The sequence below is a fragment of the Zea mays genome, chromosome 2 (genome assembly GCF_902167145.1).
Source record: "Zea mays cultivar B73 chromosome 2, Zm-B73-REFERENCE-NAM-5.0, whole genome shotgun sequence".
NCBI lineage: Eukaryota > Viridiplantae > Streptophyta > Magnoliopsida > Poales > Poaceae > Zea > Zea mays.
Genome location: NC_050097.1, coordinates 19,675,479 through 19,747,346, shown reverse-complemented (window position 1 = coordinate 19,747,346; position 71,868 = coordinate 19,675,479). Strand labels below are relative to the sequence as shown.

The 71,868-nt window shown below is 49.2% G+C and overlaps 3 protein-coding genes across 3 annotated transcripts; 1 reads left to right on the top strand and 2 right to left on the bottom strand.

Moving 5' to 3' along the window:
• Nucleotides 1–28,333: 28,333 nt before the first annotated feature.
• Nucleotides 28,334–30,761, bottom strand: LOC103646086 (subtilisin-like protease 4). The gene has a single exon (XM_008670813.3). It carries the CDS (start codon nucleotides 30,749–30,751, stop codon nucleotides 28,556–28,558), a length of 2,196 nt encoding a protein of 731 aa, XP_008669035.1. The 5' UTR covers nucleotides 30,752–30,761; the 3' UTR covers nucleotides 28,334–28,555.
• A 5,931-nt stretch (nucleotides 30,762–36,692) lies between these two features.
• LOC103646085 (subtilisin-like protease) lies at nucleotides 36,693–39,098 on the bottom strand. Its single transcript, XM_008670812.4, has one exon. The coding sequence runs from the start codon at nucleotides 39,090–39,092 to the stop codon at nucleotides 36,807–36,809; it is 2,286 nt and encodes a 761-aa protein (XP_008669034.1). The 5' UTR covers nucleotides 39,093–39,098; the 3' UTR covers nucleotides 36,693–36,806.
• Nucleotides 39,099–43,622: 4,524 nt separating this feature from the next.
• On the top strand, nucleotides 43,623–69,745 carry LOC118476224 (zinc finger BED domain-containing protein DAYSLEEPER-like). The gene is made up of 3 exons (XM_035965047.1): nucleotides 43,623–43,773; nucleotides 59,051–59,053; nucleotides 69,372–69,745. Exons 1-3 carry the CDS (start codon nucleotides 43,623–43,625, stop codon nucleotides 69,743–69,745), a joined length of 528 nt encoding a protein of 175 aa, XP_035820940.1.
• Nucleotides 69,746–71,868: the final 2,123 nt, after the last annotated feature.

The following is a 71,868-nucleotide window of genomic DNA, read 5'->3' as shown; positions in this document are numbered from 1 at the left end:
ACACACCTTTTGAGGGCGCGGATGTAGGGGAGCAGTGGTTGAATCTGCAGCAGGGGGGAGAGTTGTGGGGGAGCAATGGTTTAGATCAGCAACTCAACTGGTCGCCTCCCCATTTGTTCTTGTAGGTGGGCAGAGGTTGCCGAGGTCGATGCGGCGTCGTCGATGGAAGGTGAGCGACAACAATGGCAGGGATCGCGGAGCAGATGGGTAGGAGAGCGTTGATGGCGGCAGCGCACCTCCTACCCACGCCCTCAACACGTGCGCCATCGACGTCGTGGGGGAGGAGATCGTTTATGGTGGTCTGGGATCCCCTTAATCGCGGAGCCACCGACGTCATTGGGGATCCGCGGGCGGGCGCGGAGGGAGCGCGGGAGGGAGTGCAGGATCCACAAGGATGGAAGGGATCGTTGGGGGTCCGCGAGGATGGAAGGGATCGTTGGGGGTAGGCGAGCATCGCGACGGGATGAGGGCGGAGGATGGAAGGAGCGCGGCTGCAGGATGCGGGGCTGCCGCGGATGATGGAAGGAGCTCGGCTGCGGGATGCGGGGCTGCCGGCGGGATGCGGGGGAGGGTTCGGCCGCGGGCGTACGCGGCCGCGGGCGGATACGGCCTGCGGGGCGGGGTGCGCGTGGCAGAACGTGCACTGAGCTGTGTGGACGCCTACAGTACTGACATAATTAGTAGTAGAGATTTTTTACTCTGAAAAGATATATTTTGTCTTTATTAGCAAAATTATTTACCTTATACCACAATCATCTGCAGTCATATTGTAACGCCCTGAATTTGGGGGTAGAATTTTTTCTTCTTTTCTCTCACCAAATTCAGGCGTTACCCTTTTCTTTTCTCGTTCCCTCGCTAAACCTTGATCTTTTCCAAAGTTATAGCGGGGTTTGGCTTGGAATTCCCGTGTTAAGCAAAACCTTAAAATACTTTATGTTGTTTGATGCACCATGCCGAACCATGCATTCTTTCGATTGCTTAAAAATGTAAGTGCATTCATCCAGGAAAAAACGGATTTCGAAAAGGAGAAAAACATTTTCTTTATTTTTCTTTTCTTTCTTTTTCCCTTCTCTCTCTCCTCCCTTTTTTCTCTCTCCCGCGCCGTGGGCCGCCTCGGCCGGCCCAGCCCCCCCCCCCCCCCGCGCGCCCCTTTGGGCCCAGCTGGCCCAGCCGCCCCTCCCCTTTCCCCAAATCCCTCTCTCTCTCTCCCATTCTCTCTCTTCCCCACCCCAGCCGTCGCCCCTGCCCTAGCCGCCGCCCCTGCTCGTCGCCGGTTCGGCCGCCCCTGCTCGTCGCCGGTTCGGCCGCCCGTCCCCGTCCCCGGTGAGGTCCCCCTCCCCCTCTCCTCCCTCCCCCATCTCCCCTCCCCTTCCCCCTACCCGGCTCGGCCCCTGCCGCTCGGCCGCCCGCCTGCCCCGGCTCGGCCCCGCCGCTCGGCCGCCCCCACGCCCCAGTCCGGCCGCCCGCCCGCCCAGCTCGGCCGCCGCCTTGGCCGGCCCAGCCCCCCGCCGGTTCGGCCGCCCCTGCCCGGCCGCCCCCCTGCGCGCCCAGCCGCCCCTGCCCCAGGCCGGTTCAACCGCCCCCCTTTTTTATTTATTTTATTTTATTTTATTTTCTTTCATCATTGTTATTTATTTTATTTTGGGCAAGCTAATCATCGTTCATGTTAATGAAATAGGAAACTTAATTTAGAATTTCGTTACATTAGTCAATTCATATAGTCAATTGTTCATTTCGCTTAAGGTTGATCAACTAAAAAGGGGCTAGGTTTCCGTTAGTGCATATAACTAGTTCTTTTGTTAGAACCAATTGGAACTAGAGCGCATAATTTAACTAATCATTAGTGCATAAGCTTTAACCCCTGCGAGACCTTTCCCCGTTTCTTTCTAACCTTAACGAATGCGATATCGAATGTCATACTTTATGCATATTTACTTTATTTGTCCCCTTGTGTGGTGTACTGTTTGTTTCCTAATTTGAATGAATGGATGTATGTATGCTTGCAATCGCATAGAGAACGATCCGGTTGAAGAGCCCGAGGAACTCGCAGGAGAAGCCCCTGAGCAGCAGTCGGTTGGTGGAGGCAAGTGTCCCTTGACCTATCTCTGTCCTATTCATTATTTAATTCACCTCCCGCTCTACACATTTATGCCTAAGGATTGACTAGCTTTTGTTATCCATGTCCTTGTCTACCTATCTGGGTTGGATTATTATTGTTTAGCTTTATGCTATTGCTCAAACTCTAATCAATGAACATGATGAGATTATCTATGATACGCTGTTTTCCCTTCTCTTATTATGATGTTGTACTTGTGGTCATCAAGTGGGCTCGAGCGGTTTCTCGAGTGCCTCTCCGTAAGGACCTGTTCTATGGATGACCGCCCGGGAAAACAGTGCAACCATGAGGGTGGAATGGGATGCCCTTAGCTGAATAATTAGAGGATCCGGGGTGTAGTTCACTTAGCCGTCGTGCCGTCAATGGGGCTCGGTGTATGCAGCTCGCTCTGCCAAGTTTGGGTTCGCCCCTTGGGGAGGAGTGCGGTGCATTTAGGAAACCTAACGGGTGGCTACAGCCCCAGGGAATCTTTGTAAAGGCTACGTAGTGATGCCCTGCTGGGTCACCTTGGTAGTGATCAATGGAGAGTCATGATCTCCGGGCAGAATGGGAATCACGGCTTGTGGGTAAAGTGCACAACCTCTGCAGAGTGTTTGAAAACTGATATATCAGCCGTGCTCGCGGTTATGAGCGGCCAAGGGAGCTCCAGTGATTAGTGGTACTTGATCAGAGATACTTTGGTACAGGTGGCTATGAGATCGATGGTTTTGGTTATGACTATGGTGCTGGTAAGTGGTATTCTTTCCGTTTGAAAAGGGTACATCGGGCTAATAACTTGGGTTAAAGCTAAAACCTGGCTTTCTATTAGTAAATAATAATCTGACCAACTAAAAGCAACTGCTTGACTTATCCCCACATAAAGCTAGTCCACTACAGCCAAACAGGATACTTGCTGAGTATGTTGATGTGTACTCACCCTTGCTCTACACACCAAACCCCCCCATCCCCAGGTTGTCAGCATTGCAACCACTGCTCAGGAGAAGATGAAGCTGTGGAAGGAGACCTTCAGGAGTTCCAAGACTACGACGAGTTCTAGGCGTGGGTTAGCGGCAACCCCCAGTCGGCTGCCTGTGAAGGCCGCGTTTATCTACGTTTCTTTTCCGCACTTTGATTTATTGTAAGGACTATATGGACGTCTCAGACGTATGATGTAATCGACTATTATTTCCCTTTTAATACTATTTTGAGCACTGTGTGATGATGTCCATGTTATGTAACTGCTGTGTACGTGAATAACTGATCCTGGCACGTACATGGTTCGCATTCGGTTTGCCTTCTAAAACCGGGTGTGACATAAGTGGTATCAAAGCTGTGCTGACTGTAGGACCGCTAACCTAGAGTAGAATGGTCGTTCTAAGGACTATAGACCTTTGTCTCTGCCTTGACTTTGATATCCCTTCAAAAGTTGGTCATACCGACCAAACCTATGTTCTACTATATAATATACCTTGCTGAAAATTGTGTTTTATTCTAATCCTTCATTTACTTATGATTCATTGTTTGCTGGTCATATTAATTCTGCTCTCACCTTTTTGCTTGCGATGTCTTTTGTAGATGGCTCGACTTAGACACACTGCACGAAAGTCCGTCATCCCCTTCTTACCCTCCCGCCTTGCTGAGCGTCCGCTTCGCCGTCCCGTGGCCGGACAGTCCAGCCACTTGGAGAGACTGCACCACCGCCTGCATGAGGAGCAGGAACGTCGACGACAAGAGCAGCAGGGCTCTTCCTTCTCGCTTCAGCAGGAGATAGAGTCCGTGAGGAGCTGCTCCCCTGTGCTTCCTCTGGAGGCGCCCCCTGCACCACCACTGGGCGCCCCAGCTTCTGGAGTAGCTGCTGGAGGAGACCCAGACGACGGAGGTGGCGACGACAGCTCGAGCCACGACACCGACTTCTCTGCTAACCCTGAGCTGGAAGGATGGGTTGCTCGACCCATCACTCGCGACGCTGCTCGCGGGTGTCACTTCCACGATGCGCTCGACACCCTGCTACGTTGGGCACTTAACCGGCATACTTGGTCCATCGAGTATCGCTGTGTGGTCTACCAGCACAGTCGCGGGGTCTACCCGGACCGCTGGGAGGCAACCTGCTTGGTGCGCTGTCCGGAGAACAGTCTCCAGGGTGCAGAGGCCTGCTCAGAGCACTATTCTATCTCTGAGCGGGACTCAGCTGAGGCAGCCATGCAAGATGCTGCACGGCGTGCGCTTTCGCACTACTGCTCGGTTTTCGGTGGGGTAGCTGACGGCCTTGACCTGAAGTATTACCCCCGCCGTCCATCTGGCAGCACAGGAGGCGTGATTGTCTCACCTGTCGGTGAGGACAATCCTAGGTTGAGCAGCACAGTCAACCTAGCCGTCGTGCTAAACACGGAGCTGGACCATGCATTAGACGAGCTGAGTAGGGCTCGTGCTGAGATCGCCCTGCTGCGGGCTGAGCGCGCGGAACGTCGTCACCTGGATGATGGTTCCCCCGCTCCCGTCGGGACTCAGCACCCGTACCGCTCACCTCGGCGTGGACACCAGTCTTATGGCAATCCCGACTGCAAGACCAAGATAAATCTAGAACCATAGATCGTTAGAGTTGGATCTTGTAATTAATACGAAATATATACGTAGAAGCTACAGTCTTAGCGTTAGTCTCGGTCTTAGTTAGTCTTAGTTAGACGGGGTAATTTGCTATATCCTGTGCATTTATGTTTGTCATGATGAACTATGTTTGGCTTGGATCTTTGTAATGATTGTCACCAGAGTGTGGGTATCCCCTGCATTTTGGTTTACCTGTTATATGTTAATGGAGTTAGTTATATAGTTGGGAAACTTTTTTTATTCCACTCTCCTCTTTATCTGAGAAGTTGTGTGGTCTGTGTTGGAGATCAGTGAAGATGCTCATCTGTTCAGTGCTGCTGAAGAATTCTATACTCTTTTCTTATGCTGCAAGATTTGCCAGATCAGTTCTGATGTGTGGTTGCATTCTGCAGATGTCAGAGAACAGGCGCAGAGGAGGAAGGCGTGCTCAACAGGAGCAAGCCGCTCAACAGGAGGAGGTGCCCCAGCAGCAGCACCTGCCGCCCCCGCCCCCGATGTCGATCGAGCAGATGTTTCTGATGCAGACTCAGGCAGTTCAAGCCATCGGTCAGACTTTGGCCGCCATTCAGCAGCAGCAGCAGCAGGCCCCACCTCAGCCTCAGATGCCTCAGATGCCCAGAGACAAGCGTGCTGAATTCATGAGGGGTCATCCACCAACGTTCGCTCATTCTTCTGACCCCATGGATGCTGAAGACTGGCTGCGCACTGTGGAGCGGGAGTTGCATACCGCTCAGTGCGATGATAGGGAGAAAGTCTTGTATGGTCCCCGTCTGTTGAGAGGAGCAGCCCAGTCATGGTGGGAGTCTTACCTCGCCACCCATGCCCACCCTGACGCCATCACCTGGGAAGAGTTCAGAGGTAGTTTTCGTCAGTACCATGTTCCTGCAGGTCTGATGACAGTGAAGAAGGAGGAGTTCCTGGCCCTCAAGCAAGGGCCATCGTCTATCAGTGAGTACCGGGACAGGTTTCTGCAGTTGTCTCGCTATGCTCCTGAAGATGTCAACACCGACGCCAAGTGTCGGGGACCATAATTAGGGGTACCCTCAAGACGCCTAATTCTCAGCTGGTAACCCCCATCAGCATAAAGCTGCAAAGGCCTGATGGGTACGATTAAGTCAGGGATCAGTCCACACGAGTGACTCGATCATGCTTCACCCGAGCCTAGCCTCGGCCAAGGGCAGCCGACCTCGAGAGACTTCCGTCTCGCCCGAGGCCCCCTTTTTATGGCGGACACATCACCGGCTCGCCCGAGGCCTTGGCTTCGCTCAGAAGCAACCTTGACTAAATCGCCACACCGACTGACCAAATTGCAGGGGCATTTAACGCAAAGGTGGCCTGACACCTTTATCCTGACACGCGCCCCCGGCAGAGCCGAAGTGACCGCCGTCACTCCACCGCTCCACTAACCAGTCTGACAGAGGGACAGCGCCGCCTGCGCCACTCCGACTGCAGCACCACTCGACAGAGTGAGTCTGACCGGCAGTCAGGTCTTGACAAAGGCGCCACGGCGAACTCCGCTCCGCCCGACCCCAGGGCTCGGACTCGGGCTAAGACCCGGAAGACGGCGAACTCCGCTCCGCCCGACCCCAGGGCTCGGACTCGGGCTAAGACCCGGAAGACGGCGAACTCCGCTCCGCCCGACCCCAGGGCTCGGACTCGGGCTAAGACCCAGAAGACGGCGAACTCCGCTCCGCCCGACCCCAGGGCTCGGACTCGGGCTAAGACCCGGAAGACGGCGAACTCCGCTCCGCCCGACCCCAGGGCTCGGACTCGGGCTAAGACCCGGAAGACGACGAAACTCCGCCTCGCCCGACCCCAGGGCTCGGACTTCGCCTCGGCCGAACGACTTCCGCCTCGCCCGACCCCATGGCTCGGGCTCGGCCACGGCAACAGAAGACGGACTCGACCTCGGCTTCGGAGGAACCCCCACGTCGCCCTGCCTAGGGCACAGACCGCCACGTCAACAGGAAGCGCCATCATCATCCTACCCCGAATCGACTCGGGTCACGGAGAACAAGACCGGCGTCCCATCCGGCCAGCTCCGCCAGAGGGGCAATGATGGCGCTCCATAAGCTCTATGACGACGGCGGCCCCCAGCTCTCTTACGGAAGCAGAACGACGTCAGCAGGGACTCGACCGCTCCAACAGCTGTCCCTCCGCCAGGCTCCGCCGCACCTCCGACAGCCACGACATCACACCAGCAGGGTGCCCAGATCTCTCCGGCTGCCACATTGGCATGTACCTAGGGCGCTAGCTCTCCCTCCGCTAGACACGTAGCGCTCTGCTACACCCCCCATTGTACACCTGGATCCTCTCCTTACGACTATAAAAGGAAGGACCAGGGCCTTCTCAGAGAAGGTTGGCCGCGCGGGACCGAGGACGGGACAGGCGCTCTCTTGGGGCCGCTCGCTTCCCTCACCCGCGTGGACGCTTGTAACCCCCCTACTGCAAGCGCACCCGACCTGGGCGCGGGACGAACACGAAGGCCGCGGGACTTCCACCTCTCTCACGCTCGACTCCGGCCACCTCGCCTCTCCCCCCTTCGCGCTCGCCCACGCGCTCGACCCATCTGGGCTGGGGCACGCAGCACACTCACTCGTCGGCTTAGGGACCCCCCTGTCTCGAAACGCCGACAGTTGGCGCGCCAGGTAGGGGCCTGCTGCGTGCTGACGAACAGCTCCCCGTCAAGCTCCAGATGGGCAGTCTCCAGCAACCTCTCCGCCCCGGGACGGTGCTTCGTTTCGGGACTCTTGAGTTCATGTCCTTCGACGGCAGCTATGACATGATACTCCTTCCACCGCCGCGCGACTACGACAATGGCGGCCGACAACCCGCCAGCCGGCGGCGGAATCGACGACGTCTTCCCCGCGTGGTGGAAGGGCAACATTCGGGCTCGCTCCGTTCTCTCCCCCGCCAACGGAGGAGGAGACGGGGCCGTCAAGGCCAGGTGGGAGGCCGCGCTTCGTCGGTCGTCGAGCAAATCGACGCCCCCGACACCCCGACGGAAGGCACGCCGGACGTCGACCTCGCGTTCAAGACGGAGGCAAGCGCCGTCCCCCCGCGGCACGCTGACCCCGAGCAAGAAGACGACGCCGGCGCGCTCGCGGAAAGCCTGCAGGACGTCGCCCTCGGACCAGAGATGATGGTGCAACCAGTCCCCGATGTGACTACGTCGCTCCTCGTCGACCAAAAGGTAACGACTAACTCCCATCTTGCGTCATTTCGACTCGGCCTCAACCCGCCAAACGACCTCGTTTTGGCGGGCGCTCTCATTAAGGCGAGTGCAACCCCACTGAGGTTCCGTATGCGGTCGCCTTGGGACCGACTGACGGACGTCTCGACCTACGGGCCCTCTGGGTCCGAGGAAGATGACGATCCCAGCATTGGTCGGGATTTCTCCGAACTTGGCAACCCCAGCGCCGTGCGGGACTTCATGACCGCATGTGACTACTGCCTATCCGACTGTTCCGATGGAAGCCGCAGCCTTGGCGACGAGAGCTGCGGCCCAAGCCGCGAATGTTTCCACATCGAGCTAGGGGATCCCTCCGAAGGCAACCATCTTGGCATGCCGGAGGACGGTGATCTCCCTAGGCCGGTGCCTCGCGCCGACATCCCACGGGAGCTAGCTGTGGTCCCCGCTCCGGCGGGGGGTTACGACCCACAACTCGAGCAAGTCCGCGAGGCGCAGGCCAGGCTCAACGAGGGAACAGGAGCGCTTGAGCCGATCCGTCGGGACGTCGGACAGGCGTGGGTGGGCCAACCCCTGGCCGGAGAAATACGTCACCTGCCCCGAGGTCTCCAGCACCGCGTCGCCGACGATGTCAGGATCAGGCCGCCGCCCGCATCCAGCGGGGTTGGTCAGAACCTGGTAGCCGCAGCAATGCTCATCCGCGCGATGCCGGAGCCGTCAACCACCGAGGGTCGGCGAATCCAGGGAGAACTCAAGAATCTCCTGGAAGGCGCTGCGGCCCGGCGGGCCGAGAACACTGCCTCCCGAAGGCAAGGTTGTCCCTCGGAACCTCATGCCGCGACTTCCCGATTCATGCGGGAAGCCTCGGTCTACACCGGGCGCACGCGCAACACCGCGCCTGCGGCCCCGGGCCACCTCGGCAACGAGCACCATCGACGCGACCATCGGGCTCACCTCGACGAAAGGGTGCGCCGAGGCTACCACCCCAGGCGTGGGGGGCGCTACGACAGCGGGGAGGATCAGAGTCCCTCGCCCGAACCACCCGGTCCGCAGGCCTTCAGTCGGGCCATCCGACGGGCGCCATTCCCGACCCGGTTCCGACCCCCGACTACTATCACAAAGTACTCGGGGGAAACGAGACCGGAACTGTCGCTCGCGGACTACCGCCTTGCCTGCCAACTGGGTGGAACGGACGACGACAACCTCATCATCCGTAACCTCCCCCTGTTCCTCTCCGACACTGCTCGCGCCTGGTTGGAGCACCTGCCTCCGGGGCAGATCTCCAACTGGGACGACTTGGTCCAAGCCTTCGCTGGCAATTTCCAGGGCACATACGTGCGCCCCGGGAATTCCTGGGACCTTCGAAGCTGCCGGCAACAGCCGGGAGAGTCGCTCCGGGACTATATCCGGCGATTCTCGAAGCAGCGCACCGAGCTGCCCAACATCACCGACTCGGATGTCATCGGCGCGTTCCTCGCCGGCACCACTTGCCGCGACCTGGTGAGCAAGCTGGGTCGCAAAACCCCCACCAGGGCGAGCGAGCTGATGGACATCGCCACCAAGTTCGCCTCTGGCCAGGAGGCGGTCGAGGCTATCTTCCGAAAAGACAAGCAGCCCCAGGGCCGCCCATCGAAAGAGGCTCCCGAGGCGTCTGCTCCGCGCGGCGCCAAGAAGAAAGGCAAGAAGAAGTCGCAATCGAAACGCGACGCCGCTGACGCGGACCTTGTCGCCGCCGCCGAGTATAAGAACCCTCGGAAGCCCCCCGGAGGTGTGAACCTCTTCGACAAGATGCTCAAGGAGCCGTGCCCCTACCATCAGGGGCCCGTCAAGCACACCCTCGAGGAGTGCGTTATGCTTCGGCGTCACTTCCACAGGGTCGGGCCACCCGCCGAGGGTGGCAGGGCCCGCGACGACGACAAGAACGAAGATCACCTAGCAGGAGAATTCCCCGAGGTCCGCGACTGCTTCATGATCTATGGAGGGCATGCGGCGAATACCTCGGCTCGGCACCGCAAGCAAGAGCGCCGGGAGGTCTGCTCGGTAAAGGTGGCGGCGCCAGTCTACCTAGACTGGTCCGACAAGCCCATCACTTTCGACCAGGCCGACCACCCCGATCATGTGCCGAGCCCGGGGAAATACCCGCTCGTCGTCGACCCCGTTGTCGGCGATGTCAGGCTCACCAAGGTCCTGATGGATGGGGGCAGCTGCCTCAACATCATCTACGCCGAGACCCTCAAGCTCCTGCGCGTCGATCTGTCCTCCGTCCGAGCAGGCGCTGCGCCCTTCCACGGGATCATCCCTGGGAAGCGCGTCCAGCCCCTCGGGCGACTCGACCTCCCCGTCTGCTTCGGGACACCCTCCAACTTCCGAAGGGAGACCCTGACGTTCGAGGTGGTCGGGTTCCGAGGAACCTACCACGCCGTGCTAGGGAGGCCATGCTACGCGAAGTTCATGGCCGTCCCCAACTACACCTACCTGAAGCTCAAGATGCCGGGCCCCAACGGGGTCATCACCGTCGGCCCCACGTACAAACACGCGTTCGAATGCGACGTGGAGTGCGTGGAGTACGCCGAGGCCCTCGCCGAGTCCGAGGCCCTCATCGCCGACCTGGAGAACCTCTCCAAGGAGGTGCCAGACGTGAAGCGCCACGCCGGCAACTTCGAGCCAGCGGAGACGGTCAAGGCCGTCCCTCTCGACCCCAGTGGCGACACCACCAAGCAGGTCCGGATCGGTTCCGGGCTCGACCTCAAATAGGAAGCAGTGCTCGTCGACTTTCTCCGCGCAAACGCCGACGTCTTTGCGTGGAGTCCCTCGGACATGCCCGGCATACCGAGGGATGTCGCCGAGCACTCGCTGGATATTCGGGCCGGAGCCCGACCCGTCAGGCAGCCTCTGCGCCGATTCGACGAGGAGAAGCGCAGAGCGATTGGCGAAGAGATCCACAAGCTAATGGCAGCAGGGTTCATCAAAGAGGTATTCCATCCCGAATGGCTTGCCAACCCTGTGCTTGTGAGGAAGAAAGGGGGGAAATGGCGGATGTGTGTAGACTACACTGGTCTCAATAAAGCATGCCCGAAGGTTCCCTACCCTCTGCCTCGCATCGACCAAATCGTGGATTCCACCGCTGGGTGCGAAACCCTGTCCTTCCTCGATGCCTACTCAGGGTATCACCAGATCCGGATGAAAGAGTCCGACCAGCTCGCGACTTCTTTCATCACGCCGTTCGGCATGTACTGCTATGTCACCATGCCGTTCGGATTGAGGAATGCGGGCGCGACGTACCAGCGGTGCATGAACCATGTGTTCGGCGAACACATCGGTCGCACAGTCGAGGCCTACGTCGATGACATCGTAGTCAAGACAAGGAAGGTTTCCGACCTCCTCTCCGACCTTGAAGTGACATTCCGGTGTCTCAAGGCGAAAGGAGTCAAGCTTAATCCTGAGAAGTGTGTCTTCGGGGTCCCCCGAGGCATGCTCCTAGGGTTCATCGTCTCCGAGCGAGGCATCGAAGCCAACCCGGAGAAGATCGCGGCCATCACCAGCATGGGACCCATCAAGGACTTAAAAGGGGTACAGAGGGTCATGGGATGCCTCGCGGCCTTGAGCCGCTTCATCTCACGCCTCGGCGAAAGAGGTCTGCCTCTGTACCGCCTCTTAAGGAAGGCCGAGTGTTTCGCTTGGACCCCTGAGGCCGAGGAAGCCCTCGGCAACCTGAAGGCGCTCCTTACAAAGGCGCCTGTCTTGGTGCCCCCGGCGGACGGAGAAGCCCTCTTGGTCTACGTCGCCGCGACCACTCAGGTGGTTAGCGCCGCGATTGTGGTCGAAAGGCAAGAGGAAGGGCATGCATTGCCCGTTCAGAGGCCGGTCTACTTCATCAGCGAAGTGCTGTCCGAGACTAAGATCTGCTACCCACAAGTTCAAAAGCTGCTGTATGTTGTGATCCTGACGAGGCGGAAGCTGCGACACTACTTCGAGTCTCATCCGGTAACTGTGGTGTCATCCTTCCCCCTGGGGGAGATCATCCAGTGTCGAGAGGCCTCGGGCAGGATCGCAAAGTGGGCGGTGGAAATCATGGGCGAAACGATCTCGTTCGCCCCTCAGAAGGCCATCAAGTCCCAGGTGTTGGCGGATTTCATGGCCGAATGGGTCGACACCCAGCTGCCAACGACTCCGATCCAACCGGAGCTCTGGACCATGTTTTTCGACGGGTCGCTGATGAAGACGGGGGCCGGCGCGGGCCTGCTCTTCATCTCGCCCCTCGGAAAGCACTTGCGCTACGTGCTGCGCCTCCATTTCCCGGCGTCCAACAATGTGGCCGAGTACGAAGCTCTGGTCAACGGATTGCGGATCGCCATCGAGCTAGGGGTCAGACGCCTCGACGCCCGCGGTGATTCGCAGCTCGTCATCGACCAAGTCATGAAGAACTCCCACTGCCGCGACCCGAAGATGGAGGCCTACTGCGACGAGGTTCGGCGCCTGGAAGACAAGTTCTTCGGGCTCGAGCTCAACCACATCGCTCGGCGCTACAACGAAACCGCAGACGAGCTGGCTAAGATAGCCTCGGGGCGAACGACAGTCCCCCCGGACGTCTTCTCCCGGGATCTGCATCAACCCTCCGTCAAGCTCGACGACGCGCCCGAGCCCGAGGTACCCCCGGCTCAGCCCGAGGTACCCTCGGCTCAGCCCGAGGTACCCTCGGCCCCCGAGGGCGGGGCACTGAACATCGAGGAAGGGCAGAGCGGGGCCACGCCAGATCAAGATTGGCAGGCTCCGTACCTGCAATATCTCCGCCGAGGAGAGCTACCCCTCGACCAAGCCGAGGCTCGGCGGGTAGCGCGACGCGCCAAGTCATTCGTCTTGCTGGGCGACGAAGAGGAGCTCTACCATCGCAGCCCCTCGGGCATCCTCCAGCGATGCATCTCCATCGCCGAAGGTCGGGAACTGCTGCAAGAAATACACTCGGGGGCTTGCGGCCACCACGCAGCGCCCCGAGCCCTTGTCGGAAATGCTTTCCGGCAAGGCTTCTACTGGCCAACGGCGGTGGCTGACGCCACTAGAATTGTCTGCACCTGCGAAGGGTGCCAATTCTACGCGAAGCGGACACACCTGCCCGCTCAGGCTCTGCAGACAATACCCATCACCTGGCCCTTCGCTGTATGGGGTCTGGACCTCGTCGGTCTCTTGTAGAAGGCGCCCGGGGGCTACACGCACCTGCTGGTCGCCATCGACAAATTCTCCAAGTGGATCGAGGTCCGACCTCTGAACAGCATCAGGTCCGAGCAGGCGGTGGCATTCTTCACCAACATCATCCATCGCTTCGGGGTCCCGAACTCCATCATCACCGACAACGGCACCCAGTTCACCGGCAAAAAATTCTTGGATTTTTGCGAGGATCACCATATCCGGGTGGACTGGGCCGCCGTGGCTCATCCCATGTCGAATGGGCAAGTAGAGCGTGCCAACGGCATGATTCTACAAGGGCTCAAGCCTCGGATCTACAACGACCTCAACAAGTCCGGCAAGCGATGGATGAAGGAACTCCCCTCGGTGGTCTGGAGCCTAAGGACGACGCCGAGTCGTGCCACGGGCTTCACGCCGTTTTTCCTGGTCTACGGGGCTGAAGCTATCTTGCCCACTGACCTGGAATACGGCTCCCCGAGGGCGAGGGCCTACACCGAACAAAGCAACCAAGCTAGCCGAGAGGAATCACTGGACCAGCTGGAGGAAGCACGAGACAGGGCCTTACTACACTCGGCGCGGTACCAACAGTCCCTGCGACGCTACCACGCCCGAGGGGTCCGGTCCCGAGAACTCCAGGTGGGCGATCTGGTGCTCCGGCTGCGGCAAGACGCCCGAGGGAGGCACAAGCTCACGCCCCCCTGGGAAGGGCCATTCGTCATCGCCAAAGTTCTGAAGCCCGGAACATACAAGCTGGCCAACAATCAAGGCGAAATCTACGGCAACGCTTGGAACATCAAACAGCTACGTCGCTTCTACCCTTAAGATGTTTTCAAGTTGTTCATATACCTCGCACCTACGCAAAGTTTAGTCGTCAAGGAAGGGTCGGCCTAGCCTCGACAAAGCCCGACCCTCCCTCGGGGGCTAAAAGGGGGGAGACCCCCTCTGCGTCGAATTTTTCCTCGAAAAAGGATCTCTTTTTAGCAGGATTTCTTTCGTGCTTCTTGACTACTTCGAAAAGCGGATCCTGGAAACGACGGAGTACACGTAAGCAGCCAAGGCTGACCGAGCCGAGGGACTCCTACGCCTCCGGGATACGGATACCTCACTCATCACCTTCTGCGATAAGTAACTTGCGCTCGGATAAAGCGACCCCGTGGACCGAACAAGTCTTCACGTTCGGAAGTTCTCCTACCGAAGCAGTCCTTCAAGCTTTCTCGACTGAGTCGGGGACAGGGCCTCATGGACGGGTGAAAGTACGCGTAAGCGGCAAGGCCGACCGAGCCGAGGGATTCCCACGCCTCTGGGATACGGATACCTCGCTCGTCCCTTCCGCGAAAAACAACTCTCGCTCACACAAACATCCCTGTTACCGACAGAGTCCAGATGCTCGAAACAAGAGGAAAAAAGGCGCAGCTTCGCAAGCGCGGCGAGGGTGTGTTTTTTCTGGCCTCGGCGGCCGCAGAAAGCACACGCTACAAGATGATCTGATCCTGCAGGCTCGGGTCTTCACGCTGAAGGGAGCCATAGCACCCTCGGCATCGACGACGTCTTCAGCAAAGTCCGACCCAGCCTCGGGCGGCGACGCGATCCAGGGACTCCTCCGGGAATCCGGCCCGAGCAGGCGGCTCAACCGGTTACCCCCGGGGCCTCGGTCAACCGGCTTCCAAGGGCGCCAGCCCGACCCGAGGCCTCAACTGATCGACTTTGGCGTCGGCTCCGCTGACGGACAACACGGCTAGGCTCCGGCCAACCAGGTTCCCATTCTCGAGCCAACTCCGCCTCTGTTCATACTGATATCGCTACCCCTGGCCTCGGTCCACCGAAGGGCGGCCGAGGGGTCTCTTTAACTAAGCTAGAGGAGCCCCAGACAACAAGGCCAAACGGGCCGAGGGATTCCTACGCCTCCGGGATACGGATACCTCACCCGTCACCTTAACACGGGGCGACTCATGCTTGGTAAAGCGGTTCAGATAACCAACAGGCGAGACTTAGTGCTCGAAAATGAGGAAAAAACACGGCTCCGTGCCGAAATTACATACATGTTCAGGCCCCGCCAACCACTCGCCCCGTCGCATTTACTCCGCGGCGGGACAGGCGGCGTCTCTGACGGGAGGAGCGCGCGACGCTTCACCTTCGCCATAATAACCGCGTCAGAAAAGGTACGCCACGTCGTCCGATTTCGTATCCTTTTCCGTTTTCCTCTTTCTCTAGCTCTTGCAACAGGGACCGGGAAAGGGGATGCCCCGAAAGGGATCCTTCTCCGCGAAGGAACCGGGCTCCGAGCCCCCCACTACTGATCAGGGGTTCGAAGGCTGGCCCTCCGAAGGGTTCAACAGCCGCCTCAGATCGTGTGGGCCCGACACCCACTACTGGTCAGGGGTTCGAAGGCCAGCCCCCCGAAGGGTTCCATGGCCGCCTCAGGCTACTCGGGCTCCGCGCCCATTACTGATCAGGGGTTCGAAGGCTGGCCCCCGAAGGGTTCACAGTCGCCTCAGACACCGAGCGAGGGATGACCAGGGGTACATTTGATACATAACCGAGGCTCGGGCTGCGCTCCCGAGGTACCCTAGGACATTTCCGAGACCAGCGGGAACGATCTTGTAACGGAATCCCATCGGAGGGAGGCATCGAGCCCTCGGACCCCGTCGCCAGGGGACCGGGTCCGGCAAATCACCCGCAGGTACTTTTGGGCGTGCCTCTGGGCCCCTAGCCGACCCCCAACGAACGGGGCACGGACGTCCACTCGGATTACCCGCTTGCAGCTCACCGGAGACACCATGTTCGGTGCCCATCGAGGGTAACATGGCGCACTCCCCCCCTCCTCCTTGCGGAAAGGCGACGTAGGGGCGTATGTAAAAAGTCGAGTCTGTCCCTGATCGTCCTCTCGCCCTGTGCGGAGGCTCGGGGGCTGCTCTCGCAAAAACCGGCTCCGGCCAAATCGTTGACAGCGTCAACATACCAGCCCGAGAGCTTGGGCCCCGACCGTGCACCCGGGCTACGGCCAGTTCGCATGAGGGAACGACCAGGCCAGCCGAAGCGTTACGCGAGGTATTAAGACCTCGAAGGAGTGTAACCACTCCTCCGAGGCCTCGGGGGCTACACCCGGCGGGTGCGCTCGCGCGCACCCGCTGGAACGAAAGGCAACCGAGAAAGGCTGGTCCCCTTGCAAAAAAGTGCGACAAAAGCCTCCAAGCGAGTGCTAACACTCCCTTCGAGGCTCGGGGGCTACTGTCGGGGACCATAATTAGGGGTACCCTCAAGACGCCTAATTCTCAGCTGGTAACCCCCATCAGCATAAAGCTGCAAAGGCCTGATGGGTACGATTAAGTCAGGGATCAGTCCACACGAGTGACTCGATCATGCTTCACCCGAGCCTAGCCTCGGCCAAGGGCAGCCGACCTCGAGAGACTTCCGTCTCGCCCGAGGCCCCCTTTTTATGGCGGACACATCACCGGCTCGCCCGAGGCCTTGGCTTCGCTCAGAAGCAACCTTGACTAAATCGCCACACCGACTGACCAAATTGCAGGGGCATTTAACGCAAAGGTGGCCTGACACCTTTATCCTGACACGCGCCCCGGCAGAGCCGAAGTGACCGCCGTCACTCCACCGCTCCACTAACCAGTCTGACAGAGGGACAGCGCCGCCTGCGCCACTCCGACTGCAGCACCACTCGACAGAGTGAGTCTGACCGGCAGTCAGGTCTTGACAAAGGCACCACGGCGAACTCCGCTCCGCCCGACCCCAGGGCTCGGACTCGGGCTAAGACCCGGAAGACGGCGAACTCCGCTCCGCCCGACCCCAGGGCTCGGACTCGGGCTAAGACCCGGAAGACGGCGAACTCCGCTCCGCCCGACCCCAGGGCTCGGACTCGGGCTAAGACCCGGAAGACGGCGAACTCCGCTCCGCCCGACCCCAGGGCTCGGACTCGGGCTAAGACCCGGAAGACGGCGAACTCCGCTCCGCCCGACCCCAGGGCTCGGACTCGGGCTAAGACCCGGAAGACGACGAAACTCCGCCTCGCCCGACCCCAGGGCTCGGACTTCGCCTCGGCCGAACGACTTCCGCCTCGCCCGACCCCATGGCTCGGGCTCGGCCACGGCAACAGAAGACGGACTCGACCTCGGCTTCGGAGGAACCCCCACGTCGCCCTGCCTAGGGCACAGACCGCCACGTCAACAGGAAGCGCCATCATCATCCTACCCCGAATCGACTCGGGTCACGGAGAACAAGACCGGCGTCCCATCCGGCCAGCTCCGCCAGAGGGGCAATGATGGCGCTCCACAAGCTCTATGACGACGGCGGCCCCCAGCTCTCTTACGGAAGCAGAACGACGTCAGCAGGGACTCGACTGCTCCAACAGCTGTCCCTCCGCCAGGCTCCGCCGCACCTCCGACAGCCACGACATCACACCAGCAGGGTGCCCAGATCTCTCCGGCTGCCACATTGGCATGTACCTAGGGCGCTAGCTCTCCCTCCGCTAGACACGTAGCGCTCTGCTACACCCCCCATTGTACACCTGGATCCTCTCCTTACGACTATAAAAGGAAGGACCAGGGCCTTCTCAGAGAAGGTTGGCCGCGCGGGACCGAGGACGGGACAGGCGCTCTCTTGGGGGCACTCGCTTCCCTCACCCGCGTGGACGCTTGTAACCCCCCTACTGCAAGCGCACCCGACCTTGGCGCGGGACGAACACGAAGGCCGCGGGACTTCCACCTCTCTCACGCTCGACTCCGGCCACCTCGTCTCTCCCCCCTTCGCGCTTGCCCACGCGCTCGACCCATCTGGGCTGGGGCACGCAGCACACTCACTCGTCGGCTTAGGGACCCCCCTGTCTCGAAACGCCGACACCAAGCGACAGTACCGTTTCCTGAGAGGCTTGGTTGACCCTCTGCAGTACCAACTGATGAATCATACCTTCCCGATATTCCAGCACCTGATTGACAGAGCAATCATGACAGAGAGGAAGCGTAAGGAGATAGAGGATCGTAAGCGCAAGATCAGTGGACCCCAGCCCGGAAGCAGCAACCGTCCTCGTTTCTCAGGCAATCAACCCCAGCAGTTCAGGCAGAACCAGCGTCCACCTCAGCAGCATCAGCAGTTCCAAAGGCAGTATCCTCAGCACCAGTACCAGAACCGTCAGAGCAATCAGTCAGGAGGTCAGTTTCAGAGGCAGAATCAGCAGGCACCCCGCCTTCCTGCCCCAGCAGCCCAGCAGAACAGTCAAGCAACACCAGCTCAGGTTGGAAACAGAGCATGTTTCCACTGTGGAGAGCAAGGCCACTGGGTGATGCAATGTCCGAAGAAGGCAGCCCAGCAGCAGTCAGGCCCCAATGCCCCAGCAAAGCAGAATGTGCCTCAGCCTAGAGCAGGCAATCGCTCTCAGCCGCGCTATAATCATGGGAGACTGAACCACTTGGAGGCTGAAGCAGTTCAGGAGACCCCCAGCATGATAGTAGGTATGTTCCCAGTCGACTCCCATATTGCAGAAGTGTTATTTGATACTGGAGCAACGCATTCTTTCATTACTGCATCATGGGTAGAAGCACATAATCTTCCAATTACTACCATGTCAACCCCCATTCAAATTGACTCAGCCGGTGGTAGAATTCGAGCCGATAGCATTTGTTTGAATATATGTGTGGAAATAAGGGGGATAGCGTTTCCCGCCAACCTTATAGTAATGGGTACTCAGGGAATAGATGTCATCCTAGGGATGAATTGGCTAGATAAGTACCAGGCAGTTATCAGTTGTGATAAAAGGACCATCAAGTTGATGTCCCCACTAGGAGAAGAAGTGGTGACTGAGTTAGTCCCGCCTGAGCCAAAGAGAGGAAGTTGTTATCAGCTAGCTGTCGATAGCAGTGAAGTAGACCCAATTGAGAGTATCAGGGTTGTGTCCGAGTTCCCAGATGTGTTTCCAAAGGACTTACCGGGTATGCCACCAGAGCGGAAAGTTGAGTTTGCTATAGAGCTTCTTCCTGGAACCGCCCCTATCTTTAAGAGAGCTTACAGAATATCTGGACCAGAGTTGGTTGAGCTTAAGGAGCAGATTGATGAGCTGTCAGAGAAAGGTTACATTCGGCCAAGCACCTCGCCTTGGGCCGCCCCTGTCCTATTTGTGGAGAAGAAAGATGGCACCAAAAGGATGTGCATCGATTACCGAGCTTTGAATGAGGTCACGATCAAGAACAAGTACCCCTTGCCCAGAATAGAAGATCTGTTCGACCAGTTGAGAGGAGCCAGTGTGTTCTCCAAGATTGATCTGAGGTCAGGTTATCATCAGCTCAGGATCTGACCTTCGGACATTCCGAAGACGGCATTCATTACCAAGTATGGTTTGTATGAGTTCACAGTGATGTCTTTTGGTTTGACCAATGCGCCAGCATTCTTCATGAACTTGATGAACAGTGTATTCATGGACTACCTTGATAAGTTTGTGGTGGTATTCATTGATGACATTCTGGTTTATTCTCAAAGCGAAGAAGAGCATGCAGATCATTTGAAGATGGTATTGCAGAGATTGCGAGAGCACCAGTTGTATGCAAAGTTGAGCAAGTGCGAGTTCTGGATCAATGAAGTCCTGTTCTTGGGTCATATAATCAACAAAGAAGGATTGGCTGTGGATCCGAAGAAAGTGGCAAACATTTTGAACTGGAAAGCGCCAACAGATGCTAGAGGAATCAAGAGCTTCATTGGAATGGTCGGATATTATCGGCGATTCATTGAAGGGTTTTCGAAGATTGCGAAACCAATGACAGCGTTGCTAGGCAATAAAGTTGAGTTCAAGTGGACCCAGAAATGTCAAGAGGCCTTTGAAGCGCTGAAAGAGAAGTTGACTATAGCGCCTGTCCTAGTCTTGCCTGATGTGCACAAGCCCTTCTCGGTGTATTGCGATGCTTGTTACACAGGTTTGGGATGCGTGTTGATGCAAGAGGGAAGAGTTGTGGCCTACTCGTCCCGACAGTTGAAGGTTCATGAGAAGAACTACCCAATCCATGATCTAGAGTTGGCAGCAGTGGTTCACGCACTGAAGACATGGAGGCACTACCTGTATGGACAGAAATGTGATGTTTACACAGATCACAAGAGTCTGAAGTACATATTCACTCAGTCAGAGTTGAACATGAGGCAACGAAGATGGTTAGAGTTGATCAAAGATTATGAGTTGGAGATTCATTACCATCCAGGCAAAGCAAACGTAGTGGCAGATGCTTTGAGCAGAAAGAGTCAAGTCAATCTGATGGTCGCTCGACCGATGCCTTATGAGTTGGCCAAGGAGTTTGACAGGTTGAGTCTCGGATTTCTGAACAATTCGCGAGGAGTCACAGTTGAGTTGGAACCTACCTTGGAGCGCGAAATCAAAGAAGCGCAGAAGAATGATGAGAAAATCAGTGAGATCCGGCGACTGATTCTAGATGGCAGAGGCAAAGATTTTCGAGAAGATGCAGAAGGCGTGATATGGTTCAAAGACCGCTTGTGTGTTCCTAATGTCCAGTCCATTCGGGAGTTGATTCTTAAGGAAGCTCATGAGACAGCCTATTCGATTCACCCTGGCAGTGAGAAGATGTATCAGGATCTGAAGAAGAAATTCTGGTGGTACGGAATGAAGAGGGAAATCGCAGAGCATGTGGCTATGTGCGATAGTTGCCGAAGAATTAAGGCAGAGCACCAGAGACCTGCTGGATTGTTGCAACCGTTGCAGATCCCTCAGTGGAAATGGGATGAAATTGGTATGGATTTCATAGTCGGATTGCCTCGCACTCGAGCCGGCTACGATTCCATTTGGGTAGTAGTGGACCGCTTGACCAAGTCAGCCCACTTCATACCTGTCAAGACCAACTACAGCAGTGCAGTATTGGCAGAATTGTATATGTCTCGGATCGTTTGTCTTCATGGTGTGCCAAAGAAAATAGTGTCAGACAGAGGAACGCAGTTCACCTCTCATTTCTGGCGGCAGTTGCATGAAGCTTTGGGCACGCATCTGAATTTCAGTTCAGCTTATCATCCACAGACAGATGGCCAGACCGAAAGGACCAACCAAATTCTTGAAGACATGTTGAGAGCCTGTGCGTTGCAAGATCAGTCCGGATGGGATAAGAGATTGCCTTATGCGGAGTTTTCCTATAACAACAGTTATCAGGCCAGTTTGAAGATGTCACCATTTCAGGCGCTCTATGGAAGGAGTTGCAGAACTCCGTTGCAATGGGATCAGCCTGGAGAGAAGCAAGTGTTTGGGCCAGACATTTTGCTTGAAGCCGAAGAGAACATCAAGATGGTCCGAGAGAATCTGAAGATAGCGCAATCGAGGCAGCGAAGCTATGCAGACACAAGAAGAAGAGAGCTGAGTTTCGAAGTCGGAGACTTTGTCTATCTGAAAGTGTCACCGATCAGAGGAGTCAAGAGGTTCGGAGTCAAAGGCAAGCTAGCACCCCGCTACATTGGTTCGTATCAGATTCTTGCAAGACGTGGAGAAGTGGCCTACCAGCTCAGTCTGCCAGAGAATTTGTCCGCTGTGCATGATGTCTTTCATGTGTCTCAGTTGAAGAAGTGCTTGCGTGTGCCAGAAGAGCAGTTGCCAGTGGAAGGTCTTGAAGTCCAGGAGGACTTGACCTACGTTGAGAAGCCAGTGCAGATCCTTGAGGTTGCAGACAGAGTCACCCGTAGGAAGACCATCAGAATGTGCAAAGTCAGATGGAATCACCACTCTGAGGAAGAAGCAACCTCGGAGCGTGAAGATGATCTGATGGCTAAATACCCTGAGCTCTTTGCTAGCCAACCCTGAATCTCGAGGGCGAGATTCTTTTAAGGGGGATAGGTTTGTAACGCCCTGAATTTGGGGGTAGAATTTTTTCTTCTTTTCTCTCACCAAATTCAGGCGTTACCCTTTTCTTTTCTCGTTCCCTCGCTAAACCTTGATCTTTTCCAAAGTTATAGCGGGGTTTGGCTTGGAATTCCCGTGTTAAGCAAAACCTTAAAATACTTTATGTTGTTTGATGCACCATGCCGAACCATGCATTCTTTCGATTGCTTAAAAATGTAAGTGCATTCATCCAGGAAAAAACGGATTTCGAAAAGGAGAAAAACCTTTTCTTTATTTTTCTTTTCTTTTCTTTCTTTTTCCCTTCTCTCTCTCCTCCCTTTTTTCTCTCTCCCGCGCTGTGGGCCGCCTCGGCCGGCCCAGCCCCCCCCCCCCCCCGCGCGCCCCTTTGGGCCCAGCTGGCCCAGCCGCCCCTCCCCTTTCCCCAAATCCCTCTCTCTCCCTCCCATTCTCTCTCTTCCCCACCCCAGCCGTCGCCCCTGCCCTAGCCGCCGCCCCTGCCCTAGCCGCCGCCCCTGCTCGTCGCCGGTTCGGCCGCCCGTCCCCGTCCCCGGTGAGGTCCCCCTCCCCCTCTCCTCCCTCCCCCATCTCCCCTCCCCTTCCCCCCTACCTGGCTCGGCCCCCGCCGCTCGGCCGCCCGCCTGCCCCGGCTCGGCCCCGCCGCTCGGCCGCCCCCTCGCCCCAGTCCGCCCGCCCGCCCGCCCAGCTCGGCCGCCGGCTCGGCTGCCGGCTCGGCCGCCGCCTTGGCCGGCCCAGCCCCCCGCCGGTTCGGCCGCCCCTGCCCGGCCGCCCCAGCTCGGCCGCCCCCCTGCGCGCCCAGCCGCCCCAGCTCGGCCGCCCCGCGCCCGCGCCCTGTCCAGCCGCCCCTGCCCCAGGCCGGTTCAACCGCCCCCGGCCGGTTCAACCGCCCCCTTTTTTATTTATTTTATTTTATTTTATTTTCTTTCATCATTGTTATTTTTATTTTATTTTGGGCAAGCTAATCATCGTTCATGTTAATGAAATAGGAAACTTAATTTAGAATTTCGTTACATTAGTCAATTCATATAGTCAATTGTTCATTTCGCTTAAGGTTGATCAACTAAAAAGGGGCTAGGTTTCCGTTAGTGCATATAACTAGTTCTTTTGTTAGAACCAATTGGAACTAGAGCGCATAATTTAACTAATCATTAGTGCATAAGCTTTAACCCCTGCGAGACCTTTCCCCGTTTCTTTCTAACCTTAACGAATGCGATATCGAATGTCATACTTTATGCATATTTACTTTATTTGTCCCCTTGTGTGGTGTATTGTTTGTTTCCTAATTTGAATGAATGGATGTATGTATGCTTGCAATCGCATAGAGAACGATCCGGTTGAAGAGCCCGAGGAACTCGCAGGAGAAGCCCCTGAGCAGCAGTCGGTTGGTGGAGGCAAGTGTCCCTTGACCTATCTCTGTCCTATTCATTATTTAATTCACCTCCCGCTCTACACATTTATGCCTAAGGATTGACTAGCTTTTGTTATCCATGTCCTTGTCTACCTATCTGGGTTGGATTATTATTGTTTAGCTTTATGCTATTGCTCAAACTCTAATCAATGAACATGATGAGATTATCTATGATACGCTGTTTTCCCTTCTCTTATTATGATGTTGTACTTGTGGTCATCAAGGGGGCTCGAGCGGTTTCTCGAGTGCCTCTCCGTAAGGACCTGTTCTATGGATGACCGCCCGGGAAAACAGTGCAACCATGAGGGTGGAATGGGATGCCCTTAGCTGAATAATTAGAGGATCTGGGGTGTAGTTCACTTAGCCGTCGTGCCGTCAATGGGGCTCGGTGTATGCGGCTCGCTCTGCCAAGTTTGGGTTCGCCCCTTGGGGAGGAGTGCGGTGCATTTAGGAAACCTAACGGGTGGCTACAGCCCCGGGGAATCTTTGTAAAGGCTACGTAGTGATGCCCTGCTGGGTCACCTTGGTAGTGATCAATGGAGAGTCATGATCTCCGGGCAGAATGGGAATCACGGCTTGTGGGTAAAGTGCACAACCTCTGCAGAGTGTTTGAAAACTGATATATCAGCCGTGCTCGCGGTTATGAGCGGCCAAGGGAGCTCCAGTGATTAGTGGTACTTGATCAGAGATACTTTGGTACAGGTGGCTATGAGATCGATGATTTTGGTTATGACTATGGTGCTGGTAAGTGGTATTCTTTCCATTTGGAAAGGGTACATCGGGCTAATAACTTGGGTTAAAGCTAAAACCTGGCTTTCTATTAGTAAATAATAATCTGACCAACTAAAAGCAACTGCTTGACTTATCCCCACATAAAGCTAGTCCACTACAGCCAAACAGGATACTTGCTGAGTATGTTGATGTGTACTCACCCTTGCTCTACACACCAAACCCCCCCATCCCCAAGTTGTCAGCATTGCAACCACTGCTCAGGAGAAGATGAAGCTGTGGAAGGAGACCTTCAGGAGTTCCAAGACTACGACGAGTTCTAGGCGTGGGTTAGCGGCAACCCCCAGTCGGCTGCCTGTGAAGGCCGCGTTTATCTACGTTTCTTTTCCGCACTTTGATTTATTGTAAGGACTATATGGACGTCTCAGACGTATGATGTAATCGACTATTATTTCCCTTTTAATACTATTTTGAGCACTGTGTGATGATGTCCATGTTATGTAACTGCTGTGTACGCGAATAACTGATCCTGGCACGTACATGGTTCGCATTCGGTTTGCCTTCTAAAACCGGGTGTGACACATATTTACTCTATATTTCAATACTATACCAACAACCATATATTTCTTTACCACTATATCTCAACCAAGCAGTGAATAGCGTCTGAGCCGTCCAAACACTACATCTACAATTCCAACCCTTCTACAACAAAATAGCGTAGGGCATACAGTCTGTGGCTGCAGTCGATTTCTCGTTAAAGCAACGCTATCTCCGTAGCGTAGGGCATACAGTCAGTGATGCAGTCGATTTCTCGTTTAAAGAAACACTAACTCCGTAGCGTAGATGGGGAGGTAATGGATCGCGATCCAAATGTTTCTTCACAAATAAGTTAAGGCCCTTAATAAATTTTAGTTAAAAAATAAATAGGAATATAAATAGAGTCTGATCTTAATCTGATTCGATCATTAAATTTTATAGTGTAAAATTTAGAGCCTATTAACAGCCCTAAGCGTAGGACATACAGTCCCGCAGTGCGTACAACCTAATCTCCCGGTGTAACCCAACGCCAACCTCTTTGTCCCCTATAGCCTACACAAACATAGACACGATGTCATGCTCATGCAGACCCTCGCGCGACGGTAGCACCACTGATCGCACCCTCCTGCTCCATCCCAACCACTCACGGACACGCCGCCGGCTGACCCCTTCGGCCCTCCGTTGCTCAATCTCCACCCTAGTGACCACACCACTGACTATCCCCTCTGGTCCTCTAATGTGCCACCTCTACTCACAGTCGCAACCCTAGCCCCTAGGCCCTTCCACTTCTCGCATTGCCATAGTCCTTCGGTTAAATTGGGTACACAGCATGGAGCATCCCCAGTTGCTACTGTTACACCAGTGAGTGTATGTGCAAGCATGGAGCATCCCCTGTTGCTGCTGTTACACCAGCTTTTTCTTTGAATATGTTGGATTTAGGATGGCTACTCGTATTGCATGCAAGTGAGTGTATGTGCAAGCATGGAGTATCCCTTGTTGCTGCTGTTACACCAGTTTGCACATGCTCAGAAGCACCAAACCTACAACCTATTTCTTCTTTAGATTTGACATTGAAAGAAACAATCACATTTGCTTGAGGTGAAGGTATTAGAGATGGATGTGCTGCAAATATTGTCATACTCGAGGAAGAGACTAGAGAAGATAGAACTTGCAGTGCGGGAGTTGAGCCTATGCTACAGAAAGACAAAATAAGATTACCTCGAAGGTTTGAATTTTTTACACCAAGGTCATAGACACACAAGAGAGATGATGGAAAGACAGAGACACTGAGTTTCAGTGAAATGCAAAAGGTGCACATATAGAACTCACATCGAGTCCATGAACGTCACGTCAATCATTTGGAATCATGTGAATGCGAAGAACAACAAAATAAAGGCCAACAACAATACGTCAGTTCAAACAATATTTCAAAAGAGTTTAAAAGAGTGAAGGTAAAGATATAGTTCAAACTTGTAAATATGATCTTGAAGTTAGCCTAAACAAGATCTATGAAGCAATAGTTATGCATGAATATCATTTTTGATGGTTGAACATGAGTTCTTTGTTGATTTCATCAAGTCTTTGTGCCCTAACTTTTCATTCAAGAGTCGTACGACCACTAGGAATGAGATACTAGGAACACATTTAGATAAAAGAAGTTGTCTGACCAACTTAAAACTATTTCTTGATGGCTTTCTGTAAATATGGATATGTGGACTTCTAATCAAAATAAATGTTATATGTGCATCACAATTCATTGGATTGATTAGAACCGACAAACGCAAAAACTTTTAATTTTCCTCCATTTTGTTAAAGGGCAACATGAAGCGAGTTTACTGGATCGACGGAATCATGCCTTGGAACCTAGAAAAGAGGTTATTTGCACTCAGCCTAAACAATGTTTCCAACAATAATAGTTGTGTGATATTAATTGTGAAGGAGCTTAATAATCTTGCTATGTTGTAGAAGTCTCCTCCTTTGATATGTGGTGGTATTTTCTTCCATGCAAAGTGTTTATGTCACATATTAAATTTGGTTTCTCAAAATGGATGGTTAGTTAAAAATAATAGAGCTATCAATATTATTCTAAAGAATTCTCCATTATAATGGGAGGAATTTCAAAGGTTTGCTGATTTTTTTATTTGGATAAACTTGGTCTTCTATTGCATGTTCCTAGAAGATGGAATTCAACTTATCGTATGTTGAATCATGTTATCTATTACATGAATGCTTCTGAAAGGCTATTATATTTACATAAGGATAAATATAAGCATTGTGCTCCTTCAGATGATGAACATAATAGGGTTGCATCTTTTTCAGGTGTTTGAAGTACTTCCATGATGCTACGATGTTGTTTTTTGGAACTCAATATCCAACAACAAACCTATTTTAGTTGAAATTCTATGAGATGAAGTTAGTTGATTGACTTAAGTTTGCCAACACGAAGATCGATCTTAATATTCAGTTGATTGACTTAAGTTTGCCATACTATCAAGAGGGATGTTTTACTAGAGTTTTGGAACAAGTGACGGTGCTCAATAAAACTTTTGAAAGTGAAAAAGAATAGGAACTCTAAGAGTCTGTTTGGTTGGGCTGTAGCTGTGAAAAAAGTTGCTGTTGGCTGTGAGCTGTGGAAAAAGCTGCTGTAGGCTGTAAGCTATTAAAAAGCTAAAAACCGTTTAGTGGAAATCACTAAAAGTCATTAAAAGTTCTTCGATATATGTTTTCACAGTTCTATCCGAAAAGCCACTAAAAGCAGGTCCAGGGGTGCTTTCAGATTTGCACTGCAAGAAAGTCAGCTTTTAGAAAAAGCTGCTTCTTGTATCCAGTCCTTTGGTTGGCTTTTAGCTTTTAGGGGGGCAAAAGCCAAAGCCAAAAGTCAAACCAAACACACCCTAAACGTAGGAAGTCAGACATCCAAGAAACAACAAACTCCAGCGTTTGAACTTCAGAGTTCCATAATGATAATCTTCAGCAGATTACATATCTCATCCTCTATCCGACTCTCTATTTCAAACTCCACTCTATAAACAGTACAATCTATAGTGCAAAATAGTACTTTGCACGTCTATATACACGTCCTTGCTGAAGATAGCATAAAAATTGAGAAGTGGTAATGTGTGGCTGTCATTATTTCTTTTTTCTTCGGGTGGGTGTGCTGAGTGACTGTCATTGTTCATCAGCAGATTTAACTGTACTTACTAAGGTGTTAGCCTACAGGGGAAGGATGAAGAGAGGAACAAAACGAAGACGAAGAGAGGTAGTAAACGGAGTTAGTTTCAGAGTTTCCGAATTTTTTTCATTAGATTCGATACCCCCTCATCCAAGACTGGGAATTTTTTTTCAGAGTTCCATTTCAGCAAACTCCAGCGTTTGAACTTTAGAGTTCCATAATGCTAATCTTCAGCAGATTACCTATCCCACCCTCTATCCGACTCTCTATTTGAAACTCCACTCTATAAACAGTACAATTTATAGTGCAAAATAGTACTTTGCACGTCTATATGCACGTCCTTGCTGAAGATAGCATAAAAATTGAGAAGTGATAATGTGTGAGTGCCATTACTTTTTTTCTTTCGGGTGGGTGTGCTGAGTGACTATCATTGTTCATCACCAGATTTAACTGTACTTACTAAGGTGTTAGCCTAGCGAGGAAGGAGGAAGAGATGAACACAATGAAGACGAAGAGAGGTAGTAAAACAGAGTTAGTTTCAGAGTTTCCGAAATTTGTCCATTAGATTCGATACCCCTCATCCAAGACTGGGAACACTACTTATACGGAGCAGACGATCTGGTCCACAACACAGACACATAAACACACCGGTCCCACGCGACAGGATCCACTCACGCCCACTCAGATCCACTGATCCGGACGGTGGCACGACGTTTCCCAGCACCCTGCACGGCCTCGTGTGCTTGGTCTGGCAACTCAGGTGGAAGACGAAGTAAACCCAGGAGTTGTTGTGAAGTCGATCAGACGAAGGAGATGGAGACAGGGCTCCTCACGGTGTACTTGTCATTTTCAGACACCCACCGGAGTGAACCCTCCACAATCTTCACGTCAGTGCTCTGCCCCCGCCACACGGAGACCGTGAAGTTCTGAGCCTGGTTCGCCTCGGCGAACTGCAGCGAGCTCGGAGTGACCTTCACCTGCACAGAACCTGGCAGGTCGACATGGGGGTAGTACACCGCCGGCGCCTCCCCAACATTCTTCACCGTGCGGCTCACCACGACCGGAGCCGTGGGGTTCGTCGTCGACGGGAGCGTGACCGTGATGGATGGGTAGTTGAGAATGCGGTCTGGGATCACCGTGATGGTCGAGCAGTCGATCGAGCGGCGCGCGATCACGGACACCTCCTGGCTCGTGTACAGGCTGCAGAGGAAGCCGATGTACTCGGCGGGCGCAATGTCGTAGACCAGGCCGGGATCGAGGGCCTTGTCGGGGTTCACTTGCCCAGCTCCTGTGGCGAACAAGTTGGCCGGCACGTACTGCTCGTTCATTATTGGTTTCCCGGATCTGTCGTCGGGGTCAGCGGTTGTCATGATGGCGGACTTGATCGCCGCCGGCGACCAGTCCGGGTACTTGCTCTTGATCAGCGCGGCGATGCCGCTGAGGTGCGGCGTGGACATGGACGTGCCGGATTCGAAATTGAACGTCGGTCCAGGGGACGGAGGCCCGACCTGGAATGGCCACGCCGCGAGCACGCTCACGCCGGGGCCTGTGATGTCGGGCTTCAGGATGCCGGGGTTCTGGATGCTGGGCCCGCGCGAGGAGAACGAAGTGATAGCCGGTGCCGGCGACGTGCCGAGCACGGTGCCCTTGAAGATGATTTGCGCCACCGGGTTCGCCGTTGAGTTGATGTACTCCTTGATGGCAACGCCGGTGACGTAGCTGACGTGCGAGGCAGGGAGCACGTGCGCGTCGGCGATGGTGCTGTATCCGTCCGCGATCTGGTTGGCCAGAATCATGCCGAACCCACCGGCTCTCTTCACCTCGGCACCTTTGTCGAGCCTGTCGACGCGGTTGCCACGGTCGCAGAGCACGATCTTGTCCTTGACGTCGAAGCCATCCAGCGAGCCGTTGCCGCAGAAATTGGCGTCGGGCGTTGAGCTGGCGCCCGCGTAGACCAACGGGTAGGTGACGGTCGTCGAGATATTGGGCTGGAAAACCGATTCGCCGTCGAACGTCGAGCCGTTCCCGAGGCGCACCTGGGCAGAGATCAGACGGTCCATGGTGCCCGCCGCGACGGTGAGCATCCACGGCGCGTCGTTTGACAACGTGCTATCCTCTGGGCCGGCGTTGCCGGCCGCCAAACTGACAAAGACGCCCTTCTCAACGGCCCCAAACGTGCCGATGGCGATGCTGTCTCTGTAGAACGGCAGCGTAGGGCCGCCAAGGGACATGGAGATAACGTCACAGCCATCGCCGACGGCCGCGTCGATGCCGGCGAGGATGTCGGCACTGGTGCACTCCTCGCCGCACACCTTGTACATGGCGACGTGCGCGCGTGGCGCCATGCCCGAAGCAGTGCCGGCGCCCTGGCCGAGCACCTGGGCGCCCGGCACGACGGCTCCCGCCGCGGTGCTCGACGTGTGCGTGCCGTGCCCGTCCTTGTCGAGCGGGGACGGGTCCGACTCGAAAGAACGTGCGCCGATGAGCTTGTTGTTGCACGCCGAGGCGTTGAAGTCGCAGCGGCCCTTCCACTTGGCCGGCGGCGGCGGCATGCCGTCTCCGCTGAAGGAGGGGTGGAAGGGATACACGCCGCTGTCGAGCACGCCGATGATGACGCCCTCGCCGAACCCGGAGGTGTAGTTCCTCCCGCTCTGCGGCAACTCCAGCCCGAGGAACTTCGGAGTGTGCGTAGTCAGCAGCTTGTACACCTGGTTCGGCACCGCCGTGACGAACCCGGGCATGGCAGACAGCGCGTCGAGCTCCTGCTCCGTCAGCCGAGCGGCAAAGCCGCTCGCGACGTGGTGGTACGAATGGACGAGCCGCTCATCCTCTGGAAGGAACGTCTTGTACCATGCCGTTCGGTCGTCGGTCGTACCGAACACGTGGCTCTTGTGCGGCTGCACGTGAACGATGAACGTACGGAGCTCATCGCCGGACACCGCGGCGGCGACTGCAAGGAAAAGGATGGGGAGCAACGAGAGCTTGAAGCTTTCCATGGCTGGCTTATTGCTGTGAGCCAGTGTGTGAGCTGTGAGCGTGCATGGACAATTTAATAAGAACTACGTGCTTGTTTGTTACGTTCCATGCATGCGTTAGATTAGCGTTCTTGTTTTGGGCGCGGCACGGCGCTTTGGAGCCGTGCCAACGTTGGGAGTTGTTTACAAAGGACCAGAGGACTGAGTTTACGATAATGGACAGGGAATGGTTGCTTGGGAATTGCCGTGTCGCGTCAGGGCATCTACAATCTTTTGCAAAGGACATTTCTTCCCTCTCCAAGTTCGTCTGCAGGGATAAATGCCGATCCCCATCACGGTTTAAATTATAATTTGAACAATTATTAATGTAAAACATTTTTAATGACACATATTGTTAGATGTAAGAAATCATTATGTGTACATTAAAATAAACATATTTGTACAATGATTAATCTCATGACAAGATGATTATTTATTATTATTATTAACTATTATTTAAAAACATCATCAGGTATAAATTTAACGGGTCCCCGTGGAAAACCGGATGGAAAATGCCCCATCCCCGTTTACCGGTCGAGAGAAAAAAAATTCACTTTTGTATTCTCGTGGGAAGAATTTTATCATCCTCGTTTTCTAATAGAGGAATTTTCCGCGAAGAATAGAGGATCGGAACCATTAATATCTCTATTCTGAACCCAGGTCCGACCGTCCGAGAACAAGCATCTACCGTATCACGGCCTTGTGTCATTGTGCGCCTCGTCGTTTCGTCGATTGCACCAATGACCGATGAAATCGATACGGAGATTGCGTCTGCACTACAACACCAAAGGGATGATGATTTGGTATGTACTTGCTAGTTGTCAGTGTTGTTTTACTCGTATTTTTGGACATGCAACTTGTTAGTGATTTATTTCTGTTGCGAGAAATATCACCACGCCAAATAAAGAATGTAAAAAAGAGCATAAAACCCAATGCTCATGGATTTCTAATCGTGTACAAGTTGAGAACATCTCTAAGTGTATGGAGAGTTCATTTGTGGTGTCATTGCGGCTATGTGACGTTGGATCCATGAATTCCGTGTTCTGTCTTCCCTATTCCCTTATGTCTTTCTCATTCCCTGTGACGTTGGATCCATGAATTTCGTGTTCTGCCACCATTCCTTGTTCTGTCTTTCTCATTCCCTTCTGTCTTTCTCATTCCCTCCTTCCCACACAGTCTACAGCCCATGCTGCCTTTCCCATTCCCCCCTCCCCGCAAAGCTCATTCTTATTCCCACGTATAACTAAAATTTAAAACACAAATGGTCCCAAAGGGATTTGAATCCGTGACCCCTCAAACAAATACGAGTAGTAGCTACCGCTACACTACATGTGTGTTTATGTCTACATCTATAGCAAGAAAAACATCTACTACATCTCTCTTCAAGCCCACCTGCTATCCTTACACAATGCGTGGTAGTAAATAAGTATCACCGAGATTCTTGAATTATATTTTTGGATTGAGGGAGTAGTATTTAAAGAAAATCCTTGCACGCAATTTCTTTTTTTTTTTTAATAATATTTTCAACTTAAATTTCTTTTTTTTTGCATGCATGACATTTATTCTCCGTAATGTTTTTCCATGGATCTAACTTGTGAGTCATTTTTCATAAACAAACGCCAAGGATGAAATCCATGTTTCTTACTTGGAAACCCCGAACAAACACCACTAATAGGAGGCGCTCGCGTTGGCGTCGCTCATCGACGACGAGAAAATGCTTGGCGACTGCCAGTTCGACCTCTGGAAGCAATCCTACGTGTCTGCATGCGCCGCTGTGTACGATAAGCTTCGGCGAAGCAGCCTCTTGGACGCGGTCCAGAGCGGCTGTACCGTGCTGTCCATCGTCAAGAAGGGGGACTCATAGTCGTCGCCAACATCGACGACTCTCGGGTTGTTCTGGACACCGCATCCGATGACGGCGCCATCACACCGTTCAGGTTATCATCCACCTGAAGTTCAACCTGCCATGTAAGTCGCTACTGACTTGCCATTAATTCTTGTGCGCTGGGACGACGACTGTTGCTGACGTTGTGTGGGTGTTCTGGAACATGATGTATGTAGTGGAGTAGCGCATCCGGTGGTGCAACGGCCAGATGTACTACCTCGCTGATGAGCCCGGAGTGCACATCGTATGGTAGCCCAGCCAAGAGTTATTAGTACTCGCCATATCGCGCGCGTTCTACGACTACTATATCAAGGACTGTGGCATCATCTCGGCGTCAGAGGTGACGCAGAGGAGGACTGACAGTAATGATCAGTTCGTCATCCTCGCCACCGACGAGGTAGCTTTTGTGCCAGTCTGCCTTTAATTCTCTTCGCAAACACATACACTTACTTTTTTGTTTAAACAAGCGCGTATGGTGGTACGTGCCTAATGACTGACGATGTACGATGGAACTTCTTCCGGTATGTGTGGAACGTGCTCCCCAATGATGAGGCCATGTAAATCGTGACATATATCGAAGTCTGCATGATACTGACAGTTGCAATGTAGTGGTGAAACAGCTAGATTAAAATAACAAAATTTATTTATGGCCATGATCACAAATGGATTATGAAAACTTTTTCTTATAACAGTATAATGCACATTTTGTATATAAGTTATCATGTTATTATATGTTCCCGTTGTAACGCACGAGCACTCACCTAGTCAAGGTTATTAAAACCTCAACCATAACCTCAACCCCACCCCATGAATTTGAGATTAGAAACAAATTCTACTGATACATAAAATCATTTCTCATCCTCCACTCCATGAATTTGAGATAGACTTATATCCGAACTTTTGAAAGTGATGGAACGATAAATTCCAAGCTAAATAGGTTATTTTATTAAGTAATTTCAATTCCTCCAAAATGAATGGATCCAAACACCTCGTTAGCCTAATTGTACTCAAAATGCTTATAAGTAGGTATTAGAAATTCATTTAGTGTTTAAATCAAGATATTTGCTGTTTGTTTATGTTATCTCCTTCATCCATATTTTGCACCAAAAATCCAAGGGAACATCTAATCTAGCCTAGCTAGATACCATGGACACCCATGGCGTGGAGCAAACTCAAATGCTTCTTCATGGCTTCACTTCCTCTGCGGCTGTGGGTGCGAGAGCTATTTCCTCCTCCCCCTTGCTCTCTTCTATATTACCACCTTATCCACCTGTATTTTATCCCCAAAACAAGATTAGTTCTAGAGTTGAGTGCCTTCAAAACGCAAATAAATGGAACCAGTGTAAGGCTGAAATGGTCTTCAAGATTAGTTGTTTCCCCCTTTCTCATGTTCTCAGGCGTATAAGTTCTCAGGGCTGCTGCTCTACACTACTACATTATTGTGCTATAATAGGTCTTGCAGCTTGAAATGTGTTGTTACTCGTGATTTGTGTGGTCCATGTATCATTGTTTATTTCGTGGACTACTTTCTCTATCTAAAATTTTTCACTTTAATGATATGTTTAATGCACAATATGATTTTACAAGATCTTGTGCATTTGTGACTGGTACAGCGCCCGATAGGACACTTTCTTTTTCTAGTTCTAGATAAAATACGGTGTATCATGAATCCATATGTATGAAGCTTCAATATAATGACTTCATTTCCAATGCTTATACCAATTATTAATTTGTAGAAGAAAATGTAGGGTTCGAAGAACATGTTTTATCCCTCAAACAAAAAATGAGCATCTCCAACAGTGGCTTATACCCATGTCCCAAATTAAATTATAGGGCTCAAACTACAAAAAAAACATGCTCCAACAATGCTCTATTTATAAAAAAAATGTCAAATAAATATAGGACACCTTCTGAAGTGCCACAAATATTGTACATTATTGGATTGTCAAACGAACAGAGTAGATTAATAGATTCTAGTTAATCATTTGATTTGGAATTCATGAAAACGAGGTAAAAGATAAAAGTAGAAATGATGATTGCGCGTTTACCCCATGCCACAACCCCAAAAGCCTAAAAATTACACCAAATTGGTAAGATGCTTTGCCCCCACCTAGTTTCCACAAAAGGGAGTCCTCCTTAATCTTTGCCACAACCTTGGTCACAGTGGCCTCTTTAAGGTAAAAAATTCACGAGTTTCTCTCCCACCAGAGCGTCCAAACGCGTCCAAACGATGAGAATGATGAGACTCTATCACTCTGCAAACCCCTAATATCTGGATGACGCAAAATTTGACCACCACTAGTGCACATGATCTGCAGGTTGCCAGCAAGAGTGGTGGATCTCCTCGATTGCAATCCACTGGCTTATCTCAACCCAAATGCGCCCGGTGAAACATCACTTAAAAAATAGGTGTAGACCAGATTCCATGCAAAGGAGCACAACACACAATGCGGGTTGTCAAGCCAACCTCGTGTTGCCAACCTATCTGCTGTCCAAATTATGTTTTTAAATAGCAAGCCAACTGGAGAATTTGCACTTTGGTGGTGCTTAGGCTCTAAATTATGGAGTTGAAGTTGGTTAGAGTGAAGCCCAAAAATTGCACTTGGTAGGCCGTTTGAGCTATGTAAAGACCATTTGGAGTAAACTTCCATCGGATGAGATCGGGGATGTTTTCTAGCAAGTGAATTTTATTTACCGCTGCCCACAATTGACAATATTCATTGAGGTGCTCCACTGTGAACTCTCATGAGTGAAATTTAAATCATGTATCCATCGATTATTTACATGAGCATGATGAATGGTCATTTTTTTTCTTCTAGAAATGGAGAAGATCAAGGGGTAGGTGTCACTTGACCTCATACCCCTCAATGAGTCATTTACCCAGAACTTAGTGGATTTACCATCCTCCACGAGATTGACGTGGCCGCATCAAAACGTCGCTTGTCTATCACAGTGCAAGGTAGATCCTTCTCCATCCTCTGACTAGGTGACACATTGGAATCCTACCACAACCATATGAGGCACAAGTCCAAGTTTCTTTGGCCTTGTTGCACGTATCCAGCTGACCTTGCACTTTCCACTGGTCAACCTTTCAGTACCAGCCCAAATAAAATGTTTGTGTTTTGTATCTATCGGTTTTTATCACCTCTCTAGGTGGCCTAAGGGCTAGCAGTACATAGATGACCTGCGAGGTTAGGACCGCTTTGACCAATGTGCGACGACCAACCGTCGATAAGTTTTTTCCGTTCCGTCTACTCAATGTTTCTGATATTTTGTCAATCAAGGGCTAAAAGTCTGTCCGCTTTAGCCTAGTCAAGGACAAAGGCAACTCGAGATATTTGAGAGGGAAGGAAGTCGACTTTGTTGACAGCCTCGACAAAACATCATCTAGGTTAATACTTTTGCATTGAATTGGAACAACTGTCGTTTTGTGGAAATTTGGTGCTGTTTGGTTTACGGAATGTAACCTAAACGGTAGTGGTAACTATTCACACTCGAATACCGGCGGTAACAAATTTAAATAAGGCAATATCCATTTGTAGCGTAGTATCAATTACAGTTGGACTTAAACATACATAATTTAACATTATCGGTTATCCATTACATTACCAATATGTGAACTAAACGACACCTTTATTGCTAGGCCCGTGTTTTCGTTGAAGGAGTCTAGGATCTTTGCGAGCATGGATATGCCCCTTTGTTGGGTGTGACAAATATGGTTGTGTCGTCCGCAAACATTGATTGGCGCACCACGTCCATACTCTGCTGTTTTTTTAATTAAGATTAATATAAGCTTAGAAAGGGCGTCTAATGCAAACTTCTTAGACATATGTTAGTAGATTGACGAAACTTCTAGTTCCAAACAAAAATAATGCAAAAATAAAACATGGACTGTATATGTGAGATAGATAATGGTACATTTTGATTTTTTTTTTGACGAGAAACTAACTTTTTTGCACTGGGAGGTGTGACCGTTATCGATAGTATCACTATTGAACATATATAAAATTGTCTAAAAACGTAATAACAATGTGTATCGGAATTGCATTATTGTAGGATACCGTACAAAGTGTACAGTTTAAGAATGATGATATATAGGGAAGACCCAATTTGCCCCAAAACAAACAAACATGTGGCTGATAATAGATAGTATCAAGCGAAGGAAATGGAGAGGGGGCTCCTGACGGTGTACGTGTCTGACACCCACCGGAGCGCGCCTTGCACTAGTGGAGCGCCGTTCTGCCTCGGCCACACGACCACCTTGAAGCTTCGCTCCTGGTTCACCTGGGTGAACACCAGCTCGCGCGGGTACACGGCGACGGTCACATCATCGTCAAATATGTCAACCGCCGCGTAGTACACCGACGGTGCCTCCCCGACGTTCTTCACCGTGCGCTCAACGACCGCGGGCGCGCTCCGGTTCCACGTCTGCTGGAACGCGACAGAGATCGACGGGTAGTTCAGCATGCTCTCCGGGATCAGCGTGACGGCCGAGCAGTCCACCGGCCTTCTCGCGATCACCGACACGTTCTGGCTGTTGTACATGCTGCAGAGGTAGCCGACGTAGTCGCTGGCCGCGATATCGTAGACCAGGCCGGGGTCCGCGGCCTTCTCAGGGTTGACATGGCCAGCGCCAGTGGCGAACCAGTCTGCCGCCACGCGCTGTTCGTCGAGGATGGGATTGCCGGCACGGTCGGTGGCATCCGCGGTGGTCATGATGGCCGACTTGATGGCGGCAGGTGACCAGCGAGGGTGCTTGCTCTTGATGAGCGCCGCGACGCCGCTGAGGTGAGGCGCCGACATGGACGTGCCGGAGATGACGTTGAAGGTCGGTCCAGGGAGGAGAGGTGCCGACGACGGCGGGCCAACCTGGAACGGCCACGCGGCGAGCACGTTGACGCCTGGGCCCGTGATGTCGGGCTTCAGAATGCCGGGGTTCTCGAGGCTTGGCCCACGAGAGGAGAAGAAGACGATCGATGGAGCAGGTGGCGCCGTGCCGCCGAGGATTGTACCCTCAAACAGGATCTGCGCCGTGGGGTTCGACGTGGAGTTGACGTAGGACTTGATGGCTGAGGCGGCGGCGTAGTCGACGTGCGACGCCGGCAGGACGTGTGCGTCGGCTGGCGTGCTGTAGCCTTGGGCAAATCTGTTGAGCAATACCATGCCGGCGCCGCCGGCACTTTGGACGACCGCGCCTTTCAGTACCCTCGTGATGTTGCGTCCCGGCCCGCCTCCTAGTTCGCATAGCACTATCTTGCCCCTGACGTCCAAGCCGTCCAGCGAGCCATTGCCGCAGAGCTCGGCGTACGGCCTCCCGCTAGCGCCAGCGTAGACCAAAGGGTAGAAGGTGGGGGTCCAGGCATGCGGTTGGTAGAGCGACTCGCCGTGGAAGACGAAGCCGTTCCCCAGGCGGACCGTCGAACGAATGGAACGGTCCATTGTGCTTGCGGCGACGGTGAGCATCCACGGCGCCTCGTTTGTCACAGAGCTGACGTTCGGGCCAGAGTTGCCAGCCGACATGGTAACAAAGACTCCCTTCTCGATCGCGCCGAACGTCGCGATGGCGATGCTGTCTTGGTAGAACGGCTTAGAAACTCCACCGATAGACATGGAGACGATGTCGCAGCCGTCACCCACGGCTGCGTCCACGCCGGCGAGTATGGCAGAGTCGGGGCATCCCGTCTCGGTGCAGACCTTGTACACGGCGATGTGAGCTCGGGGCGCTATCCCGGTGGCGGTACCCATGGCCTGGCCAAGCACCTGAGCGCCTGGCACGCTCGCTCCCGCAGCCGTGCTGGCAGTGTGTGTGCCGTGCCCGTTGTCGTCGACCGGCGGCGCCCGCCAGTCGTTGGAAGTGGAGTTGCTCGTGGCGTTAGGGCTGGGCACGAAAGATCGGGCGCCGATGAGCTTGTTGTTGCACACCGCGCGGCCATTGAAGTCGCAGCGCCCCTTCCACCTGGGCGGCGGCGGCGGCATGCCGTCGCCGCTGAAGGAGGGGTGCGACGGCACGACGCCGGTGTCGAGCACGCCGATGATGACCCCAGCGCCGCGTTCAGCGACGGGGTAGGACTTCCTGGCCTCCCGGGCGTCCAGCCCGAGGAACTGAGGCGTGTGCGTCGTGTGCAGCTCGTATATCTGCTCCGGGGCCGCCGTCACGAAGCCAGGCATCGACGACAGAGCGTCGACCTCCTGCCGCGTGAGGCGGGCCGCGAAGCCGCTGGCGACGTGGTGGTACCCGTGGACGAGCCGGCCGTCCTCCGGGAGGAACGACCTGTACCACGCATTCCGGTCGTCGTCGGTAGCGAGCATCCGGTTCTCCTGCAGGGGCTGCACGTGGACGATGAACGTGGTGAGCTCATCTCTGGCGACCACGGCAACGGCCGCGAGAAGAAGGAATGGCACAAGTGTTGTCAGCATGGAGAAGTTGAAGCTTTGCATTGCTGCTTTTCGATCTGAATTTGTCGTGAGGTTCTGTGCGTTTCCATGCATCCATTTTATAGCGTACTTGCGTGCCTATCGAATGTTGGAATTGGCATCTATCGAATGTTGGAATTGGCAAATCGTGCACCTGCTACTAGCTAGTAGTATACTACTTCCAATTAGCCGGTCTTGACAAGGTCCTCAATCGTGACAACAGTGTTCGGTGCATTGGGAGAAGATGCAGTAAACTTGTATTGATATTGCCTCATTAAAAATCTTTTACAAGATACCTATATGAGAGGGGAAAAAACTCACAAAAAATAGTACAATATAATAATTTGAACCTTGCAACTTTCAAAATCATGGCACATCAACACACTCTGTGAAATGCGGTAATTAGTAGAAACTTTGTAAAAAAAATCTTGTGAAGTTATCAATTGATTTAGTTTGCAAGGCGTTTATCTTCTCGTTTACATGAGAATATAACATTTCCAGAAGGCAATATACTGATATTGCTCTTCTGTAATATGCTTGCACCCAAGCAATACAAGTCACATTATCTTTTTTTTGCAGATATTTGCTAGTGACTCAGTGAAATCAAAAGTGACCATTCAATAAAGTCATACATGTTTATGCAATACTTTAAAATGAAGAGTGGAAGTAGCCACAAAAGTATGATGACTCCTACGAGAACCTTACCACTATTACATCAATACTAGTAACAAATGTCCATCCAAGACCAAAACGACGACGTCTAGGTGCCAGCCTCTGGAAAAGCACGGTGTCGCCTACAACCGTAAGCTCATCGATCAATGTTAGGTTCTTCAACATGGACATGCTAGTCAGTAACCTGGCTGTGGTGGACATCAACTGGACGCGCGACACCGAGACGCTCTCCATCGCCACAGACAGCTTCGTGCCTCGTGCCAGCCTCTTTGGCACCGCCAAGGGTGACGCGTCGCCGCCTCCAAGGTCTGCTAGTCGGTGGAGTGCGTCGCCGCCAACGTCCTCACGCTTCGAGTCCACTATCCACGACGGCGCCGACATCATCTCTGTCTCCTTCGGTCAGGACGCACCTCTCACCGACGACGCCAAGTCCCTCTTTCACGAGCCTGTCACGCTCGACTCCCTCCATGTTGTCCGTCGTATGCTCCACTGGTAACTCTGACCCCTACAAACACCATCAAATTCTATGCCATGATCACCTATGCTAATTAACCCGCTACGGCGCCGTGGTCAAAGCTACCAAAATATAATAAATATCGGTGTACACCTAGCCAAAGTCAAATGAGCTTGGTCACACTCGCCGATCATCATAATTTCCTTATTTTGGATAAACACACATCATATAGGTCTTCCAAGGGTCATGCGCCATGGGTAAATCAAGTGTGCATCTTAGCTAGGATTTTGCATCCATGCATAGAAAAGCACGTCTAGCTAAGTTATAAATAAAAACAAATCGCTACTATATTAAAGTGTCTAATTCGTCGTGCATCGTCAAATATTTCTTCCCGTGCGAAATTTCCCACGCGTGTCTGCCCTGGACTCGCGCGAATAAAAAAATATATATAGAGAGAGAGAGTACCTGGAACTCAAACCTTGGCTGTTTGGAAGTAAAGCGAACACTTACGAGTGCAGCTACTATAGCTGCTTGTTTTATTCAAAACAAAAAAAGAGATGTGTACGCGCACGTTGGCCCGGGCATGTCGTGTGAATGTGAGTGGAGCAGAAAGTATAATGGGACTGAGCGTGGACATGGACATTAGCATGAGTATGAACTAGTCAAATTAATATGTGACATAGGATTTTATACTCATTCTTTATGTGTCATTAATTGATATATAATGATTTTTTTATAACACGTGATGTCAGTGGCACATAAAGAATGAGTATAATTTCTGATAGCATATCAAGAATTATCGAGAATCATACACACAAATCTATGGCCAAATACCATGTCATAACCACATATGATAAAACAAATTAACTGCACGCGTCGAGGCTGTGCAACACAAGTCTTCATAAGATAAACATCTCGCCTAGCCCCAAATAAATCGCGCCGCCGTACCCTTGTCGATTAATTAATAAAATAATAAACAAATCAGCATCAGCTCCTGCAAGAACGTCAGCCAAAAGTTGCACGTTAAGTCTTCCTGTGGGTGGTAACACAAAAGGGATCAATTAGTCCTATCTCAAAACTGTTGTCTATGGAAAATCCTATGCTGAACGGCATCATGCATGCATGCTTACAATAATTAAAAGTTTACCTGTTCGACCATGTGAAGTCTCGTCGTATCACGAGAGTAACTTAACTGAGAAGACATCAAATCAAATCATCCACACAACATATATATCCCGCTATGTTAGAGACCATGTCAATGTCTTATTGCCATATAATACTAAGTTAATTGCACGCGCGATGGCTGAGTCCCGCGCTGCAACATATATCTTTCTCAACTCTTGACACGATAAATGCCTTGCCCAAGTCCAAGCGAAATATTACACCATATACCGAGTGCGCCCACATATTTCAAAACACGCTAAGTCTCCAATAAGACTATGTCAAATTTAGTCTTCAAGGTAAATCACATGCATTCATGCATGATACAATGCACTATTGTCTATTCAATAAAAAATATTTAAATAAATCAATTCTTTCCAGTCCATATACATGATAAAGTGCATATAGTGACTCAAAATGCAAAACATGCTCAAATAATTGAACACTGGTCGTGTGCTGAGTTTATTGAAACTTAGTATCATGCCAAGGCCTAAACAAATAGCAAGACATTCACAAAGTGTGCATGCATAATACATGCATATTCACTATACCACAAACTGGCTACAACGACTTATTTACAGTCGGTATAAATCGTTATAGCAATATACTATCAGTCACTATATAGTTATACCGACTAACCCATTTTGACGCTGTAAGTGGCGTCAACATAAACTTATAGTAACAGACATGTTTATACCGACAGACGGTTAGACGCTAGAAAGATATACCGACTAACATATTTATCCCAACTGACAATCTGTTAGAACATATACTGACGCACTATCTAACGAGATATATGTATTTTTACCGACTAACAATTCAACGCTATGGCTATATGAGCCTAGAAAAATATATCACTAGCAGTTTCCAATTATCATTAATAATTTAAACACTAGTCATATGATCTCACGTTCCACATCAGATATAGATTTGGTTAAACGTAGCTCATGTTTTCATTCATGACAATAACAATTGTACTGCATTCATACAGAAAGATCACAAGTTTGCTCTTGTTGTAATATAGATCAAAATAAGCAGCAATAACACTAAGTTTGGATTTTGAAAGCTCAGAGATACTAGCTAGTACAGCCAAATGTTGGCTTCACAATTTAAGTTCACATGCAAATTTCCCTTTTCCAGAAAATACAAAACAAAAAAGCTAGCTGCATCAATCCAAAAGGATTGTTGATCCTTCTTGTTGTAGCATCCATAAGCACCACCACAATCTGCTTATTATCGTCATCATGGAGTAAACAAGTGATTTACTACCTCTAGAACCTTCCTCCTGACATGGTGGATAATGAGAGTGCAATCCGCATGGCGGATAATCCCGTTGAACACAGTCGCACTAAGCACATAGATATTCGGTATCACTTTCTGAGGGATCACCAACAAAAGGGGATATCGAAATAGCTTATGTAAACACCAAGAATCAATTAGCCGATATCTTTGCCAAGCCATTAGATGAGAAAACCTTTAGCAAACTTAGGAATGAGCTAAATATACTTGATTCTTGGAATTTTGATTGAAACATTGCACACATAGCTCATTTATATACCTTTGATCATGTCTCTTTCACTTGGTACAAATGCATATTTATTATTATTCTTGTACCAAGGCTACGACTAATATGTTTTCACGTGTATTTCCATACTAAGTCGTAGATTGAAAGGGAAATGGGGTATTCATGAGCCAGTGGATCTTTAGTTTTATTTCCTTGCCGAACTTGTTCGAAAGGGGAATACAGTTTAGTTTTCTTTTCTTTTCTTCAACACTGATTCGTCTTCTTCTTCTTCCCATGGACCATGACTTCCGTATTTATGAGATATAAATGCGCAGATTTTTAGTCTCACGTCGGTAGTCAAACGAGTGTTAACTGACATCAGGTGTCATGGGTGGAATGTGTTGGTCGATTCATTTAGCAAGGGTTGCCATTGCTCATACTTCTACCTTATTGCCACCAAACTCGGGAGATCAGCAGAATGCTTGTTGTAACCGAGCATAATTTAAGCATGCAAGATCTGCGACGCTCCTAGTTCTTCTTCGCGATTAATTAGACCATAATCTGTTCGCAGGTTGAACTGCCTTTTGGAGCCCTCTCTGTTTTCCTAGGTTACGCATCAGATTTAGATCCTAGGAGTCTGAATACATAACCAGACCTGCTCTTTCAATCTTTATATCCTATTTTATATCCTATTTTGAACAATTTTTATATCCTTTTTTGTTAATTGAATTCTTAACTTTGTTTTTTTTTCTTTTAAACATAGATGGATTTAAGGATATCTGAGGGTTCTGGTACTAATACCACCTTGGATGACCAATCGGTACAATCGCCAACCAGAAGGGCAAAGGTTTGGGAGTATTTTCAACAAGAGTTAGTTGAGGTTGATGGAGTGATGAAGGTTGTTTGCAAATACTGTGGGACTGAAAGGGAAATAGGCTTACACCTTTTCCTAAATGATTTTGGTGGTTGAATTGCCCAACACAAATAATTAGACTAACTAGTTTGATCTAGATTATGAGTTCTACAGGTGCCAAAGGTTCAACACAAACCAATAAAAAGTCCAAGAAATGGTTCAAATAAAAAGAGCAAAAGACAACCGAAGGCTACCCTGGTCTGGCGCACCGGACAGTGTCTGGTGCACCACCGGACAGTGTCCAGTGCACCAGGGAGATCAACTCCAAACATGCCACCTTCGGGAATTCTGGGAGCCACTCCGCTATAATTCATCGGACTGTCCGGTGCACCACCGGACTGTCCGGTGTGCCAGTGGAGCAACGGCTACCTGCGCCAACGGTCGTCTGCAACAGCTATAGTGAACAGTGCCAACTGCGCGCGCAGAGTCAAAGCAGGCGTCAGATGGCGCACCGGACAGTGAACAGGACATGTCTGGTGGCCCACATGTCAGAAGCTCCAACGGTCGAACCCTAACGGTTGGGTGACGTGGCTGGCGCACCGGACTGTCCGGTGCGCCATACGATAGCAGCCTTCCCCAATAACCATTTTGGTGGTTGGGGCTATAAATACCCCCCAACCACCACTCTTCAAGGATCCAAGCATTCACTACTCCTCATTCAATACAAGAGCAATACACAACACTCCAAGACACAAATCAAAGCCACCGATCAAATCAAAGTCCACAATTATGTCTAGTTTTTAGGACTTGTGAGGAGATCGACTTGTGTTCTTTTGTTGTTCTTGTTGCTTGGTTGGCTTTCTTCTTTCTCTCATTCTTACTCTCAAAGCCTTGTAAGCGAAGCAAGAGACACCAATTGTGTGGTGGTCCTTGCGGGGTCTAAGTGACCCGAGAAATCAAGGAAGGAAGCTCACTCGGTCTAAGTGACCGTTTGAGAGAGGGAAAGGGTTGAAAGAGACCCGGTCTTTGTGACCACCTCAACGGGGAGTAGATTTGCAAGAACTGAACCTCGGTAAAACAAATCACCGTGTCATCCGCTCTTATTCGCTTGTGATTTGTTTTCGCCCTCTCTTTCGGACTTGTTTATATTTCTAACGCTAACCCCGGCTTATAGTTGTGCTTAAACTTTATAAATATCAGATTTGCCTATTAACCCCCCTCTAGGCGACTTTCAATTGGTATCAGAGCACGATACTTCATTAAGAGCCTAACCGCTCGAAGTGATGTCGGGAGCTCACGCCAAGAAGGAGATGGTGACCGGCGAGAAGCCCGCCACAAGCCACGGGAAGGCTCCATCGGGAGAGTCTGGCAACAAGAAGCGAGAGGAATCACCTCCCCGCGTCAAGTCGCACCAGAGTGGCGACAAGAAGAAAATGAAGAAAGTGGTCTACTACGAGACCGATTCTTCATCGCCTTCCACCTCCGGCTCCGACACGCCGTCCGTCACTTCTAAGCGCCACGAGCGCAAGAAGTTTAGTAAGATCCCCTTACGCTATCCTCGCATTTCCAAACGCACCCCTTTACTTTCTGTCCCACTAGGCAAACCACCGGTTTTTGATGGTGAAGATTATTATATGTGGAGTGATAAAATGAGGCACCATCTAACCTCACTCCACGCTAGTATTTGGGACATTGTTGAATTTGGTGCACAGGAACCATCCATGGGGGATGAAGGCTATGACTCGGACGAGGTAGCCCAAATCCGGCACTTCAACTCCCAAGCCACTACTATACTCCTCGCCTATCTAAGTCAAGAGGAGTATAATAAGGTGCAAGGGTTGAAAAGTGCCAAAGAGATTTGGGACGTGCTCAAGACCGCGCACGAAGGAGACAAGGTGACCAAGATCACCAAGAGGGAAACGATCGAGGGGGAGCTCGGTCGCTTCATGCTTCATCAAGGGGAAGAGCCAAAAGCGATGTACAACCGGCTCAAGACCTTGGTGAACCAAGTGCACAACCTCGGGAGCACAAAGTGGGATGACCATGAAATGGTCAAGGTTATTCTTAGATCACTCGTTTTTCTTAACCCCACTCAAGTTCAATTAATTCATGGTGATCCAAGATATAAACTAATGTCTCCCGAGGAAGTGATAGGAAAATTTGTGAGCTTTGAATTAATGATCAAAGGCTCCAAGAAAATCATCGAGCAAGGCTGTAGCATCCCAAAAATTCAAATCTTGAAATTTTCTCAAACTCCCTCTAAATTCAAAATAAATTTCAAATTTCGTTTCAAAATGTTTGTTTGCAAGTTGATATCAACAAATAAATTATAGTGGTCTATATTCTCTCTAAAATCCTCCTCAAAATATCCTACAAATATTTTCCCTAGTGATCCCCTTCAAGTTCTTTCCAAAAATATTGCCTAGATATTCCACCGATATATCTCCAAGTATTTTCCTCCTGAGAAATACCTTCAGAATCATTTTTCAAGTCCCTACAAATATTTTCTTCATAACTTTCCTCATGCCCATACATATACGTATGCCTCCAGTGTCATACGTTAAGCTCTACAAGCTAATTACACTCATATAAGACAAATCCATGCTAATCTCCCACTAATCCTCTCATCCTCCCACTAATCCTCTCATCCCTCCCCCTAATCCCCCCACCATGGCTATAAACAGAGGGGCAAGGGCCTCCTCTCATCCCACCCCAAGTCATTTCATGGCAACTCTCTCCCCCCACACACACCCACTCCATGTTCCACACAAGCACACACTAGCACAAGGATCGTTCGGTCGTTCTTCGATCGTTCGTCCCCCTGTTCTTAGTTTGTTCGTTCGTTCGTTCGATCGTTCGATCGTTCGTCCGATCGTTCATGGTTCGTTCGTCCGTTCGTCCGATCGTTCGATCGTTCGTCCATTCGTTCGATCGTTCGTCCGTTCGTTCGTCCAAATAATCTTTTTCCTGCCGTTATGCTGCCGAAATTCCGATTGTTCGTTCGTCCGATCGTTTGATCGTTCGTCCGATCGTTCATGGTTCGTTCGTCCGTTCGTCCGATCGTTCGACCGTTCGTCCGATCATTCATCCAAATAATCTTTTTCCTGCCGTTATGCTGCCGAAATTCCGATCGTTCGTTCGTTCGATCATTCGATCGTTCATCGTTCGTTCATAGTTCCTATCCATCGTTCATCGTTCGTTCATACGAACTATTCACCATCACTATTTACTGTTACTATTTACCGTTTTTTTACCGTTACTATTTACCGTTACTATTTACCGTTACTTTTTACCGTTACTATTCACCGTTACTTTTTACCGTTACTTTTTACCGTTACTATATACCGTTACTTTTTACCGTTACTTTTTACCGTTACTTTTTACCGTTACTATTTACCGTTACTATTTACCATTACTATTTACCGTTACCTTTTACCGTTACTATTTACCGTTACTTTTTACCATTACTTTTTATCATTACTATTTACCGTTACTATTCACCGTTACTATTCATCGATCATCCGATCACCCTAAATTTCAACTACTCATCCATCATGCTGTCCAGTCCACCTAAGACCAGCCAGACCCATATCCCAGTTATACAAACTCCGGTGACTGTGATTTTCCTTCCAGTGGGAACTTCCCATCTGGTCACCCATCCTAGGTTTCTCCAAGTTGAGCACGCTTAACTTGAGATTCCTTCGAACCAGGCTTCCAAACTCAGATTCCAATAATTCTCATTTCTAAATTCTTATCGAATTATTCCCTATCCAACCATGTCATCCCATAAGCATGTTTCATAATCCAGAAAACTCCTAAAATACTCTTATCCCATATTCTGCCTATAATCTCTCTGTTCAGACTAAGTCAGACGATTCATTCGTCACTATTCTCAAAAACAGTGAACTTCACTGTGCTACACCACATACACCCAGCTATAAATACACCCAGCTACCCTCTCCCTCTCCACACACACTCAACACCCTCAGCCAAGGCAAACGCCCACCCACTCAGTTACTCCGCTCTGCCGGCTACATGCATAGTGTCGCTTCGCCTCCAGTCCACCCTCCTGGTAAGCACCTCCGCTCCACCACCAGTAATATCTCAACACCACATGACTCAGATTCTACTCAAGACTCTACCCATCCATATATCTCTATTCTGACCACTATACTGAATATTTGTTGGTATACTTGCTTGTTTGTATGTTTGCTTGTTCATGTTGCATAGTTATCGGAGCGTTCGTACTATCTCGTGGAGGCCAGATCTACAAGTCTACGCCAGGAGCCAGAAGCCAGTTCCGCGAGCTCTTCTTCCCCCTTCGCCGGATAAGCACGGCAAGCTCACTGGATCCCTTTGATGCATAAATTACCTATGATTTTTCAACCACAACCCTCAGCCTGTTATTTTATGCATGATATGATTTTGAGACAAGTTATTATGGCCACCCAGCCGCTTGCCGCAATCAATCCCTGATATATTTGTTACAAATGATTTGAGGAAAGGTGTGAGTTTTCAAAAGAAAATGCTTTTCAAAATGTGTATGATGAAGGGTTTTCACCCTTATCACCTTGTGAGTGGGATAATCAGGGACTCCCTGGTTTAGGGGAGGGCCTAAGGTGATGGCTCAGCTGGTTTAGGCATGAGAAGAAGGATTGTCCCCTCGTATAAGGACCGGTTTGTCATCTTTCACTACCTGTACTCATGATAAGTACAACCACTCGAGACTGTGTGGGCAGTCACTCAATCTGAACTCGTACGGTCCAACCCCAGGGTTATGAAGGCTGGGGAGCACCGGGAGGATAAGGAGGGGGAATGTTTTGTCCGGTTTGGACATGGCGGTGGCCTGACTCCTTCCGGTATAACCATTAAGGTTAGGACATGCGAGGAAAGAAAGAGATTCGGCATTCGGGTCTCACGACGGTGAGATCGCAGAAACCAGACTAGTGGGTAAAGTGTACACCTCTGCGCAGAGTTTGAAAACCTATTCGAATAGTCCGTGTCCACAGGAATGGACGAGTCTGGTATGGTATGGCAATTAATGTTTTGTTTTCAAAAAAAAAGGTGTGTTTGAGAAAAGTGGTTTTTAAAAGGTCTGGCGGTTGAGTCGTGAGCTATGGTGGACGGGAAGTCCAGTAGCTATTTTTGAAAAGGAAAACCAATGGGAAACTGCTGAGATACCTAGATGGTTTAGTCCAGGGGATTTTGTTATAATACTGAAAAACTTCCTGCTCCTTTTGGAGAGGATGCGCTTTGCAAAAATACAAAATGTTTTTCAAAACAACTCTGCATAAAATATTGTCGTTTCTGCAAAATATCCTAAGCTCCACATATTCCATGCATTATATCTGATTTCCCCATTCCGCGGGTGAAGGTGGGCTGCTGAGTACGTTTGTACTCACCCTTGCTTATTTGTTGTTTTTCAGAAAAAGGAGATCGGGTAAGAGTTACGACTGTTCCCAACCTTGCCTGTGGCTGTTGGACCGCTGATTTGCTTTACTGCGTATATCGGGCTGCTTCAGCCCCACTCTGATGATATGTCCCGAGTTGTGGACCAACTCTTAAAGTTGTTCGCCACCTTTATAGGTTTGTCGTTTAAGCAAATCTGTAATCAACTGATGTATAAATGTGTTTACTAGCCTCCTGGGACTAGTAATTGTATCACATTTGAGTCCCAGAGGATTGGGGACGCTTCATAGGAGCCACCTCTACATCCGAGGTGCAACCCGTCGCCTTCAAAGCGACGGAGGAGAAGAAGGAAGAGTCTACGTCAAGTAGGCTTCCCATCGACGCCTCCAAGCTCGACAATGAGGAGATGGATTTAATCATCAAAAGCTTTCGCCAAATCCTCAAGCAAAGGAGGGGGAAGGACTACAAGCCCCGCTCCAAGAAAGTTTGCTACAAGTGTGGTAAGCCCAGTCATTTCATTGCTAAATGTCCATTATCAAGTGATAGTGACAGGGGCGACGACAAGAAGGGGAGAAGAAAGGAGAAGAAGAAGTATTACAAGAAGAAGCGAGGCGATGCTCATGTTTGCCGGGAGTGGGACTCCGATGAGAGCTCCTCCGACGAGGACGCTGCAAACATTGCCATCAACAAGGGCCTTCTCTTCCACAACGTCGGCCACGAGTGCCTCATGGCAAAGGACGACAAAAAGAAGAAGGTAAAATCTAGAGCTTCCACTAAATATGCAACATCTAGTGATGAGGCTAGCTCTAGTGATGATGAGGATGATTTGATCACCCTTTTTGCCAACTTAAACAAGCAACAAAAAAAATTGAATGAATTGATTAGTGTTATTCAAGGATGAACTCTTGGATAGCCAAGAGGACTTCCTAATTAAAGAAAATAAGAAGCATGTTAAAGTTAAAAATGTGTATGCTCAGGAGATAGAAAAATGTGAAAAATTAACTAGTGAGCTAAGCACTTGCCATGACACTATTTCCAACCTTAGATTTGAAAATGATAAATTGATTGCTAAGGTTGAGAAATTAAATGTTAGTGATGATTCTCTTGTCAACCTTAGAAATGATAATGCTAATTTGATTGCTAAGATTGACAAATTGAATGCATCTCTCTCTAGCCTTAAAATTGAGAATGAAAAATTAATTGCTAAAGCTAAAGATTTAAATGTTTGAAATAATGTTATTTCCAATCTTAGAAATGAAAATGTCATGTTACATGCTAAGATTGATGAATTAAATGTTTGCAAACCCTCTACATCTACCGTTGAGCATGTTACTATTTGTACTAGATGTAGAGATATTAATGTTGATGATATCCATGATCACCTAGCTTTAATTAAACAACAAAATGATCACATAGATCAACTTAGTGCTAAGATTAATGAGCATGACTTAGAAAATAAAAAATTTAAATTTGCTAGAAGCATGCTCTATAGTGGGAGACGCCCTGGGGTTAAGGATGGCATTGGCTTCCAAAATGGAGACAATGTCAAGCTTAATGCCCCTAAGAAATTGTCTAATTTTGTTAAGGGTAAGGCTCTCATGGTTCAGGATAACGAGGGTTACATTTTATACTCTGCCGGTTATCCCGAACATAAAATTAGGAGAATTCATTCTAGGAAGTCTCACTCTGTCTCTCATCATGCTTTTATGTATAAGAGTGATGCATCTAGTTCTAGGCAGTCCACTCATGTTAAATTGCCTAAGAAGAAAACTCCTATTGCATCAAATGAACCTAATATTTCATTTAAGACTTTTGATGCTTCTTATGTGCTCACTAACAAATCAGGCAAAGTAGTTGCCAAATATGTTGGGGCCAAACACAAGGGCTCAAAGACTTGTGTTTGGGTACCCAAGGTGCTTGTTTCTAATGTCAAAGGACCCAAGACTATTTGGGTACCTAAGAACAAGGCCTAAATCTGTTTTGTAGGTTTATGCATCCGGGGGCTCAAGTTGGATAATTGATAGCGGGTGCACAAACCACATGACTGGGGAGAAAATGATGTTCTCCTTCTACGAGAAAAACCATGATCCATAAAGAGCTATCACATTCGGGGATGGAAATCAAGGTTTGGTCAAAGGACTTGGTAAAATTGCTATATCTCCTGACCATTCTATTTCCAATGTTTTTCTTGTCGATTCTTTAGATTACAATTTGCTTTCTGTTTCTCAATTATGCAAAATGGGTTACAACTGTCTTTTTATGGATATAGGTGTTACTGTCTTTAGAAGAAGTGATGATCAGTAGCATTTAAGGGAGTATTAGAGGGTCAGCTATACTTAGTTTATTTTAATAGAGCTGGACTCGACACTTGTTTAATTGCTAAGACTAACATGGGTTGGCTCTGGCATCGCCGACTAGCCCACGTTGGGATGAAGAATCTTCACAAGCTTCTAAAGGGAGAGCACATTTTGGGACTAACAAATGTTCATTTTGAGAAAGACATGATTTGTAGTGCATGTCAAGCAGGGAAGCAAGTTGGTGTTCATCATCCACACAAGAACATCATGACGACCTACAGACCGCTTGAACTACTCCACATGGACCTATTCGGTCCGATAGCTTACATAAGCATCGACGGAAGTAAGTATTGTCTTGTTATTGTGGATGATTATTCTCGCTTCACTTGGGTGTTCTTTTTGCAGGAAAAATCTCAAACCCAAGAAACCTTAAAGGGATTCTTGAGACGGGCTCAAAATGAGTTCGGCTTGAGGATCAAAAAGATTAGAAGCGACAACGGGACGGAGTTCAAGAACTCACAAATAGAAGGCTTCCTTGAGGATGAGGGCATCAAGCATGAGTTCTCTTCTCCCTATACACCTCAACAAAATGGTGTAGTTGAGAGGAAGAATAGAACTCTACTTGACATGGCGAGGACCATGCTTGATGAATACAAGACTTCGGATCGATTTTGGGCGGAAGCAATCAACACCGCTTGCTACGCCATCAACCGTCTCTACCTTCACTGAATCCTCAAGAAGACATCATATGAACTCCTGACCGGTAAAAAGCCCAATGTTTCATATTTTAGAGTCTTCGATAGCAAATGCTTTATTCTTGTTAAAAGAGGTAGAAAATATAAATTCACTCCTAAGGCTGTAGAAGGATTTTTACTTGGTTATGATTCAAACACAAGGGCATATAGATTCTTTAACAAGTCCACTTGAGTAGTTGAAGTTTCTTGTGACATTGTGTTTGATGAAACTAACGGCTCTCAAGTAGAGCAAGTTGATCTTGATGAGCTAGATGATGACGAGGCTCCGTGCATCGAGCTAAGGAACATGTCCATTGGGGATGTGTGTCTTAAGGAATCCGAAGAGCCTCCACATGCACAAGATCAACCATCTTCCTCCATGCAAGCATCTCCACCAACTCAAGATGAGGATCAAGCTCAAGATGATGAAAATGAAGATCAAGAGGAGCCACCTCAAGAGGAGGACAATGATCAAGGGGGAGATGCTAATGATCAAGACAAGGAAGATGATGAGGGCACAAGTGAAAGGGAAATGTGCCCTTGGGCCATTTCTAAGTGTTTTGGTGATTTAGTGTCCAACACAAGTGCCTAAGTGTCAAATGGTGGACAAAGTACAAATCAAGTATAAAGGTATGTTTTTCAGACTTAGTACATTGTTTTAGTGACTAATGTATTGTGTCTAAGTGCTGGAAACAGGAGAAATCGAACTGGAGAAGAGATGGCCTTGTTCAGCCAAAGCCAGCTCTGTCTGGGTGCACCGGACTGTCCGGTGGTGCACCGGACAGTGTTCGGTGGTGCACCGGACAGTGTCCGGTGTGCTAGGCTGGCTCAGGCGAACTTGCCACTCTCGGGAATAAATTAACGGTGTACGGCTATAATTCATCGGACTCTCCGGTGTGCACCGGACTGTCCGGTGAGCCAACGGTCGGCTGCGCGATCCGCACGAGACACGTGGCCGAGCCAACGGTCAGGAGGGGGCATCGGACAGTGTCCGGTGCGCCAACGGCTCCAAGGCTGCCAACGATCGGCTTCGCCAAATAAGGAAGGAAATCCGCACCGGACTGTTCGGTGCGCCAGGCGACAGAAGGCAAGAATTGCCTTCCCGGATTGCTCTCAACGGCTCCTAGCTGCCTTGGGGCTATAAAAGGGACCCCTAGGCGCATGGAGGAGAACCTCAAGCATTCCTTGAGCACTCTTGATCACTCACACTCCATTCTTGCGCACTTGTTCGACATTCTAGTGATTTGAGCTCCGTTCTAGTGTGCTAGTCTTTTGAGCTTAAGTCTGGGTCTTGTGTGTGCGTATTTGCTGTGATCCTTGTGTCTTGTGTGAGTTGCTAATCCCTCCCTTACTCTGTGCTTCTTTGTGAACATCTTTGTAAGGGCGAGAGACTCCAAGTTGTGGAGATTCCTCGCGAACGGGATATAGAAAAGAAAAGCAAACACCGTGGTATTCAAGTGGGTCTTTGGACCGCTTGAGAGGGGTTGATTGCAACCCTCGTCCGTTGGGACGCCACAACGTGGAAGTAGGCAAGTGTTGTACTTGGCCGAACCACGGGATAAACCACTGTGTCTACCTGTATTGATTCTCTTGTGGTTATTGTGTTTCGCTAAGACTCTTCTCTATCCACTTGGCAATACTGTGCTAACGCTTAACCAAGTTTTTGTGGCATTAAGTTCAAGTTTTATAGGATCACCTATTCACCCCCCTCTAGGTGCTTTCAATTGGTATCGGAGCCATTCTCTTCTAGAAAGGGACTAACCGCCCGAAGAGATGGATCCTAAGGGGAAGAGAATCGTGATCAATGATAAGGAGAAGGAGTCCTTCGTCAACGAGCCGAAGGATGACAAGCCTACCGACTCAGGCTCGGCCCACAAACGAAAGGATGGGAAGAAAAAGAAGACAAGGCACATCAAGGAGATCGTCTACTACGACGACAGCGACGAGTCCACTTCTTCCCAAAAGGACAACGACGACAACGACTACGAGGGAAGGAAACCGGTTAATTCGAACTTTTCTTTTGACTACTCTCGTATTCCGCAAAGTACAAATGTTCATTTGCTCTCCATTCCACTAGGCAAACCTCCTCACTTTGATGGAGAGGACTACGGATTTTGGAGCCACAAAATGCGTAGTCACCTGTTCTCTCTCCATCTGAGCATATGGGAGATTGTGGAGAGTGGAATGAAATTTGATAGCTCGGATAGTCCTATGTTTATCAATGAACAGATTCATAGAAATACACAAGCTACTACTGTGTTGTTAGCCTCTTTGTGCAGGGACGAGTATCATAAGGTGAGCGGCTTGGACAATGCCAAGCAGATCTGGGACACCCTCAGGATCTCACACGGGGGGAACGACGTCACCTTGCTCACCAAAATGGAGTTGGTGGAGGGCGAGCTTGGAATATTCGCAATGATCACGGGAGAGGAGCCAACCCAAACATACAATCGGCTCAAGACCCTCATCAACAAGATAAGGAGCTACAGAAGCACACGATGGACGGACCACGACGTCGTTCGTCTAATGCTAAGGTCCTTCACTGTACTTGATCCATATTTGGTGAACAATATCCGTGAAAATCCTAGGTACACCAAGATGTCGCCCGAAGAAGTTCTTGGGAAATTCATAAGCGGGCGAATGATGATCAAGGAGGCGAGATATGTCGACGACGCGTTGAACGGTCCAATCCATGAGCCTCAACCCATTGCTCTCAAAGCAACGAGGAGCAAGGAGGCGCTACCTAGCAAGGTGGCGCAAGTTGAGGCGGCCGGGCTCAATGATGAAGAGATGGCCCTCATCATCAAGCGCTTCAAGACAGCGCTAAAGGGTCGCAAGGGGCAGCCAAGCAAGACCAAGACAAAGGGGAAGCGCTCATGCTTCAAATGTGGTAAGGTTGGTCATTTTATTGCTAATTGTCCCGACAATGATAGTGACCAGGAACAAGGGAACAAGAGGGAGAAGAAGAAGAACTATAAGAAGGCAAAAGGCAAGGCACATCTTGGCAAGGAGTGGGACTCGGATTGTTCGTCGTCCGACTCCGACAACGAAGGACTCGCCGCCACTGCCTTCAACAAGTCATCCCTCTTCCCCAACGAGCATCACACTTGCCTCATGGCAAGGGAAAAGAAGGTAAGCGCTCGTAACACTAGTACTTATGCTTCTTCAAGTGAGGATGAGTCTAGTGATGATGATGAAATAGATTATTCATGTTTATTCAAGGGTCTAGATAGAACCAAGGTGGATAAAATAAATGAATTGATTGATGCTTTGAATGATAAGAATAGATTGCTAGAAAAGCAAGAGGATCTTTTATATGATGAACATGATAAGTTTGTAGAAGCTCAAAAATCCCTTGCTTTAGAAATAAAGAGGAATGAAATGCTTTCTTGTGAATTGTCTACATGCCATGACTCTATTTCTAGTTTAAAAAGCATAAACGATGACTTGAATGCTAAGTTAGAAATAGCTAATAAATCAACATCTTGTGTAGAACATGTTGTGGTTTGCACTAGGTGTAAAGATTTTAATGTTGATGCTTGTAGTGAACACCTAGTTTCAATTTCTAAATTGAATGATGAAGTAGCTAGTCTTAATGCCCAACTTAAGACTAGCAAAAGCGAATTTGATAAGTTAAAATTTGCAAGGGATGCCTACACAATTGGTAGACATCCCTCAATTAAGGATGGACTTGGTTTCAAGAGGGAAGCCAAGAACTTAACAAGCCATAAGGCTCCCATCCCCGCCAAGGAGAAAGGGAAGGGCCCTATGGCTAGTAGTGCTAAAAAGAACCATGTTTTTATGTACCATGATAGAAGACAGTCTTATAAGAGTTGTAATGCTTATGATGCTTTTGACTCTCATGCCATGTTTGCTTCTAGTACTTCCTATATGCATGGTAAAGATATGTCTAGGAGATATTTTGTTCATATGCCTAGGAGAAATGTTGTTAACGTTCCTAGGAAAGTTAATGAACCTTCTACAATATATCATGCTTTAAATGCTTCCTTTGCTATTTCTAGAAAGGATAGGAAGATAGTTGCTAGAAAATTAGGGGCAAAATGCAAGGGAGACAAAACTTGCATTTGGGTCCCTAAGACAATTGTGACTAACCTTGTAGGACCCAACAAGAGTTGGGTACCTAAGACCCAAGCCTAAATTTGCCTTGCAGGTTTATGCATCTGGGGGTTCAAGCTGGATTATCGACAGCGGATGCACAAACCATATGACGGGGGAGAAGAAGATGTTCACCTCCTACGTCAAAAACAAGGATTCCCAAGATTCAATAATATTCGGTGATGGGAATCAAGGCAAGGTAAAAGGGTTAGGTAAAATTGCTATTTCATCCGAGCACTCTATATCTAATGTGTTTTTAGTTGAGTCTCTTGGATATAATTTGTTATCTGTTAGTCAATTATGCAATATGGGATATAATTGTCTATTCACGAATGTAGATGTGTCTGTCGTTAGAAGAAGTGATGGTTCACTAGCTTTTAAGGGTGTATTAGACGACAAACTTTACTTAGTTGATTTTGCAAAAGAGGAGGCCGGTCTAGATGCATGCTTAATTGCTAAGACTAGCATGGGCTGGCTGTGGCATCGCTGCTTAGCACATGTTGAAAGGGAAATGTGCCCTTGGGCCATTTCTAAGTATTTTGGTGATTGAGTGCCAACACAAGTGCTTAAATGTGAATTTATGCTCATGGATGGGCAAAGTGCAAATCAAGAGTAAAGGTATGTTTCTAAGCCTTAGTACATTGGTTTTGTGTACTAATATACTTGTCTAAGTGTTAGAAACAGAAAGAAGAAGAAAAGAAAAGAGGTGAAAAAGGCTTGGCTGTGTACAGCCAAGACTCAGCTGAGTCTGGCACACCGGACTGTCCGGTGGTGCACCGGACAGTGTCCGGTGCGCCAGGCTGACTCGGCGTGAAGTGCCCGCTCTCGGGAATTCGCCGACGGCGTACGGCTAAAATTCACCGGACTGTCCGGTGTGCACCGAACTGTCCGGTGAGCCAACGGTCGGCCGCGGAATCTGCGCGCGACACGTGGCCGGACCAACGGTCGGAAGGGGGCACCGGACTGTCCGGTGTGCACCGGACATGTCCGGTGTGCCAACGGCTCCCAGATCTGCAACGGTCGGCAGTGCTATTTTAGGAAGGAAATCGGGCACCGGACAGTGTCCGGTGTGCACCGCACTGTCAGGTGCACCCGACGACAGAAGGCAAGATTGGCCTTCCAGATTTGCTCTCAACGGCTCCTAGCTGCCTTGGGGCTATAAAAAGGGACCCCTAGGCGCATGGAGAAGACACCCAAGCAACCTTAGAGCATTCTTGATCATCCACACTCAGTCTTTGCACATTCGTTTGTCATTCTCAGTGATTCGAGCTCCGTTCTAGTGAGAACTTTGAGATAGTCTTTTGAGCTCGATTCTTGGCCGTGTGTGTGCGCATTTTGCTGTGGATTTGTGTGTGTTGCTTCCCTCCCTTACTCCGTATTTCTTTGTGAATCTCAAGTGTAAGGGCGAGAGGCTCCAAGTTGTGGAGATTCCTCGCAAACGGGATATTGAAAGGCAAAGCAAAACACCGTGGTATTCAAGTTGGTCTTTGGACCGCTTGAGAGGGGTTGATTGCAACCCTCGTCCGTTGGGACGCCACAACGTGGAGTAGGCAAGCGTTGGTCTTGGCCGAACCACGGGATAAACCACTGTGTCATCTCTGTGTTTGATATCTTGTGGCATTGTGTTGTTGAGACTCCTCTCTAGCCACTTGGCGATTATTGTGCTAACACTTAACAAGTTTTTGTGGCTATAAGTTTAAGTTTCACAGGATCACCTATTCACCCCCCCTCTAGGTGCTATCAATTGGTATCAGAGCCGTTCTCTTCACAAAGGGACTAACCACCCGAAGAGATGGATCCTAAAGGGAAGGGAATCGTGATCAACGACAAGGAGAAGGAGTCCTTCGTCAACGAGCCAAGGGATGACAAGTCCAACGACTCGGGCTCGGGCCACAGACGCAAAGATGGGAAGAAAAAGAAGACAAGACGCATCAAGGAGATCGTCTACTACGACAGCGATGAGTCTACTTCCTCCCATAAGGACGACGACCACAACGAATACGAGAGAAAGAAACCGGTCAATTCGAACTTTTCTTTTGATTACTCTCGTATTCCTCAAAGTACTAATGCTCATTTATTATCTATTCCACTTGGTAAACCTCCCCATTTTGATGGAGAGGACTACGGATTTTGGAGTCACAAAATGCGTAGTCACTTGTTCTCTCTCCATCCTAGCATATGGGAGATTGTAGAAAGTGGAATGCACTTTGATAGTACGGATAGTCCCATGTTTATTAACGAACAGATTCATAAAAATGCACAAGCTACTACTGTGTTGCTAGCCTCTTTGTGCAGGGACGAGTACCATAAGGTGAGCGGCTTGGACAATGCCAAGCAGATCTGGGACACCCTCAAGATCTCTCATGAGGGGAATGATGTCACTTTGCTCACCAAGATGGAGTTGGTGGAGGGCGAGCTTGGACGGTTCGCAATGATAAGGGGCGAGGAGCCAACTCAAACATACAACCGGCTCAAGACCCTTATCAACAAAATAAGGAGCTACGGAAGCATGCAATGGACGAATCACGACGTCGTCCGCCTAATGCTAAGGTCCTTTACCGTTCTTGATCCTCATTTGGTGAACAATATTCGTGAAAATTCTAGGTACACCAAGATGTCACCCGAAGAAGTTCTGGGGAAGTTCGTAAGCGGGCGAATGATGATCAAGGAGGCAAGATATGTGGACGATGCGTTGAACGGTCCTATTCATGAGCCTCAACCCATTGCTCTCAAGGCAATGAGGAGCAAGGAGGCGCTACCGAGCAAGGTTGCGCAAGTTGAGGCGGTCGGGCTAAATAATGAGGAGATGACCCTCATCATTAAGCGCTTCAAGACGGCGCTTAAAGGTCGCAAGGGACAGCCAAGCAAGACCAAGACAAAGGAGAAACGCTCGTGCTTCAAATGTGGTAAGATTGGTCATTTCATTGCTAACTGTCCCGATAATGAAAGTGACCAGGAAAAGGGGAACAAAAGGGAGAAGAAGAAGCATTACAAGAAGGCCAAGGGCGAGGCACATATCGGAAAGGAGTGGGATTCGGATTGCTCCTCCTCCGACTCCGACAATGAAGGACTCGCCGCCACTGCCTTCAACAAGTCATCCCTCTTCCCCAACGAGCGTCACACTTGCCTCATGGCAAGGGAGAAGAAAGTAAGCACTCATGATACTAGTACTTATGCTTCTTCAAGTGAGGATGAGTCTAGTGATGATGATGAGATAGATTACTCATGCTTATTCAAGGGATTAGATAGATCTAAAATTAATAAGATTAATGAGTTGATTGATGCTTTGAATGACAAGAATAGATTACTAGAAAAACAAGAAGATCTTTTATATGAGGAGCATGATAAATTTGTTAGTGCACAAAATTCTCTTGCTCTAGAAATTAAAAGGAATGAGATGCTCTCTGGTGAACTATCTACTTGTCATGAAACCATTTCTACTTTACAAGGTGTTAACAATGATTTAAATGCTAAATTAGAAGTAGCAAATAAATCTAATTCTTGTGTAGAACATGTTATAATTTGTACTAGGTGTAAAGATTTTGACATTGATGCTTGTAGTGAACACCTAGTTTCAATTTCCAAACTTAATGATGAATTAGCTAGTCTTAATGCTCAACTTAAGACTAGCAAGAATGATTTCGATAAACTAAAATTTGCAAGGGATGCCTACACGATTGGTAGACACCCCTCAATTAAGGATGGACTTGGCTTCAAGAGGGAAGCCAAGAACTTAACAAGCCATAAGGCTCCCATCTCCGCCAAGGAGAAAGGGAAGGCCCCTATGGCAAGTAGTGCTAAAAGGAATCATGCTTTCATGTACCATGATAAGAGACAAACTAGAAATGCTTATAGGAGTTACAATGCTTATGATGATTTTGATTCTCATGACATGTTTGCTTCTAGTTCTTTCTATGTGCATGATAGAAATGTTGGTAGGAGAAATGTTGTTCACAATATGCCTAGGAGAAATATTCCTAGGAAAGTTAATGAACCTTCTACAATATATCATGCTTTGAGTGCCTCCTTTGCAATTTGTAGAAAGGATAGAAAGGTAATTGCTAGGAAATTAGGGGCAAAATGCAAGGGAGATAAAACTTGCATTTGGGTCCCTAAGACAATTGTGACTAACCTTGAAGGACCCAACAAGAGTTGGGTACCTAAGTCCCAAGCCTAAATTTGCCTTGCAGGTTTATGCATCCGGGGGTTCAAGCTGGATTATCGACAGCGGATGCACAAACCATATGACGGGGGAGAAGAAGATGTTCACCTCCTACGTCAAGAATAAGGATTCCCAAGATTCAATTATATTCGGTGATGGGAATCAAGGCAAGGTAAAAGGGTTAGGTAAAATTGCAATTTCTAATGAGCACTCTATCTCTAATGTGTTTTTAGTAGAGTCTCTTGGATATAATTTGCTATCGGTTAGTCAATTATGCAATATGGGATATAACTGTCTATTTACAAATGTAGATGTGTCTGTCTTTAGAAGAAGTGATGGTTCACTAGCTTTTAAGGGTGTATTAGACGGCAAACTTTATTTAGTTGATTTTGCAAAAGAAGAGGCCGGTCTAGATGCATGCTTAATAGCTAAGACTAGCATGGGCTGGCTGTGGCATCGCCGCTTAGCACATGTGGGGATGAAGAACCTTCACAAGCTTCTAAAGGGAGAACAAGTGATAGGTTTGACTAACGTGCAATTCGAAAAAGATAGACCTTGTGCAGCTTGTCAAGCAGGTAAACAAGTGGGAGGAGCACATCACAGCAAGAATGTGATGACCACCTCAAGACCGCTGGAGCTGCTGCATATGGACCTCTTCGGACCCGTCGCCTATCTGAGCATAGGAGGAAGTAAGTATGGTCTAGTTGTTGTTGATGACTTTTCCCGCTTCACTTGGGTGTTCTTTTTGCAGGATAAGTCTGAAACCCAAGGGACCCTCAAGCGCTTCCTAAAGAGAGCTCAAAATGAGTTTGAGCTCAAAGTGAAGAAGATAAGGAGCGACAACGGGTCCGAGTTCAAGAACCTTCAAGTGGAGGAGTTCCTTGAGGAGGAAGGGATCAAGCACGAGTTCTCCGCTCCCTATACACCACAGCAAAATGGTGTGGTAGAGAGGAAGAACAGGACGCTAATCGATATGGCGAGGACGATGCTTGGAGAATTCAAGACCCCCGAGCGTTTTTGGTCGGAAGCCGTGAACACGGCTTGTCACGCCATCAACAGGGTCTATCTTCACCGCCTCCTCAAGAAGACTTCATATGAGCTACTAACCGGTAACAAACCCAATGTATCTTACTTTCGTGTATTTGGGAGCAAGTGCTACATTCTAGTGAAGAAGGGTAGAAATTCTAAGTTTGCTCCCAAAGCTGTAGAAGGGTTTTTGTTAGGTTATGACTCAAATACAAAGGCGTATAGAGTCTTCAACAAATCATCGGGTTTGGTTGAAGTTTCTAGCGACGTTGTATTTGATGAAACTAATGGCTCTCCAAGAGAGCAAGTTGTTGATTATGACGATGTAGATGAAGAAGATGTTCCGACGGCCGCGATACGAACCATGGCTATTGGAGAAGTGCGACCACAGGAACAAGATGAACGAGATCAACCTTCTTCCTCAACAACGGTGCATCCCACAACTCAAGACGATGAACAGGTTCATCAAAAGGAGGCGTGTGATCAAGGGGGAGCACAAGATGATCACGTGATGGAGGAAGAAGCGCAACCGGCACCTCCAACCCAAGTTCGAGCGATGCTTCAAAGGGATCATCCCGTCGACCAAATTCTGGGTGACATTAGCAAGGGAGTAACTACTCGGTCTCGATTAGTTAATTTTTGTGAACATTACTCCTTTGTCTCTTCTATTGAGCCTTTCAGGGTAGAAGAGGCCTTGCTAGATCCGGACTGGGTGTTGGCCATGCAAGAGGAGCTCAACAACTTCAAGCGCAATGAAGTTTGGACACTGGTGCCTCGTCCCAAGCAAAATGTTGTGGGAACCAAGTGGGTGTTCCACAACAAACAAGACGAGCACGGAGTGGTGACAAGGAACAAGGCTCGACTTGTGGCAAAAGGTTATGCCCAAGTCGCAGGTTTGGACTTTGAGGAGACTTTTGCTCCTGTGGCTAGGCTAGAGTCCATTCGTATCTTGCTAGCATATGCCGCTCACCATTCTTTCAGGTTGTTCCAAATGGATGTGAAGAGCGCTTTCCTCAATGGGCCAATAAAGGAGGAGGTGTACGTGGAGCAACCCCCTGGCTTCGAGGATGAACGGTACCCCGACCATGTGTGTAAGCTCTCTAAGGCGCTCTATGGACTTAAGCAAGCCCCAAGAGCATGGTATGAATGCCTTAGAGATTTCTTAATTGCTAATGCTTTCAATGTTGGGAAAGCCGATCCAACTCTTTTCACTAAGACTTGTGACGGTGATCTTTTTGTGTGCCAAATTTATGTAGATGACATAATATTTGGTTCTACTAATAAAAAGTCTTGTGAAGAGTTTAGCAGGGTGATGACGCAGAAATTCGAGATGTCAATGATGGGCGAGTTGAACTACTTCCTTGGGTTCCAAGTGAAGCAACTCAAGGACGGCACCTTCATCTCACAAACGAAGTACACGCAAGACCTGCTGAAGCGGTTTGGGATGAAGGACGCCAAGCCCGCAAAGACTCCGATGGGGACCGACGGACACACCGACCTCAACAAAGGAGGTAAGTCCGTTGATCAAAAGGCATACCGGTCAATGATAGGGTCATTACTTTACTTATGTGCTAGTAGACCGGATATTATGCTTAGCGTATGCATGTGTGCTAGATTTCAATCCGATCCTAAGGAATGTCATTTAGTGGCAGTGAAGCGAATCCTTAGATATTTAGCTGCTACGCCTTGCTTCGGGCTCTGGTATCCAAAGGGGTCTACCTTTGACTTGATTGGATATTCAGACTCCGACTATGCTGGATGTAAGGTCGATAGGAAGAGTACATCGGGGACGTGCCAATTCTTAGGAAGGTCCCTGGTGTCATGGAACTCTAAGAAACAAACTTCCGTTGCCCTATCCACCGCTGAGGCCGAGTATGTTGCTGCAGGACAGTGTTGCGCGCAACTACTTTGGATGAGGCAAACCCTCAGGGACTTTGGCTACAATCTGAGCAAAGTCCCACTCCTATGTGATAATGAGAGTGCTATCCGCATGGCGGAAAATCCTGTTGAGCACAGCCGCACAAAGCACATAGACATCCGGCATCACTTTCTGAGAGATCACCAGCAAAAGGGAGATATCGAAGTGTTTCATGTTAGCACCGAGAACCAGCTAGCCGATATCTTTACCAAGCCTCTAGATGAGAAGACCTTTTGCAGGCTGCGTAGTGAGCTAAATGTCTTAGATTCGCGGAACTTGGATTGAATTGTAGCATACATGTGTTTATGCCTTTGATCATGTTCATTCTGCATTTTGTTGCTTATTGTGGTGCTCAAGTTGTACAAACACTCCCTAGACCTCACAAGTCCGTTGCAAAGTGATGCACACGTTTAGGGGGAGATGTGTTACAACTTGACCCTTTGAGACTAACCATGTGCTTGAGTTTGCTTGTTTTAGTCTCAAAGGAGGTTTGAAAGGGAAAAGGTGGACTTGGACCATGACAGACTTCCACTGCACTCCGATGAGAGGGTAACTTATTCCAAGTTCATCTCATGTACTCTCATTGCCCTTGTATTCTTATTGAAGATTTTGGTAAGGCAATGGGGTTAAATGGCCAAGATTGATCCCGTTTTGGTGCTTGATGCCAAAGGGGGAGAAAATAAAGGCCAAAGCAATAAATGGATCAGCTACCACTTGAGAAAGAAATTTTGAAAAAAAGTAAAATAGAGCTTTTTGTTTTGTCAAAACTCTTGCATTGTCTCTTTTGTCAAAAGTTGGTCTCTTGTGGGGAGAAGTGTTGATTATGGGAAATAGGGGGAGTTTTTGAAATCTTTGATCAATCTCTTTTGGAATGACTCTTTATGCTTCAACATGTGTGTTTGACTTAGAGATAGAGATTTGAGTTTGATTTGCAAAAACAAACCAAGTGGTGGCAAAGGATGATCCATATATGCCAAAATTGAATCAAAATAAATTTGAGTTTTATTTGAAGTGATATTGCACTTGTTCTAGTTGCTTTATGTTGTGTTGGCATAAATCACCAAAAAGGGGGAGATTGAAAGGGAAATGTGCCCTTGGGCCATTTCTAAGTATTTTGGTGATTGAGTGCCAACACAAGTGCTTAAATGTGAATTTATGCTCATGGATGGGCAAAGTGCAAATCAAGAGTAAAGGTATGTTTCTAAGCCTTAGTACATTGGTTTTGTGTACTAATATACTTGTCTAAGTGTTAGAAACAGAAAGAAGAAGAAAAGAAAAGAGGTGAAAAAGGCTTGGCTGTGTACAGCCAAGACTCAGCTCAGTCTGGCACACCGGACTGTCCGGTGGTGCACCGGACAGTGTCCGGTGCGCCAGGCTGACTCGGCGTGAAGTGGCCGCTCTCGGGAATTCGCCGACGGCGTACGGCTAAAATTCACCGGACTGTCCGGTGTGCACCGGACTGTCCGGTGAGCCAACGGTCGGTCGGGCCAACGGTCGGCCGCGGAATCTGCGCGCGACACGTGGCCGGACCAACGGTCGGAAGGGGGCACCGGACTGTCCGGTGTGCACCGGACATGTCCGGTGTGCACCGGACATGTCCGGTGCGCCAACGGCTCCCAGATCTGCAACGGTCGGCAGTGCTATTTTAGGAAGGAAATCGGGCACCGGACAGTGTCCGGTGTGCACCGCACTGTCAGGTGCACCCGACGACAGAAGGCAAGATTGGCCTTCCAGATTTGCTCTCAACGGCTCCTAGCTGCCTTGGGGCTATAAAAAGGGACCCCTAGGCGCATGGAGAAGACACCCAAGCAACCTTAGAGGATTCTTGATCATCCACACTCAGTCTTTGCACATTCGTTTGTCATTCTCAGTGATTCGAGCTCCATTCTAGTGAGAACTTTGAGATAGTCTTTTGAGCTCGATTCTTGGCCGTGTGTGTGCGCATTTTGCTGTGGATTTGTGTGTGTTGCTTCCCTCCCTTACTCCGTATTTCTTTGTGAATCTCAAGTGTAAGGGCGAGAGGCTCCAAGTTGTGGAGATTCCTCGCAAACGGGATATTGAAAGGCAAAGCAAAACACCGTGGTATTCAAGTTGGTCTTTGGACCGCTTGAGAGGGGTTGATTGCAACCCTCGTCCGTTGGGACGCCACAACGTGGAGTAGGCAAGCGTTGGTCTTGGCCGAACCACGGGATAAACCACTGTGTCATCTCTGTGTTTGATATCTTGTGGCATTGTGTTGTTGAGACTCCTCTCTAGCCACTTGGCGATTATTGTGCTAACACTTAACAAGTTTTTGTGGCTATAAGTTTAAGTTTCACAGGATCACCTATTCACCCCCCCCCCTCTAGGTGCTCTCACATGTGGGGATGAAGAACCTTCACAAGCTTCTAAAGGGAGAACACGTGATAGGTTTAACTAATGTGCAATTCGAAAAAGATAGACCTTGTGCAGCTTGTCAAGCAGGCAAACAGGTGGGAAGCTCTCATCACACCAAAAATGTGATGACCACATCAAGACCTTTGGAGATGCTTCACATGGACCTCTTCGGACCCGTCGCCTATCTAAGTATAGGAGGAAGTAAGTATGGTCTTGTTATAGTTGATGACTTTTCCCGCTTCACTGGGGTATTCTTTTTGCAGGACAAATATGAAACCCAAGGGATCCTCAAGCGCTTCCTAAGGAGAGCTCAAAACGAGTTTGAGCTCAAGGTGAAAAAGATAAGGAGCGACAATGGGTCCGAGTTCAAGAACCTTCAAGTGGAGGAGTACCTTGAGGAGGAAGGGATCAAGCACGAGTTCTCCGCTCCCTACACACCACAGCAAAATGATGTGGTAGAGAGGAAGAACAGGACGCTTATAGACATGGCGAGGGCGATGCTTGGAGAGTTCAAGACCCCCGAGCGCTTTTGGTCGGAAGCCGTGAACACGGCTTGCCACGCCATCAACAGGGTCTACCTTCATCGCCTCCTCAAGAAGACGTCGTATGAGCTACTAACCGGTAACAAACCCAATGTTTCGTATTTTCGAGTTTTTGGGAGTAAATGCTACATTCTAGTGAAGAAGGGTAGGAATTCCAAATTTGCTCCCAAAGCCGTAGAAGGGTTTTTGTTAGGTTATCACTCAAATACAAAGGCGTATAGAGTCTTCAACAAATCATCGGGTTTGGTTGAAGTCTCTAGCGACGTTGTATTTGATGAGACTAATGGCTCTCCAAGAGAGCAAGTTGTTGATTTTGATGATGTAGATGAAGAAGGAGTTCCAACGACCGCAATACACACCATGGTGATTGGAGACGTGCGGCCACAGGAACAAGATGAGCAAGATCAACCCTCTTCCTCAACAATGGTGCAACCCCCAACTCAAGATGAAGAACAGGAGGCGTGTGATCAAGGGGGAGCACAAGATGATCATGTAATGGAGGAAGAAGCACAACCGGCACCTCCAACCCAAGTTCGAGCAATGATTCAAAGGGATCATCCCGTCGACCAAATTTTGGGTGATATTAGCAAGGGAGTAACTACTCGATCTCGATTAGTTAATTTTTGTGAGCATTACTCCTTTGTCTCTTCTATTGAGCCTTTCAGGGTAGAAGAGGCCTTGCTAGATCCGGACTGGGTGTTGGCCATGCAGGAGGAGCTCAACAACTTCGAAAGAAATGAAGTTTGAACACCGGTGCCGAGTACATTGCCGCAGGCCATTGTTGCGCGCAATTGCTTTGGATGAGGCAAACCCTTAGGGACTATGGTTACAAATTAACCAAAGTTCCTCTCCTATGTGATAATGAGAGTGCAATCCGCATGGCGGATAATCCCATTGAGCACAGTTGCACTAAACACATAGCCATTCGATATCACTTTTTGAGAGATCACCAACAAAGGGGGGATATAGAGATTTCATATGTTAGCACCAAAGAACAATTAGCCGATATCTTTACCAAACCATTAGATGAGAAAACCTTTACCAAACTTAGGCATGAGCTAAATATTCTTGATTCTCGCAATTTTGATTGATATTTTGCACACATAGCTCATTTATACCTTTGATCATATCTCTTTCATTTTCTATGACTAATGTGGTCTTCAAGTGTATTTTTTTGCTAAGTCATAGATTGAAAGGGAAATGGAGTCTTCGGCGAAGACAAGGCTTCCACTCCACTCCATCGAATTATTCATCCTTCGCCGTTGCTCCACACCACTCTCCAATTTGGTATAATCTTCACTTCTATATTATTTACCAAAGGGGGAGAAAGTTTGTGAAAGGGCTTCTATTTCACTCACAAGTATCCATTTTTGGCGATTCATGCCAAAGGGGGAGAAAGTATTAGCCCAAAGCAAAAGGACCGCACCACCACCAATTTCAAAAATTTGTAGTCTTTCAATTTGTATTAAAGAAGTTTTTCGATTGATATCTTATTTTTGATATAATTTCAAATTGGTTTGACCTCTTCAAAATTAATATCTAAAACTCTCTTGAATACTAAGAGGAGAATTTCATTGAGTGGGAGTTTTGTTTAGTCAAAGGAAGAGCATTTGAAACAGGGGGAGAAAATTTCAAATCTTGAAAATGCTTCTCAAAATCTTATTCATATACCTTTGTCTATTTGCAAAAGACTTTGAAAAAGAATTTTCAAAACATTTGCAAAAACAAAACAAGTGGTGCAAGTGTGGTCCAAAATGTTCAAAATAAAGAAAGCATCCATGCATATCCCATGAGAATATATATTGGTTAATTCCAAGTAACCTTTGCACTTACCTTATGCAAACTAGTTCAATTCTGCACTTATATATTTGCTTTGGTTTGTGTTGGCATCAATCACCAAAAAGGGGGAGATTGAAAGGGAAATAGGCTTACACATTTTCCTAAATGATTTTGGTGGTTGAATTGCCCAACACAAATAATTGGACTAACTAGTTTGCTCTAGATTATGAGTTCTACAGGTGCCAAAGGTTCAACACAAAGCAATAAAAAGTCCAAGAAAGGGTTCAAATAAAAAGAGCAAAAGACAACCGAAGGCTGCCCTGGTCTGGCGCACCGGACTGTCCGGTGCACCACCGGACAGTGTCCGGTGCACCAGGGAGATCAACTCCAAACTTGCCACCTTCGGGAATTCTGGGAGCCACTCCGCTATAATTCACCGGACTTGCCAGCGGAGCAACGACTACATGCGCCAACGGTCGTCTGCAATGGCTACAGTGAACATTGAACAGTGCCAACTGCGCGCGCAGAGTCAGAGCAGGCGTCAGATGGCGCACCGGACAGTGAACAGGACCTGTCCGGTGGCCCACATGTCAGAAGCTCCAACGGTCGAACCCTAACAGTTGGGTGACGTGGCTGGCGCACCGGACAGTGTCCGGTGGCGCACCAGACTGTCTGGTGCGCCATACGACAGCAGCCTTCCCCAACGGCCATTTTGGTGGTTGGGGCTATAAATACCCCCCAACCACCACTCTTCAAGGATCCAAGCATTCACTACTCCTCATTCAATACAAGAGCAATACACAACACTCCAAGACACAAATCAAAGCCACCGATCAAATCAAAGTCCACAATTCAACTCTAGTTTTTAGGACTTGTGAGGAGATCGACTTGTGGTATTTTGTTGTTCTTGTTGCTTGGTTGGCTTTCTTCTTTCTCTCATTCTTACTCTCAAAGACTTGTAAGCGAAACAAAAGACACCAATTGTGTGGTGGTCCTTGCGGGGTCTAAGTGACCCGGGAAATCAAGGAAGGAAGCTCACTCGGTCTAAGTGACTGTTTGAGAGAGGGAAAGGATTGAAAGAGACCCAGTCTTTGTGACCACCTCAACGGGGAGTAGGTTTGCAAGAACCGAACCTCGGTAAAATAAATCACCGTGTCATCCACTCTTATTCGCTTGTGATTTGTTTTCGCCCTCTCTTTCAGACTTGTTTATATTTCTAACGCTAACCCCGGCTTGTAGTTGTGTTTAAACTTTATAAATATCAGATTTTCCTATTCACCCCCCTCTAGGCGACTTTCAGGGACGAAGCTGACAAGTAAAACGAATTCAGGAACAAATAGCCTTAGAAACCATGTTGCAGATACATGTCCTAAAATTCTAGTTGAGGACCGAAAGCGATTCATTGCAACAATGAGAAAAAGGCCAGGAGAAGGTTCATTTGTGTTTGACCCTCGAAAGACTCGTGAGTGCATGGTTAAGTGGTGCATCAGTGCCAAGGTCGCATTCAACAAGTTTGATGATCCTTTCTTTGCCCCGTGGATGGAGTCATTGCAGCCATCGTTCAGCGGTGTTGGGCGTCAGACAATGAGAAATGATTGTATTGCCAGATTCAAGATGATGAGGCAAGAGCTAAGGAATGACCTACAGAGTCTTAACTCTTGTATTTGCTTGTGATAGTCGCCTAGAGGGGGGGTGAATAGGGCGAAACTGAAATTTACAAATATAAACACAACTACAAGCCGGGTTAGCGTTAGAAATATAAACAAGTCCGAGAGAGAGAGGGTGCAAAACAAATCCCAAGCGAATAAGCAAGTGAGACACGGAGATTTGTTTTACCGAGGTTCGGTTCTTGCAAACCTACTCCCCGTTGAGGAGGCCACAAAGGCCGGGTCTCTTTCAACCCTTCCCTCTCTCAAACGGTCCCTCGGACCGAGTGAGCTTCTCTTCTCAAATCAAAGCCGGGAACAAAACTTCCCCGCAAGGGCCACCACACAATTGGTGCCTCTTGCCTTGATTACAATGGAGTTGTGATCTCAAGAACAAGTGAGAAAGAAAAGAAGCAATCCAAGCGCAAGAGCTCAAATGAACACGGCAAATCACTCTCACTAGTCACTAGGGCTTAGTGTGGAATTGGAGAGGATTTGATCTCTTTAGTGTGTCTAGAATTGAATGCTAGAGCTCTTGTAGTAGTTGAGAAGTAGAAAACTTGGATGCAATGAATGGTGGGGTGGTTGGGGTATTTATAGCCCCAACCACCAAAAGTGGTCGTTGGAAGGCTGCCTTTCGATGTCGCACCGGACAGTCCGGTGCACACCGGACAGTCCGGTGCCCCCTGCCACGTCATCACTGCCGTTGGATTCTGACCGTTGGAGCTTCTGACTTGTGGGCCCGCCTGGGTGTCCGGTGCACACCGGACAGGTACTGTTCCTTGTCCGGTGTGCCAGTATGGGCACGCCTGCCATCTGCGCACGCAGAGCGCGCATTTATTGCGCGGCAGAGAGCCGTTGGCGCGGAGATGACCGTTGCTCCGGAGTCGCACCGGACAGTCCGGTGCACACCGGACAGTCCGGTGATTTTTAGCGGACTAGCCGTTGGCGTTTCCCGAAGCTGGCGAGTTCCTGAGGCCGACCTCCCTTGGCGCACCGGACACTGTCCGGTGTACACCGGACAGTCCGGTGAATTATAGCCGAGTCGCCCTGGAAATTCCCGAAGGTGGCGAGTTTGAGTCTGAGTCCCCTGGTGCACCGGACAGGTACTGTTCACTGTCCGGTGGCACACCGGACAGTCCGGTGCGCCAGACCAGGGGTGCCTTCGGTTGCCCCTTTGCTCCTTTATTGAATCCAAAACTTGGTCTTTTTATTGGCTGAGGGTAAACCTTTTACACCTGTATAATCTACACACTTGGGCAAACTAGTTAGTCCAATTATTTGTGTTGGGCAATTCAACCACCAAAATTATTTAGGAACTAGGTGTAAGCCTAATTCCCTTTCAATCTCCCCCTTTTTGGTGATTGATGCCAACACAAACCAAAGCAAACAGAGATGTGCATAATTGAACTAGTTTGCATAAAGTAAGTGTAAGGGTTGCTTGGAATTGAGCTAATATAACTACTTACAAGATATGCATGGAATGTTTTTTTTATTTAGTATTTTGGACCACGCTTGCACCACATGTTTTGTTTTTGCAAAAATTTTTTGTAAATTCATTTCAAAGATCTTTTGCAAAATAGTCAAAGGTAAATGAATAAGAGTTTGCAAAGCATTTTCAAGATTTGAAATTTTCTCCCCCTGTTTCAAATGCTTTTCCTTTGACTAAACAAAACTCCCCCTAAATTAAATCCTCCTCTTAGTGTTCAAGAGGGTTTTGATATACCATTTTGAAATACTACTTTCTCCCCCTTTTGAACACAACAGGATCCCAATTGATAAATACTTCTTGGAAAACACTAAGTTTTGAAATTGGTGGTGGTGCGGTCCTTTTGCTTTGGGCTCATACTTTCTCCCCCTTTGGCATGAATCGCCAAAAACGGAATCATTAGAGCCCACGAAGTAATTTCTTCCCCTTTGGTCATAAGTAAATGAGTTAAGATTATACCAAAGACGAAGTCCTTTTCTTTGATGCTCATTTCTCCCCCAAAGAATAGAGAGATGCTTGGAGTGATGGCGAAGTATGAGTTACGGAGTGGAAGCCTTTGTTTTCGCCGAAGACTCCAATTCCCTTTCTAGCATATACCTCCCGTGTCGAGGTCGAGATGCCCATTGGTTCCCATGGGAGTCTTGATGGGCTTGGCATCCTTC

Bases quoted from the DNA above. Each gene is read 5' to 3' on its own strand.
- LOC103646086 (XM_008670813.3), bottom strand. From the start codon at position 30,751: ATGGAAAGCTTCAAGCTCTCGTTGCTCCCCATCCTTTTCCTTGCAGTC.
- LOC103646085 (XM_008670812.4), bottom strand. From the start codon at position 39,092: ATGCAAAGCTTCAACTTCTCCATGCTGACAACACTTGTGCCATTCCTT.
- LOC118476224 (XM_035965047.1), top strand. From the start codon at position 43,623: ATGGATTTAAGGATATCTGAGGGTTCTGGTACTAATACCACCTTGGAT.